This window comes from Phyllostomus discolor, chromosome X (genome assembly GCF_004126475.2).
Source record: "Phyllostomus discolor isolate MPI-MPIP mPhyDis1 chromosome X, mPhyDis1.pri.v3, whole genome shotgun sequence".
In the NCBI taxonomy this organism is placed as follows: Eukaryota; Metazoa; Chordata; class Mammalia; order Chiroptera; family Phyllostomidae; genus Phyllostomus; species Phyllostomus discolor.
This window is the reverse complement of record NC_050198.1, coordinates 99188078-99254533: the sequence shown is the minus strand read 5'-3', so window position 1 is coordinate 99254533 and position 66456 is coordinate 99188078. Positions and strand designations below refer to the sequence as shown.

General features: G+C 41.6%; 1 protein-coding gene across 2 annotated transcripts; it reads right to left on the bottom strand.

The window, feature by feature from the left end:
• Positions 1 to 31035: 31035 nt before the first annotated feature.
• On the bottom strand, positions 31036 to 62910 carry ZC4H2 (zinc finger C4H2-type containing). Of its 2 annotated transcripts, XM_028523083.2 has the most exons (5): positions 62710 to 62901; positions 36747 to 36918; positions 35037 to 35209; positions 34078 to 34240; positions 31036 to 32710 (listed from the first exon to the last, which is right to left on the bottom strand). In XM_028523083.2, exons 1-5 carry the CDS (start codon positions 62760 to 62762, stop codon positions 32597 to 32599), a joined length of 675 nt encoding a protein of 224 aa, XP_028378884.1. In that variant the 5' UTR covers positions 62763 to 62901; the 3' UTR covers positions 31036 to 32596. The 2 variants fall into 2 exon arrangements, with proteins under 2 accessions (XP_028378884.1, XP_028378885.1); XM_028523084.2 differs by lacking the exon at positions 34078 to 34240 and having other exon boundaries at positions 62710 to 62910.
• Between the last annotated feature and the right edge of the window lie 3546 nt (positions 62911 to 66456).

Genomic DNA, 66456 nt, shown 5'->3' with positions numbered 1-66456 from the left:
AAAAGCAGAAATCGGACTCCATGGCCTCAAAACTTTCTCTTTATATAGTTATAAGAGTCATTGGTGATCATTTTGTCTATTTTAATGTTGCTTTAGCATAGGTGGTAATAAAAATGTCTTCCATTAATCTGGATCTAAAAGGTTTTCAAATGAAGATAGTCTTAAAATAACATAAAACACAGCTACCCTTAAAGCAGCATAGCATTAAAGCTCTAAGTCCCCAGTCAAGTTTTCTACGACTCCAGTTGTCTGAAGCAGTGCTCCTAGGGAGGGGCAGGCGCCGGTACATTTCTTATTTCAGTAGCTGATGCTGAGCTAGTCTCCACTTAAAGCCACTAGGAAGGAAGGGAGATGGGACAGCCAGGGTTGCATTGCAGGTCTACACATGCTTAGGGACCTTCTTTGACAACACACATTGAAAATTATTGTCACCTCTTTATTCCTCCACAACTATCTGTAAATCTTCTCTTGCCCGAGTCTAGATGTATTGCTTTAGCAGATGAATTCCCTACCCCCCCCAAAATCAGGGTTATTGCTGGTATTCATTGGTTTCCATTTTATCTGAGGTGGGGTAATCACCATAATGGTTACCTATCTGCCCACCCCCCAGAATGCATGACTGAACTATTATTTCTTCTTTGAATTCCACCTCAGGTCTGATGGGAAATGGAGGTGGCAGGTACTCTCAGAGGGAAATTATTACCACCCCCAAGTCAGGGCAATTGAAAATGCATTGCTAGTAAGGGTAGAATAAGATATTTGCTTTCAAGATAAGAAGATAGAAAAAAGATAGGAAGACAGGAGCACTACTGTATCATAGTTCCATGAAGGTAATGGGGGTAGGGCAGTCAGGATTCAAACGGAGGGAAGAACTGGAGGATGTTATACTCTTCCCTGGCTCCACCCTTCCCCAGGATACCTGAGGTTCAATGCAGAAGGCACAGACAGTCTCAGGGCGCTATTCTCTCCTTCAGGCTTCCATCTTCTGGACCATTCAGATGGTTGGTGCAGCTGCTACTGTCGTCAGACGGAGATGCCAGATACGGATCTGAAATGAATAGGGTCCATCCTCTGCCGTAGGCCAGTAGTGTGCCTGCTCCAACCCACCCACCCCACCCTACCCCACCCTGCCCTTTCCCTCCCTCCACCACTCCTCTCTCAATGTGGGATGAAACCTGTGTGTCTCAAAAGCGCTCTCAGGTTTGGGCTGGGGGATCACTGCCCTGGGCTCCGGAGGGTCAGCTTTCTGCTTTCCCACCCCTTTTCCAGGCGGGGCGTGGTGTCTGAGCTGTTACCTCCGAATTTGTGTTGGGGTAGAGGGCCCTCGTGAAGAGATGGAGGTTTAGTACCGGCGTCCTTGGCACCAGCTGGATGACTGAGAATTCCGGAGGGACAGTATCACCGCCCCACCACACACACACAGACACTGATTCCCTCCCTTTCGGTTCCCACTCTCTCATCCCCTCCCCCTCCCTTTCTCCCAGTAATCCCAGAGCAGACGCACATTGGGGAGGGGTGGCCAGGGAGGAGCCTAGGCATTCTGGGGACCCTTATCTAGCAAGTTAGGGTCCCACCGCCACAAGTAGGGCTCAGGAATCCGATTGGACGCTGGCCCAACTGCAGGGAGCCAGCAGCCCGGGGGTAGGGCCCTAGTACCCCAGCTCTGTCCATAGCTGCAGCTGGATCCGAAAGCGGGTGACGAAGGGGTGAGTGCCCCAGAGGTGGACGCCCGGCTCCGCCCCCGTATGCCTGTCCCATCCCCATTCTCAAGGAGAGCTCTGTCACGGACGCTCAAGTCCGCAGCCCTCCGCACAGGTGCGCCACGCTTTCCGCCATTGTCTCTTCCGCGCCTTCAGCTGCATTACTAGCTGAAATCTGCTGGAGCCTGAGCCTGGTTCTTGCAAATGGGTAAATGAGGTTAAGAGAGGTTAAGACAGCCTCCTGGCTCAAGGTTATGTTGCAAGGTTGAAGCTGGGTTGGGGAGAAATCCCAGGCTTTTGGAGTCCCAGAACACTGCACTTTTCTCATCTGGAGTCCAACGCCGCCTCCCCAAAGCCTCGCGCGCTCAGCAGCACCCACACGCACAGACCTCATCCATCCTTACAAGTGTTCTTCACGCCTAGAGCTCACTCTTTACCTCTTGACTCCCCATTACCCCCAGCCCAGCTCTGTTTGTCAGTGCCAAAGCCCCACCACCCACCCACCTACCCACCCACCTTTTCATCTAATGGGTGAGCGGGGCTTCCTACCTGTGCTGTTCGTGTACTAGGAACTGAGCTGAGCTCTGGATGATGCCTCAGATCCAAGGGCGCAGGGCTGTCTGTGTGTGTTGAGGGGGTCGGGTGCCAGCAGAGGACTGCTGCAGCCAGGGAAGCTCACTGTTAGTGCTGTCTCCCTCAGCAACTGAGCACAGCCTAGAACTGTTCAACTTTATTTAGGGGAAGGTGGTCACGTGGGCGCGACCAAGAAAGGAGAAACGTGGCAAATGAAATCAGGTCACGGCGTCCCAGCTGCCTCCGCCCTGCCCCTCCCTTCTCACCACTGGTCGCCAGGAAGCCACGCTACGGCTTCTAGCGGGGCTGGGGAGAGTGGTTTATTCCAGGTTTTCGCTGATTATGAAGTGGAAGGACAAGTTGAGATTAGGGCAATAACCGGTTAACCACCTCCAGGTTCTGGAGAGGCGCACCCCACCTGAGTGGACCTTAATGGGAACCCTGGTATAATTCATTGCTTTTTTCTCTGTGTCTAAAACGGTGCCTGGCATAGAGGAGGCACTGGGTAACCACAGCTGGTTGCATTGGAGAGAATGTACAGCATAGGTGCCTTGCTGGGAGCCCTGGACGACATCACTTTTGGTTCTTTGAGTCTACCACTTGCACCTTTACTAACCTGTACCTCTCTCCTCTGAACTAAGCCTAAACCTCACCCTGGAAGTACCCTTCCGCATTCTATTTCAGCAATATCCAATTCCCACGAGAGTCTGTGCTGGGACGCTGAGATGGACGTGATGGGTGAAATGAGGCACCAGGTAACCTCTCCATGGTCCTGAAACACTCTATGTCCTCCCCTTTGTCCACCAGGCTAAGGACTAAGACAGAGACAGACCATCAGAATCAGAGCAGACCTAGGGTTCAAGATGCGAGACAACTGTAACTCAACAACAATAACTTAAAAACAAAAAGATCTCCAACGTCTTCAGCTTACAGAGGGACAACCCACAGCCAAACCTCATACCCTCCCCCACCCAGCGGGTTCACTAATGCTCAGGTTGTAAGGAGGCTCCTAATTTCATTGTTTCTACATAATCTCAAACCATTCCTACCAAAATGCAAGAACAAGCCCCTAGTTTAAGGGAAGAGATAGCTTTAGTAGATGAGCCTCCCCAATGCAAAAGGGGGAAAGTCCCGTCAAAGAGTAGGAGAGGCTCCTACTCTTTGATGGAATGGGAATGAGGAGACACTCAGCTCTCCCTCTTTGTAAAATTGAGATAATGTACATTTGGGAGGGTAAGGAATTCCAAGTCCAATTCTATTCAGTTTTCTATTACTGGTAATGTCCAGCTGATGGGAATGCAGATATCCATAGCATTCCAAAGCTCATTTGATTTCACCCCTTTATCTATAATCCTTTGCCTAAAAACCACCATGGATCCATAGCGCTTCTTATTTTTCCACCTTAAGTTTTCTGAGACTGCTGGAGGACCTCAGGTTTGACAAGACATCCCTATGAGAGATCCCAAAGTTTCTGGAGAAGCTAATGCAATATTTGATGGACTTCACTTCTGGGAAATTATTCTTGTGTCTTCACTTCTATGAACTGGGCAAAAGTGACTCACATAGCTGCTGCAATATCCACTGGTGATGAACAGTGATGTTAGGAGAGGCAGACAGTGGCAGGAGGGCTTGGGTTTTATAATTTTTGTGCTGCCAATAAGAGGTATGACTATGACCTTTAGGGATTGACTTCAGAAGAAATTGAACATGAAACAATAAAAAATGAAATAACATGAAGTAAGACCACAGGCAACAAACCGACATACTGTATAGCAACATGAAGAGAAAGGACAGAAGAATGAAAATTGTACAGTGAATTCCATAAGTAAGAGTTCATATTGGAGCTGATCTGTTAAACAAAGTTGTTGATTGTTTGAAAGCTGTCTACCGTTTTATTTCAGATAACTTGGTGGAAGGTTGCTTTTTGTTTTTGCTTTATTTGTAAAATGGAAGTAAGCTATCACATATTTTACATCTACAGTTTATTGACTCTTCTTAAGTGTTTTATTGAATTAATTGGGGTGACCTTGGTTAATAAGATTATGTAGGTTTCAGACACAATTCTGTAATACAGCAATTCCACTTCTGGGAATATAGGTGAAGAAATCCGAAGCACTGATTCAAAAGACTATATGCACCCCTATGTTCACTGAAGTATTATTTACAGTAGCCAAGATCTAGAAGCAACCCAAGTGCCCATCAGTAGATGAGAGGATAAAAAAGCTGTGGTAACTTTACACAATGGAATCCTACGTGGCTGTAAGAAAGAAGGAAATCTTACCTTTTGTGACAGCATGGATGGACCTGGAGAGTGTTATGCTGAGTGAAGTAAGTTAGTTAGAGAAAGACAAATACGTTATATGCACTCTTAACCTTTAATTTGGTGGTAGGTGTGAATAAATAGAAGTTCTACACTGCTCATTTACTTACCAAGAGTGGGCATCTGAATACACAGACAGGGATGTTGTTTAGTATCAGGGTCATAATGTGGTAGTTGATTTCTTGGCTAGTAATAAAGACTCTATAATCTTGACACATGTAGTTTATATTTTAAGCACTGACTATAACAAAATAAGTAAATGTGCTGAATTGTAAGTAATGTGTGCTTTTTATTTAAAAGGAGAGGAAAAAGAAAACCAACTCCCAAATTACAACAACCAATTACCCCATCCCCCCGAAGTTTTCTTAAGTAATGGCTTGCCTGAAGTTAATATTAATTGATGTTGTCCATGTTTGAAGCAGAATTAGTATGTGGTGATAGTGCTGTATGTATACTTGTTTTGATAAGACAAAGTTGTCATTATAATGTGAATCAAATCATTTTAAGGAGTATGTGTTCTTTAAGGTAGAATTTAAAACTTTAAGAGAGATTACAGTTTCTGTCTTGGGCTTATAGAAGCTCTGAAGAAGATAGCCAGATAAAATAAGCACATCTAGTTAATCTGAATTTCACAAAAACAGCAAATAAATTTTAGCAATGATTATGTTGCAAATCTTGTATAGGACATACTTACACTAAAAACAATATTTGTTGCTTATGTTGAGCAACATTTTTTCTGGAGATATCCTATTGTTATATGCTATATATGGCAACTCATGCCCTGAGCCACCATGTAACAAATCTGAATACCTACTGGACAGGACCAGTGAGCTGGCCCTGAGGCTACATGGTTAGGGAGAAAAATTCCAGTTGATTCCAGCCTTCTAACTGTCTCCTAGAAGGTACGAGACATATGAGTGAAGCTATCTTGGATCCTCCAGTGCAGCCCAGCTCTCGACTAAAAGCACTGACTGGCCCCAGTTGGTACCAATGGAACGGCCACTTGATCCGTGCCCAAATGACTCACTCACTAAGTCACTAGATATAATAAAAAATGTCACTTTAAGCCACTAAGTTTTGGGGTGATTTTTATTGCAGCAAGAGATACTTCCCATGAAAAAGATCAAAGCTGGAGGACTTGCTCTATTAGATATCAACATTCAGTTTAAAACAACATAGGAACTAAGCAGTGGTTGTGTTGGTATAGGAGTAGACAGAACGGCGTTTGGAACAGCATAGGGAGCCCAGAAACAAAACAATACATATGTGGACTATTAATATGTGACAGAGCCCTGGCTGGTGTGGCTCATGTGGATTGAGCGCTGGCCTGCAAGCCAAAGGGTCACCAGTTCGATTCCCGGTCAGGGCACATGCCTCGGTTGCGGCCAGGTCCCCAGTGGGGGGCATGTGAGAGGTAACCACACATTGATGTTTCTCTCCCTCTCTTTCTCTCTCTCTCTAAAATAAATAAATAAATAAAATCTTTAAAAAAATATGTGACAGAAGTGGCATTGCAGATCCATGTGGTGATGATAGGACTCTCTTCCAGCAAATGATGCTAGGACTAATTCCATGTCGAAACACAAACACACAACACGCACACGCACACACACACACCACACACACACCAGGTATAGATCTAATCTGAAAATATAAACTTCAAATATTTCAGAAGAAAAGATAGGAAACTACCTTTCTAATCTTTAGGAGAAGGAAGGATTACTTTAAAAGACACAATCACAAAGCATCTAGGAGAATAGACACTGTGATGAATTTAACAACCTTAAAGCCACAACCTTCTGTGCTGACAGACAAAGCAAAGTACAATGACAATCCACAGGACTGGGGAGAAGAGATATTTTCAACACATATACTCAACAAAAGATTAGTATACAGAATACTAAACATTCATGCTAATCAACAAAAAAAATCAATGCAGTAGATAAACGGACAATGGACATGGATAAGCAGTTAAAATATGAAAAATAGTTGAGGTCTAGGAAATACAAAGATAACCAACTCATTAGTAATCAGGAAAGGGAACTTAAAACTAGAGTGGCATTAACAACCTTGCAACCCCACTGTAATTGGCCAGCATTAAAAAGTCCTGGAATAATTAGTATGAAGATGTTGAAAATGGGTATCTTTGGGCACTGCTGGTTGGATGCGTTATAGTAAGCCAATTTGGAGAGAATCCTGGCATCATCTGGTAAGAGTTGTCAATGACTTAGAAAAACTCTTGCACGCATATACAAGAAGACATGTGCAAGAACGGTGAGAGCAGATTTGTTTGAAATGGTGGACACAATTGTAAACAATGTACATATTTATCAGCAGAGGAGCCAAATTGGAAATATAAATGGCTGTACATTGATTTGATGGGTTACAGTACAGCAGTAAAAATGAATGAACTAGAGCTACTCTAAAAACAGAGACAGATCTCACACGTATAATACTGAGTAAGAAAAAGCAAGTCCTAATGCTATTTTGAATTATACAACATATAAAAATTTAAATATGCATCCAAAAAAATGAACAAAATAGAGCCACGCACAAATGGATAAAGCTTTCAAAATGTTGAATGAAAGGAGAAATACGGAAGAATATAGATCATATAACTCCATTTACAATAAGTATAATAACGGGCATGACTATATTCCTTAGGGATATTTAGCGGTGTCAGAAGAGCGGTTGCCGCCTCAGGTAAGAAGATGCTGTGATGAGGAAGGACCACACAGGAGGTCCATGAGGGTGGATGGGAGCAGCTGATCGTGTTCTATTTCCTGACCTAGATGGTGGTTACATTCTCTACAATAGTTGTTCATTGAACTGTAAATCTGTGTTGTATGCGCTTTTCTCTGTGTGTGTTCTATTTCACAGTGTCAAATGCTAGACGAATTAAATGTTCAGGAGAGTGATTATCTCTGGGAAGTTAGTAGGGTCATGTCATAAAGAAAGGGTCTTCAACTGTGTTTTGTAATGTAGGAATCGGTACCTGGATGTTTGTAATAGGTCTCAGTATTTATTTTGCCTACCTGAAATTTTGCATAAAATATAAAAACATCAATGAGAGGGCTCTTGCTACAGTACACATCCAAATGATTATAAAGCTACAGTAATGAAAAGAATGTGGTCTTAGCATATGAATAGACAATCAGACAAATGAAACAAAACAATCTATCAGTGGAACAGAATGGAAAGTCTAGAACCAGACCAATGTGTGTGTAAGAATTAGTATATGATGAGATGGCATTTCAATTCAAGGGAAAGAAGACAAGAGTTTTTGATAAAAGGTGTTGGAATAATTAGCTCTCCCCTTGGAGAAGAAAACTTAAATTAAACTATATATGTTAGTGGGTACCTACAATTTTTACCTATTTAGCATCCCTTCTTCCTTCTTTGGTGGTAAGAGCCCCCATTTTCTTTTGGGGAGCATATGGGAGGCAACTAATCAATGTTTCTCTATCTCTCCTTTCCTCTCAAATCAATAAACATGTTTCTCTCTCTCTGTCGAATCAAACAACATATCCTCGGGTGTGGGTTAAATAAATAAATAAAATAAAATATTTTAGTGGAAACAGGATGACAACTCAGAGAATGGATCTGTCTCTAGAGGAAAACCAAGTGAAAGAAGTGGAGAGAAGACGGGGAGGGGTGAGCAACAAGTCACTCTAGGGGACGGTTCAACTGGATTTGGTTACATTTCTTTTTCCATTTCTATCCTCCCCTAATCCTCCAATCCCAGCTCTTCCTCTGTTGCTTAACACTCTCCCTTCCTTCCACCCTACCTCTGGATCTAAGATGACTCCTCCTGGAACCTCTGAGGTAGAACAAGGCCCAAAATGAACCTGAGTGAAATAAAAATAATTAATAAACATTAGAAAAGATGTTCAGGTTCACTAGAATCCTGGGAAACTGGAATATGAAAATAAGATGCAGCAGAAGAGTTTTAAACAGCACAGTGCTGTGGTCACGATGCTCATACAAGTACAACTTTGTCCATTTCAAAACTTTAGTGATGCAGAATACAATTTTCTTGGTACATCTGAACACATTATGACTCATATCCTAGATTTCTAAAAGTACTGAGAATAACAGCATTATACTCCAGACATGTAATTTGGTACTTAAATGTAACACAGCGTACAGAAATTCAAGACCACAGATATTCACAGCAATCACTACTTGTACCCCGCAGAGCTTAGTACACAGTAAAACCCTGGCTATTGTTGAAATGAAAGGGGATAAGAAATGGGACATCAGGGAACATGGGGTCCAGCTCCAACTTTGCCACTAGTTTGCTTTGTAACCTCAAGCAAAGCACTTACCTCTTGGGCCTCAGTTTCTCCCATCTATAACAGGGGTGTCAAGCTCATTTTCCACCGGGAGCCACATCAGCTCCGCGGTTGCCTTCAAAGGGCCGAATGTAACTTTACGACTGTATAAACGTAACTACCCCTGAACTGTTACGTGAGAGCTCGGCACTGCCACTGGGTAGAAACAAGGTGCCAGACCAGATAAAACAAGGTGGAGGGTCAGATTGGGGCCCAAACTTGTGTTTGCCACCTGTGCTGTATAAATAGGGTCACAAGGCTACCTACTACATGTAGCTTGCAAGCTGATGAGAGTGTACAGGTGAATGTGACTGAGAAACCTATAAACTCAGTAGAGATGGAGTTGGGAGTTGTGGTCATTATTGTAATAATCATCATTTGATTGGTGGTTTAGTCTAATAGTAAATAGCACATATATGGAGTAAGATGGTTCAGGTTCAAATTTCCCATTCTGCCATTTACTAGCTGTGTGACTTTGGACTTTTGCCAAGTTTCTCAGTTGCTCTGTCCCAGTTTCTCCATCTTCTCAAGCGAGCATAATTTTCTTTCTTTCTTTCTTTCTTTCTTTCTTTCTTTCTTTCTTTCTTTCTTTCTTTCTTTCTTTCTTTCTTTCTTTCTTTCTTTATTTTAGAGAGGGAAAGGGAGGGAGAAAGAGAGAGAGAGAAACACCAATGTGTGGTTGCCTCTTGCGTGCCCCCGCACTGGAGACCTGGCCCACAACCCAGGCATGTGCCCTGACTGGGAATTGAACCAGTGACCCTTTGTTTTGAAGGCTGGCGCTCAATCCACTGAGCCACACCAGCTGGGGCAAATGAGTATAATTTTAACAATATCTATCTCACAGTATTATAATCAACAGGACTTGGCAAGTAATTGATTGTTGGGGATGTGGAGGTCAAAATAAATGTTATGCTATGAACTCAATATTTGTATCACCCACAAATTCATGTGTTGAAACCTAATCCCCAAAAGAATGGTATTTGGAGATGGGGTCCTTGGGAGGTGATAAGATCATAAGGCAGGAGCCTCATGGGTGACATGAGAGTCTTAATGAAGGAGACCACAGAGTGCTTCCTTGCCCCTTTTGCTTTGTGAGGACCTGTTGAGAAGACAGTTGTCTATGAACAAGGAACTCAGCTCTCACTAGACACTGAATCTGCTGGCACCTTGATCTTGGACTGCACAGCCTCCAGAACTGTGAGAAACAAAAGTCTATTATTTATAATCCACCTTGTCTACGGTATTCTGGTATAGGAGCCTAAATTGACAGGGTAGAATCTATGTGCATGTACTGAAGGATGCTGGCACAGGTTCAGAAAGAAAGGAACACATTGTAGAGACAATTCGAACTCATGATCCAGGATTTATTTATTTATTTATTTTTAGGCAGAGGGGAAGGGAAGGAGAAAGAGAGGGAGAGAGACATCAGTGTGTGGTTGCCTCTCGCATACCCCCTACTGGGAGCCTGGCCTGCAACCCAAGCATGTGCCCTGACTGGGAATCTACCAGTGACCTTTTGGTTTGCAGGCCTGCGCTCAATCCACTGAGCCACACCAGCCAGGACAGGACCCAGGATAAACTTTTGAAGGACATGATCTTTGTCTTTGAGTATCTAAAGTCTGACCACTCATGTGAGGCCCCAAGAATAGAAGACAGAGGGAACCAATTTCAGATTTCTACTCTCAGAGGTATTCACGAATACAGTCAGATTCCTCTGAGTTCCTTATACCTGGAGGATTTCCAGTGCAACATCATGGAAAAACCTGGGCGTGAATACTGCCCAAATCGGAAACTGTGTAGCTTTGTACAAATCTCTTCACCTCTTTAAGCCTCAATTTCCACGTTTGTGAAATTAACCTTTTTTGATAAATACATTATATTATGTGTGCAAAATGTCTAGCCAAGGGTCTGACACACAGTAAACATGTCATTCATGGCTATGCCCCTGTTTTTTGGCAGGGTCGTAGAACGCATTGAGGCATCCTGAGTGTCTGAGGGGTTGTAATCACATCTAGTAGGGAGCTGGCAAGTTGGATTAAGTGACCTTTGGGGTTCTTTCTGCCCAGAGGTTCTACAAGTCTAGGATCTGAGGCTTCAAAACTAGGGAAATGGGAAAATCACGTCAGATTTTGAGCTGGGAACAGAAATGAAAGCCCATTTCTTAAATATGTGATCATCATTTCTGAATGTTCTGATCAGACATTTTGCCCTGTCACATGGAAAAATAGATTCTGAGAAACCATCCTGGTCCTTGCATGCCAGTAATCTTAAGCTATTCAACTACAGACTTTTTTAAAAAAAGATTTTATTTCTTTTCAGAGAGAGGAAAAGGAAGAGAGAAAGAGAGGGAGAGAAGCATCAATGTGTGGTTGCCTCTTATGTGCCTCCAACCAGGGACCTGGCCCACAACCCAGGCATGTGTCCTGACCAGGAATTGAACCAGGGACCTCTTGATTTGCAGGCTGGCACTCAATCCACTGAGTCACACCAGCCAGGGCTCAACTGGAGACTTTTAATATCCCAAAATATAACACAGACACTGTCCCAGTTACTGGGCTTAGCTGTAGACTTCAGGAGTGCCAGCAGAAATGCCTTCTGGTCCCAGGAGATTTGGTTTTTCTAGAAAGCCCAGAGCAACACTGCATTTTCCTTCTAAGATCTCACATTGGAGATGGCTGTAATCTGACTTCCCAGAGACTCCGTGTTTTTTCCCACGTGTTTTCCACTATGTGCAGCACTGTCTGGCATAGTGTGTTAAGGAGACCCTTTAGTGGGTCTTTCCCTCCGCTCTTCACTTTGACTTACCTGTCAAGCAAAAAATACACTAACCGGATACTCATTGAGAGCCCACTTTGTGCCGAGCTCTGTACTAGGCACTAAAGTGATAGACATGAACCTGCTATTGTTGTTATTATATCCAATTTAAAGACAAATAACGTCAGAAGGAATCCCTTCTCTATCTGCACTGTCTCTTCTGGTACCACTCAGCTCCGCCCACCTAGCCTTTCTCACCATGTTGCAGCCACACTGGCCTCCTTTTTGTTTCTCTAAGAGCCCAATTCCCTTCCCGTCTCAAGGCCTTTGTACTAGCTGTTCCTTCTTCCTGAAGTGCTCTTCTGCTTCTTTGCATAATTGGCTTCCTTTTATCCTTTAGGTCTCGGCTGAGAAACATTCCCTTACCACCCTATGTTAAATAACCGCCTTGCTTTTCAGTTACTCTCGAATATGTCATCCGATTTATTCCCTCAGAACACTACCTAACAGAAGTGCTAGTTCTCTTTATTCATTTGCTACATATTTATTGTGTGTCTCCTCTCTTGCCCACCATCCTTCACAAGAAGGTAAGCTCCTTAGGGCTTGAGTCTTTGTCTTGTTCACTATTCCATACTCAGCCACAAGCTCAGGACTTTATATGAAGCAGGTACTTGATAATATCTGTTGATTATGTACTTGATAAAATCCGTTGTTTGGGCTCAATTCTGGTCAGATTGTGAGGATGTTTATTGAACTACTCTTAGCTTAACTATAGTGCCTGGCACTTAGTTGGTGCCCAGTTAATGTTTATTGAATGAATTACAGAATGAATGAATGAATGAATGAATGAACTTGCCCAAAGATGCTCATCTTCTAAGAGGGAGAGCTAGGACTCTGTAGTCTAGAGCCTTATAAAATTTGGATTGCTTCCATTCTCTCCCCACCCCCCTTTTCAACTCCTCAACCTCTGGTACCATCTTTGCCTATTGAATTGAATTAACAGCCTTCTGCCAGCTGTGGAAGCCTCAACTTATTCCTCAGCCCTTTGTTTTCCTACCAGTCAAGATGTCATTAGTATCATTAATCAATTGTCACAAGTATCCCCAACCACTACTCTATAAACAGAGGAAAGACGATACTCTACCCTAGGAGATATTATAACACAGTCCCCACTACCTTCTTTCCCAGCACACACAATTGGGAATGCAGGTTATGATATCAGGTTTCAAATCCACCTTCAGCCTCTCCCACAGGTCTGGGGACTGTTTAAGTTGTGACACCCCGCTTACGTCAGTTACGTACCTCTCATGTTGTCTCTTCCCCCACCCAGCTGCAACTACTGCTGGGAAAAGAATAAACTCATTTGATGGAGAAATCATACCTCTGGTTACCAACATGCTGACAAAAGACGTATTGACGTGTATTTTTATTCTTTTTAAAATTTAATGGATGTCCAATCTATTTCCATTCCCTGCTTTGTGAATGTGGTGGATACCTTCAGAAAATGATGCCTTTCAACCCCTGCCTCCACCCAACTACCCAGCTTGCGAAGAGCCACAGCTAGTTTGCTCACCACAAGAATTTCCAGCCTCTATCACCACGCAGATAGAGACCAACTCTTATTCTTCCTCAGGAGTTTTCAAAGCCAGTTTTCCCATTCAAAGGCCATCAAGTGAAATCATCAAGCATGATTTAAAATCAGTATTACTTGGTTGAAATGAATGACAACCTTGGATACTACCCTCTTAGCTACCACCATGACCTTGATGGATATACTTGAGGACACTTAATGGAATACTCAGGGATTCTCAGAGCAGTTTAAAAATCATTTCCTTAACAGAACACCCCTCATGTTGGATATCCACCTGCCAACATGACCGGTCCACTCAACTCACTGCCACAGAATGTGTAACAGCTCCCAGAAACTATTGTGCACGGAGAATATGCCAGACCCTTTGTTGAGTGTTCTGTGTTTTTTTTTCATTTAGTCCTCACCACAACCATATGAAATAATGAGCACTATTACTCCCACTGCACAGATGAGAAAACTGAGACATATATCTCCCTGAAGCTCCTATTGGCATAGCATTATGACGAGCACTAGTAAACCAGTGATTCTTTAAACAATATGTTGCAGCACCTTAGAGGGTCATGCAATCATTTTATTGAATCTTCACCAGCTTTTAGAATACAGTAGGAAATATCAGAGTGTACCAAAGGATTTTGGGTGGAATTTTGGTTTCAGTTATAAATATGTCTGTGTATGGGTATAGGTGAGTATATACCTGGTTGCCAGGTAAAAAGTGTTTGTCACTATGGGCCACTTAGCTTCTGTCTTCTGATTCCTTCTGGTACACCAGGGTCTGGGGCAAGAAGTTGTTGCATAGAGGGCTAGGCCCCAAGAAAGCCATGGACCCGGGTAAAAAGGCAATTGAGAGAGAAATCAGCTCATACTTCCTTGACCAAGGTATTTGCTCTTGCCCAGGGCTTTGTCTTTTCAAAGAGCAATCTTTTCATGTTTACAATCTTTCTAATATTCCCAAAGGTACCATTTGGGCAGGTAGCACTCCAGCTGACCTAAGATAGGGAAAAAGAATGAATTTAAGAGCTGCTAGATTTCCAGTGACCTCACCTCCCAGCCAGCTCCAGAACCCGGTCCACTAGGAAAGGTTTAGGCTGGAAGTCCAAGTCTGGAAACCTGCCTCCCGCTGCAGACATATTACTGAGATGTCATAAAAAGGCAACAGAGAGTAAATACTCTCTTCCTCTGAACCCCCTTTCATTCCTCCCCTTTCATTCCTCCCCTTTCATTCCTCCCTCCATTCTTCCTCACCGCTCCATTTTTCCACAGAACTCAGGCACTGCTCTCAGTCTAGCCCCTTCTATTAATTCCCTCTCTGGTTTGGTGATTTTATTTACGTTGGGAAATGTAAAGGTTACGAACTGTTATATTGGCTTTGGAGAGAACAAAGACTATTTATACATTCAAACTGTAAAATCTGACATTTAAAAATCTCTTCAATGTTCAGAAAAGCTTTCTGAAAGAAGATAATGGCAATTATTGTTTCTTCCTCCCCCAGACTCTGTGTGAGTGTGAATGTGTGGGGGTTGTTCTATGAGGCGGGGCGGGGGAGTGTGAGCAAGTGCGCAAGAGAGAGACAATGAGGGAGAGAGACTTATTATTTATACTTCACCCTCTGAGTTTTATGCAGGTCGTAGTAACAATCAAGCTCTATTGCTTTGCAGACATTTTCCAGCTTTTGTAAGGATTTGGGGTTTTCTTACTTCTATTTTAACCACTCACATTTACCACTGTAGTTTTTATAATTCTTTGTTAATTGCTCCATTATAAATGCATGCCTTTGAGGCCCTTATTATGACATCTAAATATTTTTAGAATGCTACAGGAAATATGTGAAAAGAGTAAGGAAAATCATGGCAATGGAAGAGAGTATGAACGTGCTGGTTATATTTACACCTGAAGAGACTGCCATGTTGTGTTGGTAGGTTTCAAGAGGTGAATGAATCAGCCAGTGAAACAATCAAGAGGAATGATGTTGTAAGGGAAGAAATCACATGAATTGGCAATCTTTGTTTTCATTCCATGTTCTTTAGAAATAAAAAGAAAATGCAGTTTACTTCTTTGTGCTGTTTCATGTAGGTTTCAGACTATCCGAAAATGATCTATCAGCTAAGAATGCCTGCAACACTCACCTGGGCCCTACTACTTGTGACAGCCCCATAGAGATTCCCCCCACAAGAGCCAATGTCATGGCTGGGCCAGCCCTCATGGTCCTGATTATGACTGTGAGATACACCTCTGCAACAACCATCAGAGAACTTTGAAAACCAAAGTTTATTACTCACAGGTCACGGAGAATACACAGCATGTGCGGGGCCACACAGTGAGGTAGCAGGTGCAGGGAGTGTATGTGTTGGGATTGGCCAGGGGGAGAGGGGCGGGGGCCGCTCTGCCTTTATTGATATCCAAGCATAGAGTGGCTAAAATTTCATGGGCTCAGTCTTTATTGGGAAATTAAAGAATGAGAGTGGGAATTAGGATGTGGGAAGGGAAAAGTGGAGCCATTTAACCATTATCTAGGTTAACCTGGGCTTTCTAAAAGGAAAACTTCATGGGTGGCAGTTGGGGGGCCTGGCCCCTTATCTAGTGGTATAGCTAGTAACTGTGTCACACAGCTGGACCTGTGTTCATTTGAAATAGATGCCTTTGAAGTGAAAACCTTGGCAATCGAAAGCTTTAATATCAGGCACTTATGTTACAATCAAAAGAGCTTATTGTCTGGGACTTACCCTGTGTGTGTGTGTGTGTGTGTGTGTGTGTGTGTCTGTCTGTGTATAATCTTTTTACCCAAATGAGAGTACACCATGATACTGTTCTACACTTAGCTCTTTTCCATTACCAATACATCTGACTGATCACTCCATTATCCGGATGTCTGAAGCTTCCCCAGGCTTTTTAATGACTTCACAGGATTCCATCGTCCCAGTTTCCTTGTATGGTCTTCAGATACAGAATCAGTAGGGGCCATTTGATTCTGCAGCTCTCTTGGCAACAAACGTGGTGGGAATCCTCCTTCACAAAACCACTGGCTTCTGCGACATAGTGGTAAAAATGTTTCATAAGTGGGATGTGACCATTTTAATATGTTTCTGCTAGTGTCAGGGCAGCGGGAGGGGCTGTGTATGTGTATGTGTTGTGATGGAGTGACAATTACAATATTTAAGACCTAGGCAGCATAAACACAGCAATTTGTCTGGTAGTACCAGCATATACCAGAGAACAGCCCATGTATGTACATATGTATGTATATATATATATGTAAATTTGTTTATTTGTACCTGTGAATATATATGTGAATTAGTGGTGTGCCTCTGTATACATGTGTTTGTGTCTGGATGTGCAATGTTATGTGTTGGTATCTGTGTGGGTACATGTGTGGATGTTGGTATTTATGTTGGTATATTGCATACCTACATGTGCCTGCTTCAATATGTCTTTGTATTGGGCTTTGTGTGTATTGTGACTGAGTGCAATTACATGTGAAATACATCTGTATTTGTGCGTTACCTCATCAACTCTATGAAGGTAGCAGGAGGAAATAATTCCACTAGTTCTAATTTCTGCAGCAACCTCTTTCCTGCTTCTGTTGTTGCCCCCTACAGCGTGTTCTCAGAACAACAGTTTGATTTGTCCCATTAACACGTAAGTCACATCACGTTACTCCCTCGCTCAAATCCTTCCAGTGATGCTCATCTCAGGGTAAAAATAAGGAAAAGGCCCCTTGTTTCTTCTCTGACACCCCCTACTACTTTCCTCCTCACTGAGTGGCTGCACTCCAGCCACACTGGCCTATTTGCAGCGTCCTGGGCACACCGAGCACATCCCACCTTGAGCACTTTTGCACTTGTTCTCTCTGCCAAGAACGGCTTTCTCTCAACTCCACCCGACTCCCTCCCTCATCAAATGAATTCAAGGTCTCTGCTCAAATTTCACCTCTTCAGAAAGGTCTTTTCTGAATTCCCTGCCCATAATGCCCTCTCAGTCACTCTACCCCCTTGTCCAGCTCTGCTTTACTCCATATATATATGACCACACACATATGTATATATGTTTATGTGGTTATTTGTCTCCCTCTCTGTAAGGAGGAATCTCAAAGGGTTTTTTGTTTTGTTTTGTTTACTATTACTTTCCCAGCACCTAAAAGAGGTGCCTGTCATGTGATGAGTGCTCAGTAAACATTTATGGCTGATTGAAAGGAATGGAAGATGCAGACAGGACCTTATGAGAATAAGTGAATTTGTAAAAAAAAGGATAATAACACCTCACATGCAGACTTGTGTCTTGAAAAGTAAATGGAGTATGTAAAAACCTCCACCACAGTGCCTGGCCCATAGTAAAAGTTCAATAATTTGTTTTGATATTTATTTTTATATTTTTTTACTTCTTTTTAATGGCATTTTTTATTGTTCAGGTACAGTTGTCTCCATTTTCCCCCCCACTACTCCCCCTCCCCACCCCAGCCATCAATAATTTTTTTTCAGCAAAAACTTACAGTCCTCACATTGAGAAGCTCAACATCATTGACGGTTGGTAGCGTCTTCTGCTGAGCAGGAAAGGCACTGAGAGGCAGGAGTTGCTTCCAATGTGTAGGCAAATGTGCGTGTGAGAGGAAAGGAGTGATCTGGAAAGCATTTGGGGATTAACTGAGTGTCAGCCATGGTGGTACCGCAGGAGGAGTGCAGCAAAGGCCAAACCTGTCTGAACCACTCCCTAAGCGCATGACCCCAGGGCCTCGCCCTCCCTATTCACCTGATCTTGCCCTGGAGTGACTTGTTTTTGTTTCCCCGCATGATAAAAGTCCTCAAAGGGAATTTTTTCCCGGATGTGGTAGAGATGAACAAAAAACAGCAGCAGCACTAAAACAGCATCAAAATCAACGAGTTCAAAAACTGTTTTTGAGCAGTGGAAAAAAACATCTGGATAGGTGTATCACACCGGATGGAGAGTACTTTAAAGGGTACTGAAGTTTAAACATCTAAGAGTAAATACACAATTTTTATATATAAATTCTGTTTTGGGGGTCTCCCCTTGTGCTAGAGTTTTCACTAAGGGAATCTGCGTACAGCTTGAAAAATAAATTATTGCTATTCTTGACAACAAAAATGTCCAGCCTATAGAAAAGTCTTATAAGACAGTGACCGGAGGGAAGAGAAGAGGGAATTTAAGGGGAAAGTGGGCAGGAACAAACTTAAAGGACACATGGTCATAAGCTAAGGGGAGGGTGGTAATGGGAGGGAAGTGGGGAGGGTGGGAGAGGGGACTGGATTGGGAGTAAAAAGGAGAAAACTGTATATGAACAATGATTAAAATAAAAAAATAAAATAAATAAAATAAATAAATAAATGAAAAAAAAAGACTTTATTTGAGCCAGAATTCTGAGGACACCTAGACTGGTATGGCTTAGTTGGTTAGGTGTGTCCCACAAACAGAAAGGTTGCCAGCTTGATTCCCGGTCAGGGCACATGTCTGGGTTACAGGTTCAGTCCCCAATTGGGGTGCATGCAGAAGGCAGCCAATTGATGTTTCTCTCTGTCTCTTTCTCCCCCCTTTCCCCTCTCTTTAAATTCTAAAATAAAAATAATACATTTAAAAAATAAAGAAGAATAAAATTTTGAGGACATTCTCAGAAGCAAAATCTCAATAGATTAAGAAAATGTTCCAGAACAGTAACCAGAGGGGAGATGGCAGGGGATAATGTGGGAAAAGGGTGAAGCGTTTTCAGGAACAACTATAAAGGACACATGGACAAAACCAAGGGGGGTAAAATCAGGGGAAGGAGGTGGGGATGGCTGGGGTGGGGAGAAAAGGCAAAAAACTGTACTTGAAGAACAGTTAAAACAAACAAACAAACAAAAAACGGAAAATGTTCTAGGGCATGGCGATTTTATATATTAGAATCAAAGGAAAAGATATAAAGAGGGCTATGTGAAATCCACTGATGGTAGATTAAGGGGGCAGGAGAAAAAAACCCAGAAATCTGTCAGACTGGATAAAAAGCAAAATGGAGAAGCACATACTTATTTTATATTGGTGCGTACAGGATAGTTATTATTTAACATTTACAGCACTTAGAGATGGTAGGTGGGAAGCAAGATAACAGCATTATGTAATGGAGTTTCCTATAAACTATTCCTAGGAACAGAAAGGGAGTCAGTAATAAATACACAATTGCGGGTGTCTGTATCCTATGAACAAGGTAGCAAAGCTTCTGGGTTAAGGCTTTACATCGAGTTAAGGGAATATTAGGTGCAGAAAGTAGGAGTACTTTATAAGAAGCCAGTTGACTGACAGAAGTATTGAGCGTCATGAGAGTCTAGTAAAGATTCAATACAATGAGAAACATAAATAATGGCAGGGGAGCCCATTAACTATTTCTCCCATTTGTTTGCACAGCACGGCTTCCCAGAGGTGTGCCTCATGCAGGGAAAGAGCCCTTTTGCTACTAAATCTAATTTCTGGCTATACTATTCTGTCAGTCTATGATGATCTCCATGTTTCCGGGTTAAAACTCCTAAAGCATTTTCTTTATATTTATACATGAAAAGGAAGAAAGGAAGCTGATAATTAGGGTGTATCAAAGTGGAAGCTTTAAGTCATTTTTTTCTTTAAAGCTTCCAGAGCTTGATGACATTAAGAGTTCCATTGAATTGGGTCAGGCTGATCTGATTTTAATAAGACACATAGAGGCTGAGCCATTAATAAAAATTTTGGAACCGAATTGTGACAACACCTAGTCAGACCCAGCAATCCTCTGAGCTGTTTTATTTTATTTTGTTTTTTGAAGAGAAAAGAATACAATTCCTCTAAATTTTTCTGGAACAATTAGACACCCATCTTTAAATATCAGCCAACCAAGGTATTTTACTTGGGATAAACAGAACTGAAGACTTATCATTTGAGGCCATATGTCCCTTTCTGGTTAGCGGTTGTAAGAGGTAAATAATGTCCTCTTTGGAGTCTAACAATGTCCTACAGCATAAAAATAAATCATCCACATATTGCATTAGAGTGGAATTGCTGGGAAATTTAGCATCATTCAAAGCAGCCTTTAGTATCTGAGAGAAATATGTGAGACTCTGTATATCCCTGGGGCATTATCATCCAAGTAAATTGGTGATCTTCCCAGGTGAAAGGAAGGAGGTTTTCACTGAATGCTAAAAACAGCATTACATAAATCTATTGCTGAAAAATATTGGCAGTCCATAAGAATAGCTGATAATAAGGAATGCGGATTTGGAACCACAGAATGTCTGAGAATAATCATGAATTTATAGCTGTGAGAGCCTCATGTACATTTTTTTTTATTCTTTGCCATTATTTTTTTTTACTGAAAGGATAGGAGAATTACAGTCTTATACATGGAATTATAAGCCCTATTTTTAGGTAGTCTTGTATAATGAACTTAATTCCAGCTAGTGCATCAGGTCTTAAAGGATATTGGTAAGTATTAGTTAGAAGCATTGTATTGTCAGTGGTGACTTTAATAGGAGTGGCTAACATAATCTTGCCAATACCTGTACTGGAAAGAGCCCAAAATTGCATTGGAACATCCTGTAACAAGTCCCAAGATTAGTTTCCTCTTATAAAGGTTTCTTTAAAATCATTATTTTCCCTAGCTCAGTGGATTGAGCTCGGGCTGCGAACCAAAGCATTGCAGGTTCGATTCCCAGTCAGGGCACATGCCTGGGTTGCTGGCCAGGTCCCCAGTGAGGGCCACATGAGAGGCAATCACACATTGATGTTTCTCTCTCTCTTTCTCCCTCCCTTATCATCTCTAAAAATAAATAAACAAAACATTTAAAAATAAAATTAAATCATTATTGTCCCAATTGGCTCACTATCTGATTCATTTAGTTCTAAATACATTTTTTTTTTCCTTCTGAGAAAAGAGTATGTATGTGGACAGCATGGCTTTCAGGAAACTCTTTCCCTAGCAGGTTAATTGGGACAGATTTGACTCAAAAAAGTATATGTTGCTCTAAACATTCCCTAGCTGGAGGAGAACAGGTCCTGAGGCAAAAAGAGACATAGGTTGACTAGATATCCCTACCATTTTTACAGAAGCTTTACTCCAAGGGAGAGGGCAACTTGACTGGGGAAGGTTAAGAACAGATAAAGTAGCTTCAGTATACACAGGGTTTTAGTAATTTTCCCTTTTATGGCAATATCAATATTTTGTAAAGTATTGGTAAGGAGAAGGGGAAATTTTCCCTCACAATCCTCAGAGTGGCCTGATGCCGGCTTCTGTTTCTTTTCTTTTTCTAATCCCACTTTAGTGTTTTGCAATCCTTTGCAAGGTGGCCTGACTTTCTATAGTAAATATCAAACTCCTTCTTTTTTCTTGTCAAAAAGACCTTTGGGGAGGTGTGGCCTGATTGCTTAACTGCTGAAGCTGCAAATTCATGATTTTGGCAGCTTTGAATTTTTAATTATTTTTTCTTTGGGATAGTTTTAGATAGCTGATTAGCCAGAATTTTTAGTTTATCAGTAATTGTTTAGCCAGTTTAATTTATGTTGTTTAATCAGAGTTACAAGCTCTTCATCTAATCCTTCCAAAAATGGCAAATTTAGCAATGAATTATTTTTTTAATTTTTTAATTGTTGTGCAAGTACAGCTGTCTCCATTCCCCCCAACTCTTCCCTGCCCCACACACCCCCACTTCCTACCCTTGATCCTGCCCCCTTTGGTTTGTCCATGGGTCCTTTTTTTAAAAAAATTTAAGTAAGTGCTTTTCTTTCTTTTTTCTTTTAAGATACTATTTATTTATTTTTAGACAGGGAAGGGAGGGAGAAAGAGAGAGAGAAACATCAATATGTGGCCATGCCACATATTGCTGGGGGCCATGGCCTGCAACCCAGGCATGGCATGTGCCCTGACTGGGAATTGAACCTGCAATGCTTTTGTTCACAGCCCACACTCAATCCACTGAGCTACGCCAGCCAGGGCCCATGGGTCCTTTATACATACTCTTTGATGACCCTTCCCCTTCTTTCCCCCATTATCTTCCTTCCCCTCCCTTCTGGTTACCGTCAGTTAGTTCTTTATTTTAATGTTTCTGGTTATATTTTGCCTGCTTGTTTGTTTTGTTGATTAGGTTCCACTTATAGGTGAGATCCTATGGTATTTGTCTGTCACTGCCTGGTTTACTTCACTGAGCATAATGCTCTCCAGTTCCATCTGTGCTGTCACGAATGGTAGGAGCTCCTTCTTTTTTCTGCTGGGTAGTATTCCATTGTGGAAATGTACCACAGTTTTTTGATCCATTCATTTATTGATGGGCACTTAGGTTTTATTTTGATAATTTTTGAAAGTGTATGAAGACATATCTAAATATTGTTTAAAAGGTTTTTTGAAATGTCTAAGTAAATGAAATAATGGTTCATCAAGGCTTTTTTTTTTCACATTGCTGGATCTTGGTCCAGTCCATTTTCCATTAAAAAAATGCCCTGGCTGGTGTAGCTCAGTGGATTGAACGTGGGCCTAGGAACCAAAGGGTTGTCAGTTCCACTCTCAGTCTAAGGCAAGGGTGTCAAACTCATTTTCACCAGGGGCCACATCAGCCTCACGGTTGCCTTCAAGGGGCCAAAATAATTTTAGGACTGTATAAATGTAACTACTCCTTAACTGTTAAGGAGTTGAAATTACATCTGGCCCTTTGAAGGCAACCGTGAGGCTGATGTGGCCCCCGGTTAAAATGAGTCTGATACTCCTGGTCTAAGGCACGTGCCTGGGTTGCAGGCCAGGCGCCCAGTAGGGGGCGCGTGAGAGGCAATCATACATTGATGTTTCCCTCTTTTCCTTCTCCTGTCTCTAAAAATAAATGAATAAAATCTTTAAAAATGCTCAGGTACTGCTTGGCAAATCTGGTGAGTTAATTCCCTGCGTTTTTTCCTGGTCTGTCTCTCTGTATAATGCTCTCTACTGGAATTTCCAGCAAATCTTATTTACCCACATGGTTACTTTGCTCTCAGCAACAAGTGGCTGTATGATTAAAATAGCAAAGATCATGTGTTCTGCAGTTAAATCGAATTCCTTTTTGAACTCATCAGGGTCCTTAAGAGGGTCAGGAAAATTTTTATTTAGATCCCTTAATTGTGTTCTAGTCCAAGAAATATATATGATTGCGGGTTCCCCATTCCCCTCTGCCTGAAACTGGGTTTCCCCCAAAGGGAGCTGCCAGAGTTTCTGATTTTACTGATCTATGTTGGTCTGGGTTTCTATTCTCAGTTTCCCCTAGATCAGTAGGAAGTGGTGGTGGAGGAGGGGTACAGGAGAGAAAGGGGAGAGGCGGAAGGGTGAGCAAGTCCTAACAAGGAAGCTTAGAAAGCAAAGGATATAGTAGACCAGCTGGAAAGGGGGGAGAAACTGGGTGTTGCTATTTGTCAGCTTCAGCAGCCTTCTTTAGTTCAGAGAGTCTTCTAAAATTGTATCCGCTTCCTATAGAGAAGAGAATTTACCAGTGCTCCCCTTAAAACCTTCTAACATCTGATTAGGGTAAGTGTCCCATTCATTCAGTTTGATTTTACAGTTAGCTTTTTCCAGTTGAGCACACAGGAAAATCAGTTTGGAGGTGTCAAAAGTGTACCAGTTTGGCCATCTCAAGCTGATAGCACTTTTAGTTAATGGAAAGGTTGTGGAGAAAAGGGAACCCTAGTGCATTGTTGGTGGGAATGCAGACTGGTGAAGCCACTGTGGAAAACAGTAAGTTATTTTCTCAGAAAACTAAACACGGAACTGCCTTTTGACCCGGCAATTCCACTCCTAGGATTATATCCTACGAGCCCTGAAACGCCAATCCAAAAGAACCTATGCACCCCAATGTTCATAGCAGCACAATTTACAATAGCCAAGTGCTGGAAGCAACCTAAGTGCCTGTCAGTAAATGAATGGATTAAATCTTTCCGTATATGCAGGTACTTGCTAGTTAAACCTCATAGGAACTATACATATAGCCTGTGGGGATGTTATTGGGAAGCTGGGGTTCTTGGAGCTTGTCAGCTTTGGAAGCATTATTTCCAGTGTTAATTTTAGTTTTATTTTGAGACCTGCAGTATCTGTGCAACTTTCTAGTGATATTGTGTGCTGCTTATGGGTTGAGCTATAAGGGCCTGTCAGCTCCTGAGTAACTGCAGCTCTCCTTACATGTCTCAGTCTCTCTCCCCAGCTGTCTAATACAACCACAAGGACTGGGAGCACTAGGTAATCAGCCTTTCTGTGCACATCCTCAGATGAGTCAATTTAATTAGAGTGTCTTTGAGTTCTTTACGAGGTAGCTTCACATCCTGAGCATTCCTCAGGGAATCCCTGCTGGATTCTTAGTCACTTAAGAATACCCAAGATTCAGGCTGTGGGGAAAAAGGGGCCCCTTATCTTTGGAGCTGAACAAGTTCAGACTCATTTGGCAAAAGGTTTAGTTCAGACTCGCAGTAAGGAATTCCAATTTGAAAAGCTGGAATTAGAGGCAGCTGTCCATTTCAACGCTTATCCTTTCGCGCCATCTTGAGGATTTTCTAAAAACAGCTCTAACCAAGGTGGCCCTGCTACCACAAGCAAAAGAGGAGGTCCAGAATTCCAAGACAAGACTCACCCCAAATTCACCTGATGGGAAGAGGGAGCCTGTGTTGCTCAATGGGCACCTAGCACTGGGTCCGTGTCTGCAGGGTAATAGCAGGAGGGCTTTTTTAGAATCCTGTCAACTATACCAAGTCAACGTTGATGAAACAATGACCAGCCTATAGAAAGGTTTTAGGAGAGTTTGTTTGAGTCAAAATTGCAAGGACATGCCTGGAAGCAAAATTTCAAGAGATTGAGAAAATGCTTCAGAGAATGGAAGTTTTGTAACTTATTTTATACATTGGAATCAAAGGAGAAGACATAAGGATGGCTACTTGAAATCTTTTGGTGGTAGATGAAGGAGGCAGGAGAAAGCAAAGCACGGAAATCTCTAGGATTGGATAAAAATCAAAATGGAGAAATGCATACTTATTTTATCTAGGTGGGTACAGGATAGTTAATATTGAAAATGTATAGTACATGGAGACGGTATGCATGAAACAAGGTGACAGAGAGGTGTCTTGTGGTCTGGTTGTCCTGTGCTTGGAGGCTGGCAGGCGTGCCTTCAAGGAATCTGGAAAAAAAATTAATCTGACATTTCCAAGGTATGTTATCTTAGATCACAAAGACAATAGACAGGGCTCACTTCTGGTAAAGGCTGACCTTTGTCAGGGAAGCTGCAAGGCGAGGACGTGACTATCTACCGTGACTACTTTAGTGAAGAATTTTTCTGATTAGACCATCCTGTCTGTTTGCTTCTGGTAACCAGGTTGATAAGACCTGCAATCAACCCCACGTTTCAACCTGGCGTTGCCAGGTTTAGTGCATGGCCCCTTTGTTGTTGACACTATTTATTGCAAACCAATTTTCACCCGATGATTTTATATTTAAAAAATCATGCATCTACACAAATAGAGAGAACAGTTTAATCAACCCTCATGTACCCATATCCCAATTGTTAACAATTGTCTGTATGTAGCCACTCTATACCACCCTTTACTCTCTCACCTCCTCGCTGGATTATTTTATATGAAATTCCAAAACTTATGTCAATTCATCCCCAAATATTTCATTATGTATTTAAAAAAAATAAGGACTCCTTTTCTCAACATTACCATGGTATTATTAACATACCTTAAAAAGCTAACAATTTCTTAATGTCATCAGATGTTCAATTAAATTTCCCTGATCTTATATTTTATAGTCAGTTTGTTTGAATTGGAATTAATTCCTATATCCAGAGACTGCGTTTGGTTGATTTATATCTTAATTCTCTTTTAACCTATAAATCTCAGTAATTGGGAGAATAATGGCCCCCTAAGGTTGTCCACATTCCAATCTCTGAAAACTATGAATATGTTAGGTTACACGAAAAAAAGAAAAATTGAGGTTGCAGATAGCATTAAGAGTGCCAATTAGCTGATTTTAAAATAAAGAGATTATTCTGCATTATGTGGGTAGACCCAGTACAATCACAAATGTCCTGAAAGGTGGGAGAGAATGCCAGGAGAGGAGAATCAGAGACAGATGTGGGTATAGAGGAATAGCAGAGATGTGCTAGCTTTCAAGATGGAGGAAGGCAGCCATGAGTCAAGATATGCGGGAAGGCTCTAGAAGTTAAAAATGACCGGGAAATAGAGCTTCGAGGCAGAAAAGTAGCTGTGACAACACTTCAGTGATGACTACATTGGACCTTGACTTGTAGAACTTCCAGGTAAGTTTGGGTTGTTTTAACCCACCCAGTTTGTGGAAATTTGTTAAAGCAGCCAGTTGAAAAGTAAGTCATTCTCCTACCCTTATTTTTCTTTCCATTTATTTCTTAGTAAAACTCCATTGGTCCTACAGAATCTCCTACATTGTGAATTTTACTACTTGTGCCCCAGTAGGGTCTTTTAACATGTTCCTCTGCCGTTGCATTCCTGTAATCTAATAACAAAATCTAGAGACTTGATCTGATTCAGCCTCAATTTATCAACATGGGTACTTCAGAGGTGCTGAGTGTTTTTTTGTTTGTTTGTTTCCCAGGTGATTCTAGGGTCTTCAGTCCACTGGGCCAGCCATTGGAAACCACGGATCTTGTATGACTCCCATGATTCTGAAGGTAGAAATATCAAAGCCTAGAGAGAAGCTGAGACTCACACAAGATCTCACAGGAAGTTAGCAGTACATTTGAAACTATATTTCTGATTTGAGGTTTATTACAACACCAGATCCCGGGGCCAGGCACATCCTCAAAAGGTCATCTACTTTAGCCCTTGAGGTAGAGCTCATCTAATCAGCTTCTTAGGTGACTCACCATTCTGCTCACAGGGCTAGCCACGATATTGGAAATAGTTTTCAAGTTTTTCACTCTACACTGCTTCCAGAATAGGAAAACGAAGAGTCAGGTTATCTGGACTGTGGCTAATTTTTTTTTTCTGCTTTGTTTGTCTGGGGAAGCTGTTGCTGAGAGTGACATCCTAAGGCAGTCACCACTTCCTCCTGCCATATTCTGAGACAAGGTGCAAGAACATAGAGAGCACACGCACAAACAACAAGCATGAGTAGAGTTTGTTATAATTTACAAAACCGCTTTATCATCCATGATACCATTTGATCAGTCCCAAAACCCTGACAGGTGTGCTGAGCAAGAACTATTATCCCCAATTTGCATGTGAGTAAACTGAGCTTCAGAAAAGTAAACTGGCTGACTCTGGCCTTGGGGTCCCCCATGTCTTTTCTAAGACCCTTATGTGCCTAGCTTCAGGCTCAAACCCATCACAGTGCCCATAAAGGTAGCAGCTTGGTCAACAGCTTCTTCCAACTAAGCAATCAGACTTGGAATGAAGACGTATTGCCACCCAGAGTACTACCCAGGGCACCAGGAAATAACAGCTATCATTTATTGAGCACCTACTATCTGCCAGGTATTCTTCTAAACCCTTAGATGCATGCTTCACAACACCATTTTCCACACTTGACAGAAGAGGAAAATGAGGCTTAAGAGAGATTATTGACTTGTCCAAGGTCACATAATTAATAAGTGGAAGACACAAAATTCAAACTCTGATCAGCCTAAGTGTAATCATTCCTTCCTACCTATGCTACTTTAACACATGCAATCCTGAGCACCAATGTGACCTCCAGGTGCTATCCCCCACTCTTCCTCACTAAGGAAACAGGAAAGGAAGGTGACCGAGGGCTAACTGCATAGTGCTAAAGGACCAGATGAAGTTGAGGACCACGAAGGCTAAGCAGAGCCAGACTACACAGGGTTGGGATGTGTTCCTAGCAGCATTTGTTTGCCCAGGACAACAGCAGCATTTATCCCGTCAGACATTATGAAAGGAGGATAGGGACAGGAAGAGCTGAAGGTATTGGCTAGTGAAGTGTGGGAGCAATGGGCCAGGGTGTTTAGGCTGGAGTAGGAAAGCAGGATTGGGGTACAAGCGCCGGGAGTGTATCCGAGGCCAGAGGCCTCTGTGAGGTCCAGGAGTAGCTGAGTAGGAGGAACTAAAAGAAAGAAAAGAGAGCCTGGTAAACATTGTTGAGGGGTGGGGAACAGAAAGGGGATGTGGAGTCATAAATGTATGTTTCTAAGAATTTACCCATTTCTTCCAGCTTGTTCAATTTGATGACATATAATTGTCCATAGTATATTTTTATAATCTTGTGTATTTTTGTGGTGTCAGTTGTCTCTTCCTCTCTTCTGTTTTTGATTTTATTTATGTGGGCCCTCTCTCTGTTTTCTTGGTATATCTGGTTAAATGTTTATCAATCTTATTTATCTTTTCAAAAAACCATCGCCGGGTTTATTCATCTTTTGTATTTTTTTTTCCTCTCTATGTTGTTTATTTCTGCTCTGATCTTTATTGTTTCCTTGGTTCTATTCCCTTTAGGCTTTGTTTGTTGTTCTTTTGCCAGTTCATTTAGGTGCAAGGTTAGATTGTTTATTTGAGATTTTCCTTACTTCTTGACCTAGGCTTGCATTACTACAAATTTCCATCTTTGAATTGCTGTTTCTGTGTCATGTAGATTTTGGGTTGTGTTTACATTTTCATTTGTCTCAAAGTATCTTTCAATTTTTTCCTTGATCTCATTGTTAACTCACTCATTGTTTAGTAACATATTATTCAGCTTCCACGTATTTGTGTGTTTTCTAGGGGGCTTTGTTGGTAATTGATTTCTAGTTTCATATCATTATGGTCAGAGAGATTGCTTGATATAATTGGAATCTTTTACATTTATTGAGCACCATTTTGTGCCCTGACATGTGGTCTTCCCTGGAAAAATTTCCATAAGCTCTTGAAAAGGATGTATATTCTGCTACCTTGGGGTGAAATGCTTTAAAAGTATCAATTAAATCTGTCTGGTCTACTGTGTCATTTAAGGCTACTGTACTAAGGCTCTCACAAGGCTCTCCAACTTTTTAGTGTCTCTGGGCCACACTGGACAAAGAGTTGTCTTGGGCCACACATGAAATGCATTGTGACACGTAATCACAGAAAAAAAAATCTCATGATATTTTAAGTAAATGTATGATTTTGTTTTGGGCCACCTTTACAGCCATCATGAGTTGCATGAAACCCACGGGCCACAGGTTGGACACGACTGCACAGGGACCTACTGGATCCTATACAGGTTAAGGTGCACTCCCAGTCACACGGCCGAATGTCCTTCCTTTGCCCAGAGTGAGCCTGAGCCACCCCCAAAGCAGGCTCGCAGCTAAACAAAATCTGGGGTGGTACAGTAATATCAGGTAACGTGAATATTTCTTTTGACTGACTATCCAATCTACTTGGTGCTAGAGACACAAGGGGAAGAAAACTCATACTTATGTGCCTGACATTGCTCACAATAGCCCCAGAAGTAGGAACCATGAGGGGGGACCCAAGAAAAAAACCCAGAATTATCTTCTGGAGGGTGGGTTCCTTGTAGTTCAGGTTTCCCCCACTAGGTGAGTGTTCTAGGAACCCATCCACATCAGTGTACCAGCTGGTGTTGTTGTGAGAGGCTGCATTCAGCTTCAGTGAATTTTATTTGAAGACTCTTTCAACGCGTTTGCCCACTTCAGGATGTGTGATTTACGAGTGCACCTGTTTACAACATGCTGAATATTGAGCAGTTTTTGACTAAAAATGGCATGACCCCTGTGCCCCACCATCCCCATTTACCCTATCTCACTCTGAGTGACTTTTTGTGTGTGTTTTCCTGGACCAAAAAAGTCCTCAAAGGGAAACATTTTGTTGATGCGGAAGAAGTGAAACAATAAATGGCAGAAGCACTAAAAGGTATCAAAATCTGCCAGCTCAAAACCTGTTTTGTGCAGTGGAAAAAATGTCCAAATACACCAATAGGTGTATTGCATCAAATGGCGAGTACTTTGAAGAGGACTGATGTTTAAACATGTAAGAATAAACAAACAATTTTTAAAATAAATAAATTCCATGTTTTGGGGTCCCCCCTTGTACACTGTTTTCCCCATTTTCCAGACAAGGCACAGAGAAGGTTTTGCCCATTTTCCAGACAAGGCACAGAGAAGGTTTTGTCAGCTCTGGCACTTCCGGGAAGCACTAGGGCAGCTTAATGTTGAGGACATCAATTAGAGAGTTCTTGGAATAAGTGCTTGTAGAAGAGAAGAGAATGAGACAGGACTGGACAGAGGGAGCTATCGAACTGCAATGCAGCCTTACTGGAAACTTCAGTCTTCCGTTTAGGGAACTCTGCAGCTGCAATGGTCCGTCAGAGTTATTCCCTATTGCATCTCTATACAGAGGTCAGGCCTTTATATTCCTGCATCAGTCACTAGGTTCCTAGCCCCTGATTTCTACTTCAGAGTTATCTCAACGACTCCTAACATCATGCCATCCTAAAGGGGAGAAACACTGACTATGGAGAACAAGTAGAAAGAAAATGGTCTCTGAAACCAGACATATCTGAGTTTAAATCCTGAAACTTCTCTCACTAGCTGTTTGTTCACTATGGACAAGTTAGTTCACTTCCCTGAACCTCAGTTAACCTTTTTTTGGAAAATGGCAATAAAAGTACTTAGCTTGAAGGGTTGTTTTGAATATCAAATGCAATCATTTATATACAGCATCTTGCATAGAGACCTGGCACAGAGTAAGTACTGGCTAAATAGAAATTATTATAATGGCGAGATCAGTGACTGTGCCCAGCTTCCTCATGTGTAGGGTAGAGTGAATACGAGTGAAGGAGAGCTACTCAGAAGCGAAAAGGGCTTTACATCTTTTTTATTACCTAGTACTTATAAGCACTCAGTCAGCGTTTACTCCAATGAACAAATGTTTATTTAAAAGGATTTGTACAGACATAACACTCTTACTTTCCAAGAGCAGAGGAATCTCTTATATTTTGAACACAAGACACTGTGGAAACTTAAAACTGCAGTTAAGGAAGGAAGGAAAAATCTCCCTCCTTCCCCAGCCACGGATTGAGACCTGGAGCTAAAACTTTTTCAGTCAGCCAACCCCCATCCCTGTCCCTTAAGTCTGAGGTGACTTTATTAGCAATCTGGCTTTGGTGGGGTAGAGAGCTGCAGGGCTTGGTGACCCTGGTGCCTTTTCTTTGGGGAGGGAAAGCCACCTGTACAATCCACAGGAAAGGGGGTGGCAAGCAGCTGACCTGAGCTGAGGCTGCCTTACAGAAGTGGGGAGACCCAAGAGAAGGAGGGATAAATGAAGTCCCACCCACTCACATGGGTAAAGTAATTGCCACTCAGTCGAATCTCAACCCACTCATGAGTGACTTTGAATAAATGGCAACACAATTGTCAGCCTGGGGCCAATCCAAGCCTAAGGCAACCCCAATAGCAGAGCCCTAGTGCGATGACTTAGGATGACTTAGGCGGCGAGTTAGGCAGGACTTAATGAAGGGGTTATAGCTCCAGCTCCCTGATCTCACTACAGGGAACTTCTACTACTGATTTGCAAAAATTAGGACTATGGGAGAAAGACCCGCAGATCTCGGGATCCCCAGACACACAGCCTGGTACCTGAGAACTTTTGTATATCTGAAAGACTGGGGGTGGTGTGGGATGCTGAATTCTATAATAACACCCAGTCCTCCAAAATGAATATAAAAAGGAGAGCTTGTCCAAATTACCTCTGGGCCTTGTGGGTGAGATGAGGGTAGGGAAGATAAATGCACCAGGCCTATTGGAAAGTCATTGTTGTCCCTTCAAAGCCTAAGGCAAAAGTACAGGGAGGGAGCCTTGGCTCAGTGGACTGAGTGCTGGCCTGCAAACCTAAAGGCTGCCCATTTGATTCTTAGTCAGGGCACATGCCTGGGTTGTGGGCCAGGTCCCCAGTCAGGGGTGTGTGAGAGGCAACCATACAGTGATGTTTCTCTCCCGCTTTTTCTCTCTCCCTTCCCCTCTCTCTTAAGGAAGGGCACACTGGAGCCTTTACACTAAATAAGATATGGGCCTCCCCCAACCCTCGGATCTTAGGTCCCAGCCCTCAGGCACAAGAGACGGAGAATCACATTTGGGCCTTCTGCCCTAGCCTTAGCTCCAAACAAGAGCAGGGGTTGAAATGTGGGCGGAAGAGAAGGGATTATCAGACAGACTGTCATTAGCACCTGAACCACATCTCTTCCTAAACCAGAAACCCCCGAGAGAAGAAAGAAAGAAGAGCATAGTGAGAGAGGGGTTGTGCTTCCATCACATTCAATTGGAGACTTGGTAGAAGTGGGGAAGGGTTGTTTCACATCAGGACATCGTTCACTGGCTGAGGGGAGGGGTGATGAGCAGTAGAGCTCTCTTTGTTCTCCCTCTCTTCATTCGTCCTGCTTCCGTTTTGGCTTTTTGGGGTTCCGGGACCGACTCTTGGCTTTGCACAGAGGGCATATGGGTGCATTCCGGTGAATTTGTTGATGACATGACAAGCAGGCCTAGTGGGGTACACAGGACAAAGAAAGTTAGTGGTCAGATTCCTCTAGTCTATGGTTCATTCAGCCTTCTGATTCGCAAGGGTCCAGAACACAACTGTGATTTTCCCAATAGGAAGAAGCAGTAAGCAGTAAGTGAGGCCCAAGAAGAGAGATCAGTGCTGTATACAAGGGGTGTAAAGGAGGCAAGGGGGTGAGGGTCAAGCACGGGTGCTGAGGAAAAACATCCAGAACTTGCACATAAGGCAAAATGACAATCGCGTATCCATTTAGTATTATAACGGAGCATGGTTTCACAGGCCTGCTCAAGAATCAATTCTCAAAGACAGGTATCAGTGGACATTTTCTGTAAAGGCCAAAATAGTAAACATTTTAGACTTTTCAGGTCAGATGACATTAGTCGCAACTATTCAATACTATACGTTTTACATGAAAGAATCTACAGACATTTTATGTGAAAGAATCTGTAGACAATGCATCAACAGGCATGAGTGTGGACCAATAAAACTTCATTTACAAAAAAGAAGAGCAGTTCTGACTTGGCCTGTGGGCTCTAGATTGCTAACCTCTGCTCTAGGAGGATGACCCTTTGTTTAACTATTTACTTTTTTCTTTTTTAACTATGTACCATCAATCAGAGCCCAGACTCAGTGACTTATGGTGATAAACGACAAGTGGTTTTGGCCCAGGAGTGATGCAGATTATTTCTGTTCAGAAGAAAAGATAATCACAAATGTTACAGTTTTGTTGCCCTGTAGGACATTAACCAGTTCTGTATTTAACTTTGCAAACTGATTTCAGCATTCCTTTCTTTTCCTCACTATATGATTATCTGTTCCTCAAATGCTACTGGAAGCAGCTTTACACATGCTTACTATATACTCGTACCAGTCATGTTCCTAACTTTTTGAATATATTTTAGCAATGCCTGCCAATCTCCCTGCATTCTAACTGCTCTGGGAATGTGAGGCAACAAAACAGCAGGTCCATCCCAGCACACGCACCAGACACCCTTTCCTCTGTGTCCCAAAGGCTGTTTTAGAAAGGCCCCAAATACGTAAAGCCAATAGAGTGATACCTCAGTTCTCGTCATTAATTCATTCCAATGAGTGGTGAGCAAGTGACGGTTAATGAAGCATTTTCTCCTGCATGGTAACATCACGAGGCATATAAGTTCTCACAAGCGCAATGAGTGGCGGGCAAGCACCAAGTGCCAAAACATTCTTTCTCATCAAAATGCGAGGAGTACACGGTTTGATGAGTTCTGAAGGCGTCAAGTACCGAGGTATGACTGTATTTCAAAAGCAGCCTTCCACAGGGCTGCTTAAGGACAACTTGCTTCTTCCACAGGCCCTACCCAGCTCACTCACCTTCATAGGTGGGGGCTGCTGCCTGAAGGTGGCTGTCTGCCGGGTGTCCTGTTTCCTAGCCACTTGAAGTTGTTGTGCGGCAGCGGCTGCAGCGGCCAGGGATTCTGGGATGGGGGGCTCCTGGGGCTCCGTCTGCCACTCTGCTTTCTGCTTCTCAAAGTAACTTTGGAGATGAGAGACATTAGCTGGATCATTCTGAAAACAAGAACCTTGCCCCTCTTAAAGACTCCATGCCATTGAACCAAGGGGGTTGGGCTGAGGTTCACTATGGAAAGTTCCGGCACCCTCCCTAGCACAAGTCTCTTCTCCCTGGGTTCCAGATCCTTTGTCTGCTAGGAAGTGTAATCCTCTCATTCCTTGCTCTGACAGACTCAGAAAATAAAGAAATCAAGGGTTACCAAAGTCCTCAAAGGGCTTCACCTCTCTTCCATCTCTTGTTCTTTTGCAGGGTTTCTATTGTGCCCGCAGGCCTCTCCTGGCATACCTCTAGGAACAAGAAAGCCTCCACTTCCACAGGCAGCCTGCTCTACCTTAAGGAAGTGTTTCCTTCTACTGCACTGAACTCTGTCTCTCGCCTCTGAGTCTTAGGATGAAGTTCCTTCCAGCCTAGCTCCTGGAGACCATGAAAGTTCAGCCCTCTGTATTTTCGAAGGTTTCCGGACACCTCTTCTCAACCTTCACCTGGGAAGCAGCCTCCCAAGAGTCATACACACACATGAGTCATAGACCTAGTCTTGTGCTGTTAAAATTGCACAAACAACTTTAAAAGCCATCCAGTAATTCCAGTTTAATCATCCTGCTCTTGGTGTAACAGCCCAGCACAGGGACATGCCCAAGGTCCATGCCATGAGTCAGCCACTGACAGGCCTGGGGCCAGGACTGACTTTCAGACCAAGCTCTGTGGGGGCGTACGTGTGTGTGGTTTCCGTGTGTTCCAAGGACGGGGAGAGGCTACTTACTCCAAGGAGAGCTTCTCCTCCTCTTCACATAGGTCAGGGAGCCTCTGGAGGCCCAGAGTCATGCGCAGGGCGTCCACATGTTCCTTCAGTGGCTTATACTCATCGTGTAGACGGCGGGTAGACTCTAGCAGCTTGTTTAAGTCATTCTCAGACTGTTTGATGGTATTTTCCATCTGGAACACAGAGTGAGGTAGGCACAGAGGAAGATCCCCCAAGATTCTCAATAAAGCTGTACAAGATGATAGCACAGGCTCCAGAGCCAGACCAATGTATGGTCAAATCCTCAATCTGCTCTGTGTTCTGTGTGACTCTTGCCAAGCCTCAGTTTCTTCATCTGTATAATGGTGAGAAAAATAGTGCCTACCTCATGTAATCTTGGTGAGGATTCAATGATTGAATTTATATCAAGCTCTTGGTATAGGGGCTAACAGAGCAAAGACTGAATAAATGGTAGTTATTATTCAAATACAGCATTTTAGTGTACCTCATCACCGTTTTACAGATGAGGGAATTGGCTCAGAGAGAAGGAACTTCCTCAGAAAAATACTTCTTAGAGGCAAAGCCTAGATTCAAAACTCAGGGCTTCTGCCTCCCAGGCCAGTGGCCTTTCTCCTCAATTAATGGTCCTCCGAATGTGGTCACCAGATCAGCAGCATCAGCGTCACTCATTGGGAATGCAACTTCTCAGGCACCACCCTAGACTTACGGGATCAGAAACTTGAGGGTAGAATTGAACAGTCTGTTTTAACAGGCCCTCCAGGTGACTGATGAATATTCAAGTTGGAGTACTCGCTTAGAATCTCAGCCCCTCTGTGGCTAACACCCTGTTCATTTCATTGGGTCTGTATGCTTGGATTTGCTGGCAGCAAAACTGCCGACTCCTCATGAGACCCTGGAATCCTGTGATCTGTGACACAGAATATTCCAAATGCTTACTGTCCAAATTGCATTCATATTTCCTTTAAAATTGTAGGCCTACAAATATCAGGAAATAAGTGTTGTCAGAGAAATGAGTTTCCCAAGAATAGAAATTCCTTCAAATATAGTTTTTTGTGTGTTTTTTTTAAAGGCTTCTCATTGTCATAGGCTCTAAGAGTTGGAGAGGACCTTACAGGTCAACACCTCCAACATCTCTCCTGGTGAAGGAATCATCAATTCTGCATGCAGCCCAGACGGGTTATCATTCAGACTCGGTGTGAATAAGTCCAAAAAGTTAAGGACTTACCACATTTGCGCAGTTCATTCACCATGTTCCAAGAATCTCCAAAAGAGAGACTCTAAAGAGGGGCCCTACTTTGGCAGGTTGGCAGATATGATTTGTTTTGGCTGAGTTACAGAACCTTTGGAGCCCTTTAGGCTAGACCCCAGTGTCAACTACCTGTTCCACTTTTCACCAAGGCTGGCTCCTAACTCCCAGACTCCACTAATAAGCACATCAGAGCTGAAAGAGACCTTAGATGTGATTGATCCCCTCTCATAATACAGAGAGGGAGAATAAGGCCCAGGGAGAAGAAGGCACTTGTCCAGCAATATACAGTCAGTGACAGCACCAGGCTGGATCTCAGAACTCCTGGATTCTCCACTCCACTACAGCTGGATGCATACTCCCCCAAGTTGGCCACAGCCACAGCTTGAGGAGATACCACAGCATTCACTATTACCTATTCCTGAAAGGGCTCAGAGGTAGGCTTTAGGCAGCCAGCCACCTACCACATTGATGTCAGCATGGATCAGTCGGAGCTCCTCCACATGGGCCATCTTCTCTTGTAGCAGGAGGTCCATCTCCTGCTTGTATTCCTTCAGGTGTCTCTCCTCTGATTCAAGGGCCTCAAACTCAGCCTTCAAACGGGCCTTGATCTTCTCCATCTGCAGGGTCTTATTCCTGCAATTCCCCCAAACGAGGATATGGACCAGAAGAAGAGAGGAAAATGAGAATGGAATAGAGTTAGGTTCTGAGCCAAGGCTAGACATGTGTAGTTACTGAGTACTTGCAATGTGGCTAGTGCAACCGAAAAACTAAATTTTAGATTTTATTTCATTTTAATGAATCAAACTTTAAACAGCTACATGTGGTTAATGGCTCTCATATTGGACAGAACACCTTGATAAGGTCAACTCATCAGTTCCAGGGGAGGAAGAAAAAAAGACTGTAACTCATTTCTTTTCTTGGAAAAATGATACCTGTTCTGGTTGTTATGTTCCAGTTGCATAACCTCTGACTGACTCAGTAATTGCACACCTGGGAATTTATTCCAAGAAAGTAATTCAAGGATGCAAAAAGTTAATACATAGGAATGTGCCTTCTGGGCTATTGGTAAAATTGGAATATGTGGCAACCTTGAAAAGAAATCATTATGAAAACTTGTGACTTGAAAAGTATTGAAGATCTACTACTCAATAAAAAGGTATTTATGCTAAGATTGCAATTTAAAAATATACATGCATGTGACTAAACAAGAAAAGGAACTGGCAGGGGTACAGTTTTAAGGATCCTTAAGATCATTTGAAGCATGCCTAAGTGAAAGGGCCACAGAACTTTGGAAGGAGGCCCTTTGGGGCACCTTGTTGTCCTCCTACTGGCTGTCTACCTGTCCTGCTTACCCATTATCCATGAGCAGATTTGGCATCTCCTTTCTTCTGCCTCAGTTGCTGGCTTTCTCCTTTATTCCAGCCCATCCCCATGGTCCCCACCCTAGACGCTGGTCTCTGACCTCAGCCTACTTCTGTCTTCAGTCTCTCTCTCCTTTCTCAATGGTGCCTGTGGCTCCTGCCTCAAGAGGTAGCCCTCAGTGGCACCAAAATCGCAGAAAGAACTGTGTGCAGAGGATCATGGGAGAAATTTTTATTTCTATATTAAAGAATTTCCTTTCATGTTACTATATTGTTTTCACCTTAGCAAAGGGTAAAAACATAAAATGCTTTTATTCTATTTGCAAAGAAGAACATGAGGTGCAGGTATGAACTTGCCCAAGACCACAGAGGTAGTAAAGAGGATATTGGGACTTAATCCCAGAGCTCTCTCTAGTACTACCCATTTCCCCATACTGCCTGAGTGAGGTTACTCAGGCTAAAGGGCATGAACATATTGAGGGTTCTTGGTGTACCTGTTTAACTGTCTTGCAGAGGGATGACACTGATTTTGTAATGGTCAATCAATTAACTATTGATACCCTCTCTTATACAGACTTCTATTCTCCTTCTCTAGATTAGGTGAAGATCAACCTGAAGTTCACCTGACCCTACCCCAAACTATAGGACGGAACACTGAGATTCCAAGCAATACAGTGTCTCACCCTAAGTTATATGGCCAGGTTGTGGCAGTGTCGAGCCTAGAACTCATACCTCCAGGCAAAGCCATATTGTGAAAGAAACATGGGCTTTAGATTCACACCTGGATATAAATCCTGGTTCTGCCCCTAAGTACATATTTGCCCTTGGTCAATAATAATAACAACTATGTTTATAGAGTACCTATAATGTACTGATTATAGAGAATTTAAATATACAGTAGTTCAACAAATATTTATGAAACATCTATCACGGGTCAAGCACTGTACTAGGTGCTAGGGATAGAGCAGAGAACAGGATCCTCTCAAAACAGGAAGATTCATCCAATGAGTAAAACACATACTGAATACACTGTTAAATGTGAAACTATGTGATGAGTAGGAGGGGTGAAATGTAGAATGCAACAGAAGGACACAACAAAGGGATCTACCATAGTCTGAGAGACATCATAGAGTAAAGGGGAAAGTCAGTTGAAGTTTCTCTGAGAACATGAGGATGTGACGTTATGCTAAGACGTGGAGAATGAGTAGGAGGTAGTTGGTAAATGCAGGTAGACACAGAGGAGAGCAGTGCAGGCAGAGAGAATAACCTTAGCAAAGGCCCTAGAATAGAAAAGGATATGGTGCATTAGAGGAACTGAACAAAGGTCAGTGTGACTGCAAGAGGGGAGGGGTCTGAGATGAATCTAGTGAAGTTACCAGAACACAGCCTGGAGACTGGGATGAGGAGTGAGGACTTTTATCCCCTGAGGAAAGGGTGATGTGGTTGAGTTTTAAGCAGCAGAATGACATAATCTGATTATATCACTTCACTTCCTCATCAGTAACAGGAATAGGAATAGTACCTACTTTACAGGTTATGTGGTGAGGGTTAAAATTATCCAAGACACATAATGTCCCCAAGCAGAGTATATGGCACGGCACACGGTGGGTGGTTGACATATGATAGTAACCTTCCTTCCCCATTCTGCCTAGCTCTTCTGTTATGGTTATCTCCTTTACCACAGTGGTTTGAACTTTTTTATAAAGAGCCTACGGTGAGTAGGGTGTGTGTGTGTGCATGCACACATGTGCACATGTACAAAATTTGTCTGGAAAAAGTCCAACCATTGTTAATATGACAAGAATGGTTTGTGCAACATCAATGTAACCTGACAGCTTAGGAGTGGACTGGAATGCGCATACATGAACAATGACCACTTCACTGTACTAGTCAGTGAGAGCGGTAGACACTGTTGAGTGAGCATATGTACTGTGTGGCCATCGCATTCAATATGACTGAATGAGTAGAGCAACGAATCTGCATCAAATTTTGTGATAAGACTGAACATTCCTCCGCAGAAACTATTCAGATGATTCAGAAGGCCGCAGCAATGGGCAACTGGTGACTGGCAACTTCATCATGACAATGTGCCCACTCATGCATCATGTCTCGTGCGGTTTTTTGGTGAAACATCCAATCACCCAGGTGATTCACCCCCCTATAGCCCAGATTTGGCACCCTGCAACTTCTGGCTTTTCCCAAAACTAAAATCACCTTTGAAAGGGAAGAGATTTAAGACCATAGATGAGATTCAGGAAAATACAACAGGGCAATTGATAGCGACTGGGGGAGCTGTGTGAGGTCCTAAGGTACCTACTTTGAAGGGGACCGAGGCATTATTGTCCTATGAACAGTGTTTCTTGTGTCTTCTTCAATAAATGTCCCTGTTTTTCATATTACATGGCTGCATACCTTCTGGACAGATGTCATGTATAGGTACCTACACTAGCATGAGTGGCAAGGTATATTGCCAGTTACTAAGATTATAATAATAGTTAGCATAAACCCCCTCATAATGTCAATATAAATAATGACATTTCACAGATCTGAGCCAAGCCTTTGGAATTTGTAATGAATTCAATTAAGATGTCACCAAATAGTACTACTAAATGAAATCAGGGGTGAGAAGCCTCTCCCACCGGCACTTCATAGAAATCAGTGTAGTATATCTTTCCCTGCATGGATGAAGGCCTTTAATAGAATCCTCCCTCCACGTCTAATTCTGCCTACAGAACCCCCTGATGTTAGGCAGGAGACACTCCAATCCCAGATTAAGTCAAAATCAACCAAAGGCATTTTAACTGGTGGGGTTACAGTCAATTGCTACCTGGGAATGGAAAGTCAAAGGCACAAAGCCTTTCTCAAAGCACTAGTGGTATTTCTTCTTCCTGGAGAGGGTGGCTGTCACCAAATCAGGCTCTACCCAAGGTGCTTTGCAGCCTTTTTCAACTGTCCATGTGGCAAGAAATAGCAAGGACTAGAGACCCTGACTAAGGAGCAGGAGGGCCAAGACTCCTGCTTAGGGAAGGGCAACAGAGGTATGAAGACTGGTTTCAGACATAGCCTCTATTTGCTATTTCTAAAGTCAATTTTGCTGGGGGGGATCCTGGCCCATGCTTTATTGGAAGGACAGCAGTGTCAGTGGTACTACTGTGACCCAAACAGTAGTGTACCAAGGGACAGGACACTGGGAACAGTCCATCCTGGGTGAAGACAATAAGGGGGTTCATTGTGTGTGGAGAATTACAAAAATAATAATAGAACCAACTGAAGTTGGTCTTTGCTTTTTTTAGCACTATGAAGTAATTCTAAACAATGTTCACTGAAGGACATCTGGGCTGATTCCAGGGTTGGGAAATTATAAATAAAGCTGGTGTGAATATCCATGTACACGCTTCAATCTGAGCATGAGTTTTCATTTCTCTGGGATAAATGATCAAGACTGTAATTGCTGGGTTGTATGGTAAGCATATGTTCAGTTTTTCAGGAAACTGCCCAACTGTCTTCCCGAGTGGCTGTATCATTTCACATGCTCACCAACAATGTATGAGCAATCCAGTTCCTCTACCTGTAAAGTTCCTCTACATTTTACTGGAATTGTTTTAATAGGGTACATGATGATTCCCCAGAATGATCTTAAATTGCATTTCCCTAGTGGCTGGTGATATTGAAAATCTTTTCCTGTACTCACTGGCCATCTTGGATATTTTTTCCACAAAATATCTGTGCATGTCTTCAGTCCTTTTCTAATTAGACTTTTTTCTCAGAGTTGAGTTTTGAGGTTTTTTTAATGTTTATTTATTTTTTCTTAGCAAGAGGGGAAGGGAGGGAGAAAGACAGGGGGAAAAACATCATCCTGTGGTTGCCTCCCACACGCCCCCTACTAGGGGCCTGACCCACAACCCAGGCACGTGCTCTGACTGGGAACCAAACCAGCGACCTTTCAGTTCTCAGGCCATTACTCAATCCACTGAGCCACACCAGCCAGGGATATTATTATTTTTTAATGTGTGTGTATGTGTGTGTGTGTGTTGATCTTATATCCTGCAACACTACTGACTCACAAATTAGATCTAGGAGGGGTTTTTTTTTTATTTTAGTTTCCTTTAGGATTTCTTGGGATTTCCTACATAGAGCATCATGTTATCTGCAAACAGGGACAGTTTTATTTCTCCTCTTTCATCTGTATGCCTTTTATTTCCTTTTCTGCCTAATTGTCCTGCCTAGAATATCTAATGCTGTATTGACTAGCAGTGCTGAGAATGAGTGTCCTTGTCTTATTTCCACTCTTATGGGGATAACATTCATTCTTTCACAATTAAGTGTAATCTTAGCTACTGGAGAGTTTTTGTAGATGCACTTCATCAAGTTAAGAAAGTTCCCCCCGTTTCTAGTTTTGAAAGAGATTTTATCATAAACATGTGTGGAACTTTGTCATATGCTCTATCTATATAAATTGACATGATAATGTGATTTTTGTCTATAGCCTGATAATATGATAAATTACATCAATATTTTTCTTAAAATCTACATTTTTGAAAAATAAACCAGCTTTGCATGTTTGGAATAAACCACACTTCATCATGAAGTATACTTTTTTGTGTATATGTATTGCTGAATTCAATTTGCCAATATTTTGATAAAGATTTTTACTCCTATATCAAGGAGAGATATCAGTTCTAGTTTTCTTATACTATCGTTGCCTGGAATTGGTATCAGGGTATTACAGGCTTCATAAAACGAACTGAGAAGTCTTCTTTCCTTTTCTACTTTTCTGGAGAGATTGTTAAGAATTTTCTTAACTGCTTCTAGAATTCTCAAGTGAAGTTTCTGGTTTGGGGAGTTTTGAAATTTCAAATTCCATTTCCTAAACAATTACAGGGTTATTCAAATTACCTGTTTCATGCTGGGTACATTGTGGTAGTTTGGGGTTTTTTTTTAGAATCAGTCTATTTCATAGAATTTGTCCTATTTACTTGAATAAGAACTGTTCATAGTACTCCCTTGCTATTGTTTTGAAACCTGTGGGGTCTATAGTGATTATCCTGTTTTACTCTTGATGTCAGTGATTTGTGTCTTTTTTTTACCCTCCCTGCTTGTGTTGTTAGAGGTTTTATAATTTTATATAGCTTTCAAATAGCCAACTTTTTGTTTCTGTTGGTTCCCTTCACTATGCAAAAACTTTTTAGTTTGATGTAATCCCATTTGTTTATTTTTTCTTGTGTTTTCCTTGCCTGAGGAAATATCTAAAAGGATATTGCTAAGAGCAATGCCAGAGTTTACTCCCTATGTTTTCTTAAAGGAGTTTTACAGTTTCAGGTCTTACATTTAAGTTTTAATACAATTTGAGGAGTTTGAGGTATATGGCATAATAAAATGGTCTAGGTTCTTTTTTTTTTTTTTGCATGTATCTGTCCAGTTTTTCCAACATTTCCTTTTTTGTCACAGATTAATTGACCATGTAGGTGTGGGTTGATTTCTGGGCTATTTATTCTGGTCCACTGATCTATGTTTATGTTAGTACCATGCTATTTAGATTATTATAGCCTTGTAGTATAGTTTGATATCTCTTAGCATGATACCTCCTTTGTTCTTCTTTCTCAAGATTGCTTTGACTATTCAGGATCTTTTGTTAATCCACATAAATTTTAAAATTACTTCTTCTAGTTATGTGAAAATGTTATTGGTATTTTGATAGGGGTTGCACTGAATCTGTATATTGTTTTGGGTAGTATGTACATTTTATCGATGTTAATTCTTCCCATCCATGAACACAGAATTACCTGTGTTCATTCCATTAATTTGTGCCTTTTTCATTTTCTTTCTGGGATTTGTCATCCCTATCTTCTTTCTGATTTGTTCCTTTAAAAAAGGGAATGTCTAGCCTATGCCTGTCCTACCATTATACCTCTGAAGCAGATAATTTGTCTGGTTTCACAAAAGGAATTTTGCCTCCAGATGAATCATTCCTCAAGTCTTGCCCCAATCTAATTAGATGACACTAAGATGAGACTTTGAAGTGGACACTGGTGCTGGAATGGGTTAAGACATTTGGGGCTGCTGGGTGGTGGATCAATTTTGTACGTGAAAAGGACATGCTTGGGTGGGTAACAGGGTGGAATGTTATAGAATGCATTGTGTTCCCTTAAAATATATCTGTTGAATCCCTGATCTCCAATGTGACTATATTTGGAGGCGGGACTTTTAGGGAGGCATAAAGATAAAATAAGTCATCATAGTTGGGTCCAATATCATAATATTGGTGCACTTACAAGAAAAGGAAGGGATGTGAGCTCTTTCTATGTTTGCATTAGAACAGAGGGAAAACCATGTGAGGACAAAGGAAAGAGCCAGCCATCTACAAGATAGGAATATCCCTTACCAGAAAACAAAATTGCTGGCACCTATATCATGGGCTTCTAGTTTTCAGGATTGTGAGGAAATAAATGTCTTCTGTTGAAGCCAGAATGAGTTATTTCATTGTGGTGCCGTTAATTTTACACACGCACACACACAGTGTACACAAATGATAATATATATATTTTTAAGCAGCAGTTTGTTAACATCCAGGATGTCTTGCTTTTAAATGTGGCCATCCACCACATTTTACCTGTCCACACTTCCAAGGATAGTCTCACTTTGCTTTCATTTTTACCCTCCACAAACAATACCTCAATGAATATCCTTGTATCTTTCAGGGTAAATTTAGGGAGATGTATCCCAAGAGGAAAATTCTGGGACACAGGTAATGTATATTTTTATTTCATCTAAGAAGCACCAATTTGCTCTGTGGGATAGCTACACAAGTTTACATTTTTACCAGTAGTGCTTGTGAGCTCCTGTATCTGTGTTTGCACTCAGAAAGCAGGAGCAATGGGGAAGCTTGGGAGATCCACTCAACTGGACATCTGTAACAGAATGTACCCTGAGCTTTTCTCATTTCTCTCTTAGGCAACCTCTGCCCAACTCACCTAGTAGCTCTACCCTACCACCATCGAGATCTGATCAAGAGTTTTGCCAAGTTATTATAGCTCTGACCCCACTGCCCCATCTCTGATCACTGGTGGTTAGATGAGAATTTTATCTAAAGGTCTGTATTTATTTGGCCGTTTGTAGTGAAGTAAAATATAGAGGAATGCTGGGCACTGACAGCAGCCAAGTAATTCATATAGAGCAAGTTGTTCCAGGGACTCCCAGTCCAATGTGAGTAGAATCTGAGTACATGTGAATTTCCCCTCTGGGAAGGACCTTTGAAGGCATCTACTGTTCCTCCCCCAACCACTGCATAAGTGCCCTCTATAACATCACTGCCGACTGTTCGATTGGGCCTTCACTGAACAACTTAGTCATGGAGCTCTCACCACCTCTCTAAGGAATTCATTCCATCTATAGGCAGCTCAACAGTTTGGAAACCCTAGGGTCACACACAGAACACACATGCCCCTTGTCTCCCAAAACTCATTCCCTCCTCCTTTAATAGTAATAGAACCTCTCTTTTCATCTACGCCTGGAATAAGGGGTAGATTTCCCCACCTACTTTGCAGCTATTTGTGTCCATATGACAATATTCAGGCCAATGGGATGAAAACACATGTGGTAAGTGCAACTTGTAGGCTGTGACTCTAAAGGAAAGAAGCAGGCCATTTACTTCCCCTTTGCCTTCTTCTCACTGCCTAAAATATGTACATAATGCCCTGGCTGGTGTGGCTCAGTGGATTGAGCACAGGCTGTGAACCCAAGGGTCACCAGTGTGACTCCCAGTCAGGCACATGCCTGGGTTGCAGGACAGGTCTCCAGTAAGGGGGGTATGAGAGGCAACCACACATTGATGTTTCTGTCCTTCTCTTTCTCTGTCCCTTCCCCTCTCCCTAAAAATAAATAAAATCTTTTTAAAAATGTGTACATAGCTTTGAGCTATCCTGAACCATGCAGGTGACAGCAATATCCTGTACATGGTGAAGTGACAAAATAAAAAGAGCCTGAGTTCCCAACACTGAGCAACCACACAAACCAAGAGTAGCTTTTTCCAGTCTGATAATGTGAGAGAAGAATGACCTTCTTTCTTGTTTTAACCGCTGCTATTTTGGAACTCAGTTGGATTCACTTTACTAATATCCTGATGGATTGGTTATTGTATTAAATTGAATTTAAGATGCCAGTGAACATAAGGTACTCATTATTTTATGCACTACTAAGAAAATATGCTAGCAATTATATTATGACAAAATGTTTTCTTATTATTTAAATGTCAATTTAATGCTTATTGAAAGAGCTCTTGTAGACTTATTTAAGACACTAATTTTATCTGAAGTTTGTAGTCTGATTCATTCCTCCTACACAATAACTTTTCATTTCAAGGGAGAATCATGATGAAATCTTTTTGAAGATATTCTAAATGACAATTCAGCTAAACACATACAGTGGCAATCATGCATACAAGTCAATTAAAAGGATGATAATATGAACAACCATGGCTAAGTACACGGGTATTGACAACAGCACAATTACCTCTTGGCCAAACATGCTAGAAAGGTAGCATTACATTTAAGACACATCATGACTTTAGATTTTTAAAATATAAACTATGTGTCTTAAAGGGTGAAATCTGATATTTTAAAACCAACTTTGGGGAATAGCCTTGATTTACACTTCTGGTGAAGACAGAGTAACAGAGACCAGACATATCTGCTCATATAAAATAACTAAAACAAAACAAAAGAAAGAATCAAAAACACCAGACAAAATACGTGAAACAATGTTCAAGTCATTGGACATCTGGCAAGTAAACTCAATGAATGATTTCTAAGGAATGAAAAAGCTTAGATGAGTCCAAAGATTACCCTATCTTTTTGCCTAAAGAAATGTTCTAGGTTGCAGGTCAGGGGCAGGGAACTCAGAGCCTGGCGGTTTACCGTAATTGAGGAAATGAAGCTATGAGTCTGGGGAAGCCAAAGAATCTTAACTTTGTTTGAACAAGTTTGGAGAGGGGAGACCTGTGGAGAGAGATGCTACAAACTTCAGAGTATCCTACTCAAATATCCAGTTAGGTATTGATCAGCATATGTGCATAAGGAAACTACCTGAGGCCAAGGAAAGAACCATTCAAAAGGATTAGAGGGAAAGTGTTTGAACCCGCACAGGGATGGGAAGAGTGGCTGTTTTAAATGGCCAAGGTGGAAAAACTTCACAGTTCATAAAGCATTAAAGTACAAAGAAAAAATTTCACATTACTACTGGACAAAATGAGCCCTACACTAAATGTTGCTATGGTCCTATTAACTAAGTTTGAAAACAAGGCCCAGAAGGATAGGACTGCTTCCGAGTGTCTTAATGACATGCCAGAAGAAACCTCAAGCATATATATAAGACTGTGAAAATAAGAAGAATCAACAAGGTAAATTTCACAATGTCTGGCATCCAAGCAAATCTTGTCAGGTATGCAATTAAGCAGGAAAAATGCAACCCCTGACACAAAGAATAATAAACCTGACCAAAAGATGACATGGTTGATAAAATTAGAAGCCAAGGACACTAATAGTTATTATGAATGCATTTCATATGTTCACAAACCTTGTGGAAATACTGGCTCTGTCAAGTAGAGGCATGTTTAAGGGTCTTCTTAGGAGAAGGAGAAGGAGAAGGAGAAGAAGAAGAAGAAGAGGAAGAGGAAGAGGAAGAAAGAAGAAGGAAGAAGAAGAAGAAGAAGGAGAAGAAGAAGAAGAAGAAGAAGAAGAAGGAGAAGAAGGAGAAGAAGAAGGAAGAAGAAGAAGACCAGAAGGAGAAAAAGAAGGGGAAAAGGGGGAAGGAGGAGAAGAGAAAAAAGGAGAATAAAAAATATAAACAATAAAATGTTAATACATACATATCTATCAACAATTGATTCTAAAAAAAAAAAAAAATAGCCCTGGCTGGTGTGGCCCAATGGATTGAGCACTGGCCTGTGGACCAAACAGTCACCAGTTCAATTCCCAGTCAGGACACATGCCTGGGTTGCAGGCCAGATCCCCAGTGGGGGCACACGAGAGGTAACCACACATTGATATTTCTTTCTCTCCCTTTCTCCCTCCCTTCCCCTCTGTCTAAAATAGATAACAAATAAATAAATAAATCTTTTAAAAAATAAACAAAATAAATGATCAAGAAGAACAAAAACAGAATATTGTGATGATTGCTACATGGGAGGGGAATTAGGGGTATGGGTACAAAAGGTAAAGGGATTCAGAAGTACAAATTGGTTGCCACAGAACAGTCATGGGGATGTAAAGTACAGCATAAAGAATATAGTCAATAATATTCTAAAACTATGTATGGTGTCAGATGGGCACTAGATTTATTGGGATGGTCACTTAGTAAGTTATACAATGTCTAATCACTAGGGTGTACACCTGAAACTGATATAATATTGTATGTCAACTAAAATTGCAAAGTAAAAATGATTTAAAAAAAGATAACAGTTTAAACAAAGATGTACATGAAAGTAATAGCACAGAGACCAGAAACAGAGAAATAAAAGTATAGTGTTGTGAGTTTTTAACACTATATCTGCAGTAGTATGAGATCAATTTTGACAAGATATCTAATATAGACCCTAAATCGCCCACTAAAATAACAAAAGAGAATGACAGCTAATAAGTTAAAAAAAGACATCAAATGGAACCCTAAAATATACATAATCCAAAAGAAGGGATAGAAAAGATGGAAAAAGGAACAAAAAATGGATGAAATCAATGGAGAACAACAAAGTGGTAGATTTAAACCTGACCTTATTAACAAGTACTATAATATAAATGGTCCAAATACCATCATTTAAATAGCAGATAGTCAGATTGGATTAAAAGAAAACAAAAACAAGACTATGGGTTGCCTATAAGAATCCCACTTTAAAATTAAAGAAACAAGTAGAAAGATGATAAACACACACCAAGCTAACACTATTCAAAAGAAAGCTGGCTAAATGCAGTGTACTATCTTGGATTGGATCCTAGAACAGAAAAAGGACATTATTTAAACACTGGTGAAATCCAACAAATTAATCTACAAAACCAATGCAATCCTATCAAAATATCAGCATGCTTTTTTTTTTTGTAGAAATTGACACTGGAATTTAAAATTTACATAGTAACACACAGTCTAGAGTGGTGCAAAAAACTCTGCAGAAGAATTACAAAGTTGGAGAACTCACATTGCCTAATTTCAAGAATTATTACATAGGTGAAGCAATCAAAAGAGTGAAATATTGACATAAAAATACACAAATAGCCTTGGCTGGTGTGGCTCAGTGGGTTGAGTGCCAGTCTGAGAACGAATGAGTAGCTGGTTCTATTCCCAGTCGGGGCACATGCCTAGGTTGTGGACCAGTTCTCCAGTAGGGGGTGCGTGAGAGGCAACCACACAATGATATTTCTCTTCCTGTCTTTCTCCCTCCCTTCCCCTCTCTCTAAGAGTAAATAAATAAAATCTTAAAAAGAAAAGATACACAAATAGACCTATGGAGCAGAATAGAGAGTCTAGAAATAATGCCCCCCCACCACAATACAGAGATGGCCAAAAGTAGGTTTACAGTTGTTCACATGGAAAAAGACATGCAGGTTATGATTATTACAACATGCAGGTTATGATTATTACACTAGCTCTATTAACTCAAGAGGGTGTCACAATGTAACTGTAAACCTACTTTTGCCTACCCCTGTAGGTAGACAACTGACTTTTGACAAAGGTACAAAGGCAATGCTGTAGAGAAAGGATGCCCTTTCCACTGAACAGCCCTGAAACAACTGATATTCACATGCAAAAATACATAAATTAAAAAATAAACATCACCTATACAAAAATTAAGTGAAAAATGGACCATAGGTCTATGTGTAAAATCTAAAAATAAAATTTCTGAAAGATCTTTGACTTTGGCTTGGGCAAAGGTTTCTTTTATATGACACAAAAGTCACTCCATAAAAATACTGATGTATTGGATTTCTTCATTTATACTAAAAAAAGTCTGCAGTTCAAAAGGCACTGTTAAAAGAATGAAAAGCACATCATAGACTGGGAGAACATCTTGGCAAAGCATATACCTGATGAAGGACTTGGATCCAAATATATAAAGATTACTCAAAATTTACAGTAAGTTAAAAAAGCGACTCAATTGATAAATGAGGAAAAGGTTTGAATAGACACTTCGCCAAGGAAGATGTATGGGTGGCAAATAAACCCATGAGAAGATGACCAACAAGTTTAGTCATTAGGCAAATGCTAGTTAAAACTACAATGAACTACAAAGAACGACCACTCCACACCATTGGAGTGGCTATAATGTCCTTTTTATACACACAGTAACAAGTGTTGTTGAAGATGTAGAGAAACTGAAACCTTCGTATTCTGCCTCTGGGGATGGAAATTGGCACCACCACTTTAGAGAACAGCTTTGCAGTATCTTAAAAAGGTATGTGCATGCTTGCCATATAACCCAGAAATTTCACTCTTAGGAATCTAATTAGGATAAATGAAAACATATTTTCATGCAAAGACTTTTATAGGCAAGTGTTTGGAGCAGCATTATTCATCACAGCCAAAAGGTGGAAACATCCCAAATGTTTGTAGACTGGTGAGTAAATAAACAGTATGTGGTATACCCATGTGATGAAACAAACAAAATAGAAACAGACTCATAGATACTCATAGAAAGGCTCATAGATTTGCTCATAGAAAGGCCAGACTCATAGAAAACAGACTGGCAGCTGTCAGAGGGGTGGGGAGTTGCAGGGTTTGGGTAAAAAAGGTGAAGGGATTAAGCAAAAACAAACAAACAAACAAACAAACAAAAAACCCTCATAGCCCTGGCTGGTGTGGCTCAGTGGATTGAGTGCTAGCTTGTGAACTGAAAGGCTGCCGGTTTGATTCCAAGTCAGGGCACATGCCTGAGTTGTGGGCCAGGTCCCCAGTTGTGGGACTGAGAGGCAACCAATTGATGTATCTCTAGCACATCAATGTTTCTCTCCCTCTCTTTCTCCCTCCCTTCCTTTCTCTCTAAAAATAAATAAATAAAGTCTAAAAAAAACCCCATAGACACAGATAACAGTATGGTGATTGCCACACAGAAAGGGGGTGGGGGAGGTAGAAGAGGGTAAAGGGGGATAAATGATGATGGAAGGAGACTTGCCTTCGGGTGGTGAAAACATAGAACAATATACAGATGGTGCATTATAGAATTGTACACTTGAAACCTATATAATTTTAGTAACTAATGTCATCCCAATAAATTCAATACAAATTAAAAAAAATAAATGAAAAGGAAAGAAATACCGATATATGCTAATATGTACGAGCCTCGAAAACAAACATGCTAAGTTGCATGCAATGTCTTGAAAAGACAAATCTGTAGAGACAGACAGTATATGACTGGTTCCCTGGGGCTGTGGGTGGATAACAGAGATTTCTGAAACTGGGCATAAGGGCTCTCTTGGGGATGATGGAAATGTTCTAAAATTGTATTGTGGTGATAGTTGCAAAACTCTGTAAATTTACTAAAAGTCATTTAATTCTACTCATAAAATGGATAGTTTCTATGGTATGTAAATTACAATGCAATAAAACTATTAAAAATATATCCTTTAATGCCCTGGCTGGTGTGGCTCAGTTGGCTAGAGTGTTGTCACATAAACTGGAAGATTGCAGGTGTGATTCCCAATCAGGGTACATACCTAGGTTGTGGGTTCTATCCTGATTACTGGTCAAGGCATGAATCATAGGCAACCAATGGATGTTTCTCTCTCACACCAATGTTTATTTCCTTCTCTCTCTCTATCCCTTCCCTCTTTCTAAAATCAATAAGTAGCCCTGGCTGGTGTAGCTCAGTGGATTGGGCACTGGCCTGCAAACCAAAGGGTCACTGGTTCGATTCCCAGTCAGGGCACGTGCCTGGGTTGCAGGCCAGGTCCCCAACAAGGGGCATATGAGAGGCAACTGCATATTGATGTTTCTCTCCCTCTCTTCCTCCCTCCCTTCCCCTCTCTAAAATAAATAAATAAAAACCTAAAAAAATAAAATCAATTAAGTATATCCTCTGAGGATTATTTAATCCGACTGAGGATTAAAAATACATACATATCCTGTAATGGCTTCTTACTAGACACAGAATTAAATCATATCACCATCGGAACCCAAATTCTAAGCAGTTTCTACTCCTCTGCTCCTGTTTTCCTAGAACAATAAATGACTCATCAAATTGTGAGAGGAAATAGATTTTTAATGGAGTTAGTCAATTGAGATCCCCAAAAGGAATGGGAAGAGGATTAATAATAAAAAAGGAAATTGGGGAGTCATCACCCTTGTGGTTGCCTTTACTCTGCTCTTTAGGCTTGGTATCTAATGACCCGCCTTCTACCCTCTTTCCAGCAACTGGGTAGTTTGGGTTAAGATTAAATCTAAGTAAAAGTCCTTTCCTCTCTCGAAGATACAGAATGGGAATCATGCCAGCCACTGCTTAAATGCACACACACACACACACACACACACACACACACACACACACACTAGTTTTCTTCTCTTTATATTTTCTATCAATCAAGCGGACAAAAAAAGTATTAACTAAGTACCATTTACCCAACAGTGTGATAGCTTCTGTGGGTGATGGATGATAACACCCCTTTCTTCAAATAAAATGACTGTGATCCAAAATAGAAAACAGAAAACAGACCAAATCATAACTGTTACAGTTGAAGTGGAAGTGAGACCCCCAGAGTCCTTATTTTCTCTTCAAATCCAGCTGTAGCTGACTTTACCACAGTAGTCCTTGATATATCTCTCTGGCACCCCCAGGGCTCCTCACATTATTTGCCAGCCACCAATCAGGTCCACCCTCTTCATTTCAGAGATGAAGAAACAAATGTCCAGAATGGGAAAGGAACTAGCCCAAGAGCATGCAGCTATAGTCAACTGAGTCCTCTACATGTATAGACTTTCTACATGTATAGAAAGCAATTTGAAATCCAGATGACTGTGTACACAAAAGCTGTCTAGAGACTGGCACTATACCACATTTCTCTAAACTCCATGTCGTCTATTACACTGCTTTGACCATCAGTGGGGCTCGACAATGACATTTACAGGACAAAAAAAAAATGAATGCCAATAGGTAGTAAATTTAGGACACTAATTGTAGTTTTAGTAGATCCCCCACAAAAGAAAGACATTACCATGGTTGCGGGCTGCTTTCATTCACTGAAGTTAAAGTTCATTAAGAATCTGTAAGTGCCAGGACCTGGGAGGGAACTGAGTGCTAAGAAAGGCTTTGTTTCATAATAACAGTAGCTAGCCCTGGCTGGTGTGACTCAGTGGATTGAGCACCAGCCTGCAAGCCAAAGGGTCACCAGTTCAATTCTCAGTCAGGGCATATGCCTGGGTTGCAGACTGACAGACTTAGCTGTCTGGTTTCTTGAGTGACTCTGGCCTAACACAAACCAGGTTCCCAGCAGTGGGCACATGAGGGCAACCACACATTGATGTTTCTCTCCCTCTCTTTCTCTCTCCTTTCCCCTCTCTCTAAAAATAAATAAATAAATAAATAAATAAAATCTTTAAAAATAGTAACTATTATTACTGGGGGTGGGGGTCTATTACATTCCAGCAACTGTGTTAGGAATTCTACATGCTAATTTAATTGTAACTACAGCCATATCAATAAGGTATGGTTAGCTTCATTTTTACAGATGAATATTTTTAGGCTAGGAGAAGTAAAATGTATACCCCAAGTTCACAAAGCCAAGTGGAAAATCCACTGTGCTAAGCCTAATCACCTTTCCACCAGACTAAGGAACTTTCCTCATATAATGCATTTTAAGCCTTGGAAAACAAATTAATAGGGTGAATTCTTGTCCTAGGTCAGTCACTAATTTCAGAATGAAAAAAGGGTACATTGTGGAACTTCTCAGAACCTTGGAAATTCTGCGTGAGGATTGGGACTCAGTAGAGTTGTTGGATGACTTCATGAGATGAAATCTGTGGAACATTTGGTGGCACAAGTGAGGAAAGCATCCATATCATTAAACGCCTAATTTTATGTGGAAAACTTCCAATGAAACCCTCCCACAGGGCTAAAGTATAGCTGGTATGGTCACAGAATCCCAGGAAAACCACAGAATATTTCCTTAGGTTTTCCCACAATTACTGGGGCCACAGTTTTACTTAACTGTTGATCCAAGATTTTTTAAAGATTTTATTTATTTATTTTTAGAGAGAAGGGAAGGAAGGGAGAGAGAGAGAGAGAGAGAGAAACATGATATATGAGAGATACCTTGATCTTTTGCCTCTCACACACTCCCAACTGGGGTCCTGGCTCACAACCCAGGCATGTGCCCTGACTGGGAATCGAACAGGCAACCATTTGATTTGCAGGCTGGCACTCAATCCACTGAGCCACACCAGCCAGGGCTGATCCAGAATTTTTGACCTTCATAGGCCACAGCCTCTCTAGTCAGAACCCTGGGCCAAGACAAAACACATTAACTGGCTGACATCTTTCCAATGGCTCTTTGCTGGCTAATGTGGGGAGGGTAGAGGTTCTGAAAAAATGGATTATCCACTCCTGGGGCAAACTTGGTAGGCTCGTCTGTCACCCAGCTCCAGAGGTGACTTAGCTGCAGCACTCACTCAATAAGCAGGGTAAGACAGCTGGGACATCAAGGGAAGACAGTGACTGGTAGAGATGGCTAGAAAACTGCTCAGATTTGTTGATGAGCTAAGGGAATGGTAAGAAGCAGACAGATCCAGAATGCATCATATAGGCATAATACACCAGGTCTTACTGACACAGTGATTTTCCAAGTGTGGTCCCTGGACAAGCAACGGCATTGCCTGGGAACTTGTTAGAAATGCAGATTCTCAGGTCCCACCTCATATTTACTGAATCAGAGACTCAAGATGGGAACCAGTAACCTCTGTTTCAATGACCCTCAAGATAAAGCCTAATGCACAATTGGGTTTGATAATCACTGTGCTAATGTTTCACATGCAGGGGGTCAGGAGAGTAAGGAATGAAGACTATAATTCCAGATTTGGGGATGGGGTGACATTTTGTACTATTGGGGAAGACTAAGAAGAATGTTTGGGGGCAGGCGAGGTGCAATTGAGAGTTCTGTTGGGGCCTGTTTGGGATGCCAGATATATCCAGTGCAGTTGGTTAAGTGGGAAGTTGGATAGTGAGTCAAACTCAGAGGAGAGATCAGAGCTACTCATCTTGATTCTAAGCTTCTTAAGAATAGGTCTAATTCATCTTTCTGGTTCCCACAGAATACCCCACCCATGTGTATGGCCCAGAGCAGGTGCCTGGTAACTGTCACTGAATAAAACAAAACAAAACAAAGCAAAACAAAACAAAACAAACCCAGCTTTTTCTTCTTTCTCTGGTCTGGTGAGAACACTGCCTAAATACCAAGTGTTCTTCCATTTAATATTTATTTGCACATCTGGAAAAACAGCTACTGTCAAAACAGCAGTTTCATAGAACAGTTCACCTTGAAGGCTTTCTTATATAGCTCATTACCAAATGCCATTTCCTTTCCATTCCCTCTCCTATGGTTGGTATTGTTTCGCTTGAACTGCCCGTCTCTAAGTCCCAGAGGTCTCAGCTGTCCTGTAATTTGCTGTTGAGTGAGCACTCAAGCCAGTGACAGAGAAGCCTGCTGAAGCTGCTACAGCAATGATGGAGGGATGGGAGGAAAGAAGGAAGGAAGAAGGAAGGAAGGAAGGAAGGAAGGAAGGAAGGAAGGAAGGAAGGAAGGAAGGAAGGAAGGAAGGAAGGAAGGAAGGAAGGAAGGAAAAAAGTAAGAAAGCACATCAATACAAAGTTTTATCATAAGGTGAAATAACTTGAGTGTTATAATAAATCTCCCTGTGGGGACCCAAAGGGGTAGTGATTCATTTGGACTGTGGAATTTGAGGTTTTAAGCAAGAAGGGGTGTTTGTTCTTGGTCTTCCTTGAAGAATGAGCAGAATTCAACAGCCATGGAATGATGGAAGCACATTCAAGAATAAAGGATCAGCATTGACAAAGGCCTAGAGGGATGGAAATTTATGACACAGGAACTTCTGCGTGGACAAAGGATAGGGTAAACGAAAATTGGAGAGGATCATCTGGGACAGACTTGTGAGAGACAGGGGCATGAATACAATAGCCGCAATTATAGACAAATGCCTGTCCAAAAGACATACAGCAACAAATATCCTACAGTGAGAAATGAGCTTCACATTGTGACCGAATACACACGTGCATGATATAAAGCAGAAACGAGTTTCCACAAAGAATACCTGTCATTTCTTATGCAACTGTTTGCTGATATTTTCTATCTAGTTCTTTTATGTTTTTATTAAATTTATTGGGGTGGCATTGGTTAATAAGATCATACAGGTTTCAAGTGCGCAATTCTATGATACATCATCTGTATGTTGCACTGTTTGCCCACCATCCAAAGTAAAATCTTCCATCACCATATATTAGGCCCTCCACCCCCTTCCCTCTAGTAACTACCATATTATTTTCTGTGTCTATGAGTTTCAGTTTATATCCCACATGTGAGTGGAATCGTATGGTTAGCTTTGTCTGACTTATTTCGCTTAGCATGATATTCTCAAGGTCCATCCAGTATTTCATCTTTTCTTATGGCTGAGTAGTATTCCATTGTGTACATGACCAAATCTTCTTTATCCAATCATCTATAGCACAGGTGGCAAACAAAAGGCCAGTGGGCTGAATCCGGCCCTCCACTTTGTTTACCCGGCCCGCACCTTGTCTCTGCCCAGGAGCAGCACAGAGCTCCTTGCCCCTAGTTAAGGAGTAGTTACATTTATACAGGCCTAAAGTTACATTTGGCCCTTGGAAGGCAACCGCGAGGCTGCTGTGCCCCACCCCAGGTGAAAATGAGTTTGACACCCCTGCTCTATAGAAAGACAATTTGGCTGTCTCCATGTCTTGACCACTGTAAATTTTTGCTGCAGTGAACATAGGGGTGCATATGTCCTTGTGAATAAATGTTTTTGAGTTTTTTAGGCAGATACCCAGAAGAGGGATTGTCGGGTCATATGGTAACTCTATTCTAAATTTTTTGCAGAACCACAAAAATCCTTTTTACAAATGCTACTAGCAACTAATTTCTTTCATGATGTACTAATGGTTCATGGCTTGTGATTTGAAAAATACTGTTATAAGCGATGGGAAGTCAGTGAATGTGTTTGAGGAATAACAACACCAGTGCTTTAGGAAGGTTTTTCTCCTAGTGTGGATGGCATGGAAGATGGCAGGGGGGAGGGGAATGAAGACAAAAACATTTTCTAGGTGAAAATGGATACAGCATGATAAATATCCAGTCATGACGAAGGTGTAGACTGGGGCAGTGAGTATGGAGGTAGAGAGTGGGGCAGCAATGTGAGTCAGATGTTGAAGGCAAAAGCAGTAGGACTCGCAAAGTGACCAAGAGGTTTCAATGTGAGGGAACTATGCAGAGTGATAGCATTAAACCAGAGGTTTAGGTGCAGGAGCTGGATTGGGGCAGGGAGAGAGAAAGTCTGAAGTGTTAGCCCATTTGAGTTGTGTCTGGGGACTTACAAGGTAGACAAGTTCAACAGGCTGTGGGATGTATTAGGCTGAAGCTTGGAAGGAAGTTGGGGTAGAGACGGGGACCTGGGGGGTAATATTGAAAGCCACGGGAGTACAAGCAGTTACTCAGGAGAGCATGCAGGGAGAAAAAGAGCACCCAGGATAACAACTTACACTTAAGAGGATCTACTTAACACCATAATATGTCCTTCCAAAATGAGTTTTTCCTAAGTGAGGGAAGCTTGTTGTGTATGGATACATGTGCAATAGAAACATGGGTGTGTACAATGTGTACATATGGATGGCATACACATGGTGAGGAGATATTAGTGTGCATTTGGGGAGCTAGGGAAGGGCTCTGGTTGATCCAGTGGTGGCTGCACTTCCTTTCTCTCCTTCATGGCTTCTTCTCCTTTCCTTCCTTCTTTTCCATCTCCCTTTTTTTGAGCCATTCTTCACTTCCCCTTTCCACATATCCACACAGTCCTTCTTCACCCCTTGAAAGCTTAGGGAATGGATGGGCAAAATAGACCAGTGTGGAATTGGGGGGATAAGGTCTGGAGCACAGTGTTGGGAGTGTGGTTGGGATTGGGAGGAAAGACAGGGCTGGGCATGGGGTCAGAGTCAGGTATGTGGAATGGTCTGTGGTGGGAGAATCCATTCCCGAGACACCCCCCACTTCCAGTTCTGCCATCAGCGTATGTGAGAACGGAGTATGCATGTGTGTATCTCAGGGCCTGCGCCTGGGGTTGTGTTTGGCTCTCAGTTTGACATTATCAGGTATTTAGGGGATACTGTCATCATCCCTGCTACTTCTACCCACAAATAACATTACCATTATTTTTTTAACAGTAATAGGAGGCTCTGTTTATACCTTTAAGGGGTTTAGCAGTAGAGTAATGGACTTAATGTGAATAACGGTTAATCAGATTATCAGCATTTGTTGAAATGCATATGCCATATGAATAAGATATAGTCTCTCTTTCCTTTATGTATTACCATAGATGAGTTACTTAAACCCTGAATCCTCGGTGTCTTTATCTGTAAAATGGGGATCATTCCCACCACAGATTTCCATTAGAAAGGTTAAGTATTAAATGAGACAAGAGCTTTGAAATTAGTAGGTGTCCAACAAATGTTAGTTCCTTTCCCCAGTTCCTTCTACCTCTTCCTTTGCCTCTTCCTTCTTTCTATCTCCCATGCATGTTTACCTGTACATATGTGAACATCAAGTACCTATATGTAGTACTTTCCCCATTTGAAATTCTCAAACCAAGTGATGTAGCCTTTCCATATTACTGTAAAACTGTCAAAAGCAGGATGATTTAAATCACTTTTGGTGTATGTACATCTAGAGTTGTTATGTCTTGGTGGACTGACCTTTCTCATTAGGTAATGTCCAACTTTGTCCCTGGGTATTTTCTTTGCTCTGGAATCTGCTTTATCTGATATTAATATAGTTGTTCCCGCTCTTTTGATTGATGTTTGCATGACATCTTTTTCTATCCTTTTTACTCACAACCTACTTGCTCATTATATTTGAAGTAAATTTACTGTAGATAGCATATAGGTGGGTCATGGTTTCTAAGTCCATTCTGTCTTTTAATTGGGGTATTTAGACCATTTATATTCAACATAATTATCAATATGTTAAGCCTACTGTTTTATTTTTTGTGATTTGTTTGTTGTCTCTGTTTTTAGGTTTTCTGTCTTCTTTGTCCTGCCTTCCTCTGGTTGACTTGAACATTTTTTCAAATTCCATTTTGGTTTATCCATAATGTATTTTAGTGCATCTTTCTGTACAGCTTTTTTAGCATTTTCTATGAGTATAACATACATAATTTATCATAGTCTTCTGATGTCATCATTTTACCAGTTCAAGTGAAATATAGAAACCTTACCTCCATTTTATATCCCTTTATTCTCTTGTTTATAATATGTCTTAAATATCTCCTCTACATACATTGAGAACATGAAACTGAGATAAATTTTGATCCAATCATCAGGCAATTCAGACAATTTAAGAGGAAAAGAATTCTGGTGTATTTACCTGTGTTTTTGCCTACTGTGTTCTTTCATTCAAGGCTCCTTCTTTTATTGTTTCTTTTGGTATAAGAACTTACTTCAGTCATTCTTTTAGGCTAGATATCCTATAGATAAAGTCCCTGTTTCCTTTCATCTAAGAATGTCTTGATTATCTCTATTCCTTTTGTTAAAGATTTTATCTATTTATTTTTAGAGAGGGAAGGGAGGGAGAAAGAGAGAGAGAGAAACATCAATGTGCAGTTGCTGGGGGCCATGGCCTGCAACCCAGGCATGTGCTCTGACTGGGAATCGAATCTGCAACACTTTGGTCCGCAGCCTGCGCTCAATCCACTGAGCTACGCCAGCCAGGGCTGATTATCTCTATTCTTGAAAGGTATTATCACTGGACATAAGATTCTGGGGTGATGATTCTTTCTCTTCAGCACTTGAAAAATGTTGTGCCACGTCCCCCTAGGACTTCATCAGTTTCTGATAAGACATCTGCTAATATTCTTCCCCTCTTCCCCCATCTGCCTGCTGTGAAGGTATAGGTAAGGTGTTGTTTCCCTTTAGCTGCTTTCTAGATCTTTTCTTTGCCTTTTGTTTTCAGAAGGTTGACTATGATGTTTCTTGATGTGAATTTCTTTCAGTTTATCCTGACGGTGTTTGCTTAGCTTCTTGAATCTGGAGGTTTGTCCTTTGCTCAGTTTGCAAAGTTTTTATCCACTATTTCTTTATGTACTTTTCCAGTCCTGCCCTCTTTCTTCTGTGAGATTCTGTTGACATGAATGTTAACATGAATATAACTATTAACGTGAACGTAAATAGTCCCACAGGTGTGGAGGCTCTGCTCAATGCATTCTTTTTTATCTTCTTCTTTTTTAAAATCTAATTTCCCCACTATTCAGACTGGGTGATTTCTATTGTTTTATATTTAAGTTGCCTGATTATTTCCTCTGAATCCCCCATCTTTCTGTTGAGCAAGATTTTAGACAATGGAACACTACTCAGCCATAAGAAAAGATGAAATACTTCCATTTGCAACCACATGGATGGGCCTTGAGAAGATCATGCAAAGCGAAATAAGTCAGACAGAAAATGTTAAAGACTATATGATTCATCCATATGTGGGATATGAAACAGAAAGCAGCAAATGAACAAACAAGACAAACAAATAAAAACAAATAAACAACAATAGAGTGGTTACCAGAGGGGGGATAGTGAAGGGTAAACGGGGTCAAATATATGGTGATGGAAGATGACATGACTGTGGGTGGTGAGCACATAATGCAATATACCAATCATGTATCATAGAAATGGACACTTGAAGCCTGTATAATCTTGTCACTCCAACAAATTTACTTTAAAGAAAAGATTTTAGCTTTAGTTGGCATGACTCAGTGGATTAAGCACCAGCATAAGAACCAAAATATTGCCAGTTTGATTCCCAGGCAGGGCCCATGCCTGAGGTGCAGGCTGGGTCCCCAGTTGGGGGCCAGTAGAAGTCTAGGTTCTTCACTGGGTCTGTGACATCCAGGTTGGGGATGAATTCAGCCCTCTCTCTAGGCCTCTGATGATCCCATCCCAGGTATTAGTGGTAGGAATGCCTGGTTTGAAACTGCATTTGGTCTTCACTGGGACAGATCCCTTTCCCTTGCTCCCAACTATTCCTTCTCTTGGGCTTGGGCAAGGGCTTCTTTAAAGTATAGTGAGAGTAAAAGTTTAGGCTTTCCACTTGCATACCTAATCTTCTTTTCCGACCTGGACCGGTTCACCCTTCCTTTGGCAACCTGGTGGTCCCCCGCTCCCAGGAGGCCACCATATTAATGCTGAACTTAGTGCAGATACCAGATCGGCATAGCATACTATAGCCCAGGACTCCTGGACTCAAGCAATCCTCCTGCTTCAGACTCCTGCTGGGACTACAGGTTCAGGCCAGGGTGCCAGGCTGCACACCTAATCTTATTAGCTACATTGTTATCATGACAGCTGGCCTTTTCCTGTACTGTTACCTCACTCCTTATCTCCTGATGCTTTCACAGAAAAAACTGAAGCATGCCCCCTCTCTCCATCATTTCTCAGACTCTCTATAGGACAGAGTGGGAAGACCAGAGCCTCCGTATGCAGATTGACTGGGTTTCTGTCAAAATTTGGCATTTTCAAGCTGTTTGGCTTTGGAAGTTACTTAAAATTTCTGAGCCTCTGTCTCCCCAGTTGTAAGGGAGGTGTTGGGAGCTCTCAGATCTCTCACTGAAATGAGCAACAGCAGGTCAAAGGGCTTGAGACACCAGGGGTTCAATAAACAATAGTTCCCTTCCTTTTACTCACTTGCATAAGTAAAGATACAACTCCTCTAAAGGACAAAAAATGTCAAAGTGCATCCCCATTACCATAAAGTGGGGTCTCATTCTAGGTATTCTCTCCAAGGGTTAATTTAGATCTCTTGGTCACAGTCTTATTTCTTAAATAGACACACTTCATATCCTCCCCTCTTTTTCTCTAGATTGCTGGAAAACACTAAAGGGAGACAGCTGGATGCCCCCATGCCACCCTCAGAATGAAGGTGGAAGCTGGAGGCAGTGCTCTGGCAGAGAAGGGCAGGTGAAGGAAGGCCTGATACCAGCCCAGGCAGTCTACTTGGCCGGGTGCTATTGTGTTCTGAGCAAAGACAACATCGTCGCCTAGCCAAAGCCACTCCCAGAGGGAAGGAGGGGTAGGGGGCACAGGCAACTCCCACTTTTCCTGCCTGCCCCTTAACCTCTGGCGCCTCAGAGCAGCTGGTGAGATCTTGCCAACTGATGCGGGACCTCCTCCCCTGTCTCCTTCGCTCCCATCCCCTTTCTGGAGCACGGGATAGGAGGGGAAGAAAGTGGTGAATGAGTGAAAGCAAATACACACGCGCCAGCATTCGCCATCCTCCCAATCTTGGCCGGCTGGGATTCCTCAGCACTCTCAGCCTGTAGTTCCTGGAAGCCCCAACGCGCTACACTCTGCTCTCAAAATGCTCACCCATGCTCCAGGTCCTGAAGTTCAATGGGAGACTGAAAAAAATCTCGACACCTAAAGAACACGGAGCCAAGTACACCTTGGAGCAAACACTAAAAAAAATAATGGGTCCAAGAATGCCATCCCCCAACTCCCACCCCAAGAAGATAAAAGTGTCTTGGGATCAACAGCCCCTTCCCTCCGCCTTGTGTCTCTATCTGGCTTCCTCAGCCACATCTGGCGAGGTCTCTCTTCATCAGTTGCTCTGTTTCTCTGTCTCTCTCTAAGCTGTCTCGGCTCTCTCCAGCCTCTTTCCCATCCTTGAAATCCGTGGTGTACGGGGCTCCTTTCCCACCCCCCTCAGCAAGTAGCCCAACAATAGGTACTTTACAAGGTAACTCAGCCCTATCCCTCAGCAAGGGATGGGGGGCGGCTTCAAGGGGGCCTGGGGTGCTGCAACATTCCACTTACCTGATCTCTTTAATGCTTTCCAATTTGCACATTATTTCTTGCTCATCTGCCATGCTTTTCACTTTCAATTTCACGTCCCGAGAAATGTACAAACACACAAATCCAGGGATACAATAGACACAATGTAATCACCTCCTCCCGGCATGGGGCTCTGAGTCTGTGCGGTAGGGACTCGAAGAAGGCCTGGGAGCTGTAGTCACTGCTCTCTGGCCAGCCAGGCAGCCCTACGGCTTACAGGACTACAAATCCCAGAAGACCAAGCGAGACACGCCTGTTTCTTTTCCTGCAGCCGCACTTTAAATCAATTTGTCACAGATAATTATGTCAAAGGTTGTGAAGAGTGCAAGGGAATGGTAAGAACTGAGTGGAGGGGCCTGAAAATGAGGAGTTATTGCTTAATGAATACATATTTTCTGTTTGTGGGGTGATGAAAAAGCTTTTAAAATAGTGGTAATGGTTGCACAGCATTGTGCAAGTAATTAATGCCTCTGAATTGTGTGCATTGTATACTTAACAATGGTTAAATTGCATATTTATGTTATATATATTTACCACAATTGAACTAATTTAAAAATGGATTTCCTTGTATCTTTCTTTCATGAATTAAAACCCAGCACTAGAAGAATCCCAAATCATAGCAATGAAGACTTACTGATTGCATAGTAGAAAAAGTCAGTCTCTCATCAGTCAATAAGAATTTCAAGTATATTTAAATGAGCCTAAGTGATTGAATTGAGAACGTTGGGCTTGAGAAGTATCCCATAGCATACTGAGTGTGCCCTGGTGCCCACACAATCCATCAAAATGTATTTATTGTGCACACTTTATATGTTTTCCCTGGATAATGAATTTACTTCCATGGTTTCATGACCATTTGTATGTTTGTGACCCCTAAATCTTCACTTCCAGCTTAGAACTATCTAACTTCAGATTCATATATCCAACTGCTTGCTGGACATCTTCATCTAGATATTTTATAGCCTTCTCACATTCAACATATCCAAAATTCATCACTTACATTCTCCCCTGACACACATGTACCAATCTTTTCCTCCTGAATATCAGTGGGTACACCTGAGTGCAGTCCAGAAATAGAAAGCATATCAGTTATTAATACAAAGATTATAATATTTAAAAGGGCAGTTTCATTTTTAATGTTTTGAGGTAACTCCATACTGCTTTCCACAGTGGCTGCACCCGTTTCCATTCCCACCAACAGTGCACTAGAGTACCCTTTTCTCCACATCCTCACTAACCCTTGTTGTTTGTTGATTTCAATGATAGTCATTCTGTCCATGACTTTTTTCTTTTTTTCTTTTTTGCTCCATTCCTCCACTCCCACACCTAGCCCCCTGCCTCCCAACAGCTGTCAGCCTGCTCTCTATGAATCTGTCTCTGTTTCGCTTGTTAGTTCATTTTGTTGATTAGATTCCCCATATGAGTAAAATAATGTGGTGCTCATCTTTGTCGGGATGGCTTTTTTCACTTAGCATAATGCTCCCCAGGTCCATCCATGCCAGCACAAAGGGTAAGATTTCCTTTTTTAAGGCTGAGTAGTATTCCATTGTGTTAATGTAAATGGTGATGGACACAGACTTAACTTGGGGTGGTGAACACAATATGGTGTACAGATGATGTGTTGTAGAATTGTGCACCTAAAACCTGTATAATTTTGTTACCCAGTGTCACCCCAATAAATTCAAGTTTTAAAAGGTTTTAAAAAATACCTGTATCAAGGAGGTTACTTTGGTTGCAAGCAAGAGAAAATGCCCTTGGCTAATTTAAGTAAAAAGGAAATGGGAAGCTACCTGGGAGACACAGAATCAATGGGAAGTCTGCAAAAGCATAAGAACTAAGGGTAGCTCCGGAGACCAGATAGCAAGAGCTATCAGTTGACTGAATCAACTCCAAATATTTTCCCCATAGCCAACTGCTTCAAGTTTTATAGTTTCAGAAGACAGTATAATTGACCAAGCTTTGGTCATGAATCTGCCCTTTAGCTGGATGGTGGGGCAGAGCATTTCCCTTGACTGATAATCTTACCAAGTCTACACACAATGATGTAGAGAGGCCATTCAAAAAACAAAATGAGAGTGATACTACCAAAGGAAGGGGAAATGAATGCTGAGTAACAAAAATACCCCCACAAAGATTAACTAGAGCACCCAAAAGAGAAACCTATTGACTTTCGTTCTCATGGCTTATTTTCAATAAGGCCTCAAGTTTGGTCATTATTCCTCTTTCAAATCTTTCCAATCCACCCACTTCTATCTATCTTGACTCCCATTACCTTAATTCAAGCCCCATCATCTCATACCTTGGTTAATGTAACACTCTCCAGTCTTGCTTACCTGCTCTTTGTTGCTTTCAATGCATTCCCCACACAGTTGTCAGAGTAGTCCCTCTAAAATGATAATCTTATTTATGCCCTTCTGGTAGTCGAGTAACTCACCTGGTTCTATCTAATCCCTTTTCTGGTGCCCATAAAATCCCATCTAAGGCTCCTATAGCTCTCAGGGAAAAAATTCAGAGTGTCTGATTTGTTGGCCTTTGCCTAACCGTCTGGCTTCATTTCATATCACTTCCCAGAATACCCCTTATCCTCAGCCACAAGTAACTACTTTTTTATTACATGGGACATTCAAACAGAATTAGACTACATTAAGACACCATCCTGGAAAGGGTCTTACCTAGTTTTATCATTTCTGGGAATTAGAATCTTGGCATTAATGGTAAGGAAGATGCTATATGTTAGGAGATAATCCATAATGGGTCTCTCACACCTCTGCACATTTTGCAAGCAGAGGTACTAATAGCCTTTTTGTTTTCAACTATCTCTGCAAGGATATTTTCATAGAGAAAACCTTGCAAAGTAGAGATAGTGTCTTCCTCCAGAGCAAAGAGCAGCTTGGTTTACTGCCCAGTATAATAAAGGAAATGTCTCCCCTCAAAACAAAAGTCAGGCAGGTTTGCTCACTTCCCATTATAAAAGATCAGGTTCCCTAACAAAGCTCAGGGTTCCTCATTTTGACACAAACCCATTACATGTGCGACACCCACCTGAGTCCCTCTACGTGACCCCTGTGGGACTTGGGTGGCATGCAGAAACAACATAAACATGCTGTTCATGCTGCTTGCTGTGCCGTGAGTAGTGAGTTCCTTTGTCTTTAACTCAGGAGTTTCATGTCTTCTGTTAGCACCTGTGAAATAGCGCCAAGGTAAACTATCTTGCAAAATAGGGTAAAATTCTCAGACTCGTCATGGTTCTTGACACTACACAGTCTAGAGAGGAAAGTGTGCAGGGGTCACATTGAATTCTAAAATTTGCAAAGACAGCAAAAGAACATGTTGGGATTTATTGAACCCATATTTGGGCATAAAAATGTGAGTTTTAATTATCCATTAACCTAAGCTAATGTATTAAAAAACATTAAAAAGTGTATCAACTTCCAAGTACTCATCATTCATAAATTAGTATATACCCATAGTTTCTCTTTTGGTCCTGTCTAAATCTCTTCTCTTTGATCTGGTTCTGTTAACTTCTACCTTGAAATTGGTTGTCTTATTACTTTAGGATCCTTATTATTATTTGCTTCTCTGTTCGTACATATGATATGATCAATGCATACTCAGATTGCAAAAAGTATAAATTTACTTTTCTACAACCAAACTAGCACTACCTCCAGCCCCCTTTCTGTCAAGAGACACAAAAAATGTAGTCTAGTCAAGTCCTGATACATTATTAAG

What these genes read in the sequence shown, in the direction of transcription:
- ZC4H2 (XM_028523083.2), bottom strand. Translation starts at nt 62,762, where the DNA reads ATGGCAGATGAGCAAGAAATAATGTGCAAATTGGAAAGCATTAAAGAG. An exon ending in GAAAGCATTAAAGAGATCAG is followed by an intron (nt 36,919 to 62,709) that starts GTAAGTGGAATG and finishes GGGGAATTGCAG; the next exon opens with GAATAAGACCCTGCAGATGG. An exon ending in TCCATGCTGACATCAATGTG is followed by an intron (nt 35,210 to 36,746) that starts GTAGGTGGCTGG and finishes TCTGTGTTCCAG; the next exon opens with ATGGAAAATACCATCAAACA.